Below are 72,089 nucleotides of genomic sequence, written 5' to 3' on the forward strand. Positions count from 1 at the left end.
TTCTAGGTCTGGAAATCTGGCGTCAGCGCCCAAATCCAATCCTGCCCCGCCTTCCCGAACTGAACACTAGAGCAACTCTTCCAACGTCATCCAATGAAGTCCCCCACTGGCATCGGCTGACTCATTGCCCATCCATAGAAATTGTTAGCATCGAGATATTTTATTTCAGAGAGCGGCTGCTCCGGATCATAATTCCCACTTATCTCATCTGTTGCATAAGATGGATGATTTGTCTGTAATTAATGAATATTACACTGACTGATACCATCCCGAATCCCCCTGTGAATAAATTCATCTGCTCAGTATCCTGAATGAGCTTAAGTAACATAGCATCCCATGTCAAGCCGGGCGCTGACATATAGTGGGCTGGGTCTAACTTATATGCTTCTAAACATGTGTCACAGAAATTTTTGAATATATTCGCAAGAAGGAGAACGTCGGTCTCACAATAGAATTCCATATAATCTTTTATCGTCCGGCATCCAACTTCGTCCCATACTCGCAATGCATGTTCGTGATCGGACTCCGAAATCCCCTCTTCCGTCAGTTCACTATGAAATTTGTGTCTCGGTGGGAGCTCCTCCTCTTCCAATCGCTCGGGAGAATCTAAATATTCGTACGGGAAGAAACCTGAATGTGCGGATACGAAAGTGGTACTGCCGTCCATCCATCCTCTGGCACAGTCTTTGCCAACTTCGCGAGCGATCCAGACATCAACTGAGCACTGTCCATAAACTTTATCAAAAAGAAATGTTTCACTGTCTCCCTCTTCTTATTCGGCCACTCTCCACCGACAACAATTGAGGCGTGAAAAATAAATGTTTTCATTAGACACATAATTCCTCCATTGCCCGTCTTGGCTATGATTTTGGGCTCTGGGCCGGTACCACATTCAGGAGGATCTATTTCATGTAACTTATTCAAAATAAAAGAGTCATCGTACCCCTTGAGGTTGTGAAAGTATATAGGAATGGTTCTCATGGGCGGAACTTTTTACAATAAAAAGTAGTGCAAAGCTTATCCTTTGCAATTCGATGTGTGGCATGTTCCACACCACATGCAATACAGTCTGGACTCCCGTATACGGTAGGATCTTTAATCGGCACGACTTTCCTATGGTATGATTTAGAATAATTCTCAGCCCTTTTCTTCATATCCTTTAGAAATTCTGTAACACATGAGAGGCCTGTGAATGTTCTTTTATGGTAAATTTTTGGCTTTGTGGCAGGGGTGGCCATCGTTCAATCATAACATACGAAAGACAAATTGGAATGTGCAGGCCGGTGTCCTTCTCAATAATTGCCTCAGTATCTGCATACACAACGTAGGGGCAAACCACCTTCTTCCGGTGGCCTTCGAATTGACACACTTCCTTAGGAAAAACTGGCTGAGCGGTGTCTGTACCACAGTACACCTGATGTATTTCCAATTCTTCTGTTGACGCATAACCTCGCTTACAAACCATACAAATACACTTCCGTCTGCGCTCATTCTTTCGATTATTTTGAGAATTACGAAGACGATTTAATGCAGTGATTGGTACGAAGTGACCCGAAGGGTCGTCTCCAGCACCAGCTATCAGTAAGATATTCGCTATCTGTGCCCCTTCCCCTAGCGGAACCGAGGCCCACAACTATACAATACAGTTATGCTGGACGGGTCGGGATCATTTTCATAAATCTGAAATACTCTTAACTTTGTGCCCGGATTTTGCTGCTCGAAGCGCTTAAACACAGTCCGGTTGGCAGGTGTAGGAAATGGTATTCAATCCCAGCAGTAATCGGCAGTAATCAGCAGTTCCTCCTTACCTGACCACATTTCTTTTTGCGAAACTCTTCCTCACCTAACTTTATACTTGCCACGACTGCATACTGGAAGCAGTTCTCACTACCGCGAGGTAGAATCAGATCGCTCACACAATGCTTATTTTTTAACCATTGAGGCAGTTGGGCCGCGCCGGCCCCCAGTAGAACTTCTACTAGAATTACTTCAAAATTAAGTATCTCCTCGAGAACGAGACCAGAACCCTCAACATTTTCAATTGTATCAAGCATATGGTCGTAGCGATCTATTAATTGTTGTTTCACATCCGATTCCGATCCTCCTACCTCTTTTGTGTATGTATCTTTTAATTTAACAGGCAATGTACGAATTTGTGAACTGTCGTTTTTTGGATCCACTAATTTGACTTCCATATCTGCATAAACAGAGTACATCTTTCTTTGTTTGACCATGCCTTCGATGTCGATCCCTGCTAAGTCCTCGACTCGCATGACTTCAGGAAATTCTTTTCATAAAACTGCCCGTCAAATACTTTTCGTAAGTGACGCCTAACGACAATATTCTCATCCATCATAATCTTTATTATATACATTCCTAAATTGTTTTTAAAAGAAAATATTCAATGATAGGTTATCAAAATTCACTATAATATTTTTGTCGGCATTTATTTGTTTATATATCTCGCCTAATCTTTCTAAGTCGACTAGTTCTTCCACGTCCTCTTCTTGAATTTCTGGTTTATAAGGTTTGACACAAAATAACCTCTCTATAGTGAAAGAAATACTACGCTTAAATAAGCGCGGTTTAAATGCCAACAATTCTATCTTACTACCTTTTCTAATATTACGAGGTACAATAGCAGGATTTTCTCTGGCTGGTAATCGGCTCACTGTTTTAAAGCCACAGTCGATTTCTTGAACTATATCAATGCATGTAGCGAAATAAGCCCCTCTTTTAAGCGAAATTTAAACTATTTAACTGGCTGTTTATCACTACCTCGCTTCTGTACACTTTAGAAGGATTGTACCGAGGCATTCTTGGAGTCTTGGACTTTTAGCTGTGCTTGCATCGAAACTTTCACCTAAGGTACGGGATACTATCAGATCGGTAAACTTTTGAAGACTCGATCGCCAACAAACATTTCATCACATGTGGCGGGATCATTGGAACCGTATTTAAGGCCGATCGGAAAAATCACTTCTACATTGTCTATTACAATAGGATCTACATATTTACCAAACCAGAATTTACCTGCATCACTGATTTGAACTTTTTCTCCACTTTCCAGTATTTTTATTGCATCTGAAATAGAAAGGATTGCCATTGTCTTATCGTAATATATCTTTACAAAAATTATTTAAAATTTTTTTTCTATGATATAGATATCACAAAAATGTCATTCATATTCATAAATGGTCCAACTGGAAGTGGTAAGAGTTATGATGCAGTAAATTTGGCGGCCTTCTGCAACGACCCGGAGGCGACTCACGTACCAGAATTTGACGCCACTTTTTCTAACACCAGTGCCAACTTTTATAATGGAAAAGTGGAGAGCGCCGATTTTCAGAATAAGTTTATAGAACATACTCTTAGTTTACAGTGTGCGGCGTGGAAGGCTGGCGCAACTGTTCCGGCAGGGGACTACATCATTTGTGACTCAAGTATAATTCAACATCTGACTTTTTCTCGAATCCGGGGTGTTTCCATGCAGTCGCAAGAAAAAAAGATCGTTTCAAGGGCATTTGACAATTTACACAGTTTCATTATCATATTCAAAGATACATCTTGGGAATATTGCAAGCAGAATGTGTTGAGTCGGGCCAGACCATATGAAATAGAGGCCCCGTCTGCCTTAAAAGAACTGGAAGAGATACATAAGCAGTTCAAACACACTTTCTTAGAAATTTGTAATGACTACAGACTTCCATGTTTGGTAGTTAGTGATTGTGGCCCACTTACGTCTTCCCTTCTCAAGCATATACTTAACCCAACAATTGATACAGAGACAGTTGGTCCCGTAGATTCTCCACGAGCTTTTGATTTTGGAATTGCATGGAGTGGCGGCTGACGTAGTATCGGCAGCCAGGGATTTTTGATAGATGATGGGTGGAAGGAGGAGGAACTTGAAAAAGCTTATTATCCACCAAATCAAGAACAACTAGAACAACCTCGAGTCTCACTCAAGAACCTACACAAACTTCTTAATGCTTGTGAAACAGTGTGTGCTTATAATGCTCGGTTTGACTTACAGGCACTTGGCATGATGAAGGGACAAAACCGTGGAGTTACTTGTCTGTGGTTCATGTCAGTTGTGTACATTATACTTCAATCAGAACTTATCGATAAAGCTGAACAAGGGGGCTCGAAAGAACGGACCATGGCAACACGAGAAGTCGTTTTGAAGATCTTGCAAACTTAATATGTGAGGGATCCGGAGGGAACATACCACCTCATCCACATACAGTCTGCAAGGATGCAATAAGTGTACATTACTTACGTGAATACATATTATATACTTGTCCAGGGGGTGGGATAAAAATATACATAAACTTTCTACTTTCAAGAAATTAAGACTTGCTCCGTGGTGCTTATTGAATAACTTTCGTAAGTACTAGCGTAAGTACTAACGTTAGTACTAATGTAAGTGCTAACGTAAGTACCAGGAGGTACTTCGTGATTACTGTCCAAGTACCAGGAAAGGGAATGCAAGTACCCCTTTGGAACGCTACGTAGTTCTAATAACATTTTCCTCCGGCTCCCAACTATTGAACTTTCTGGATAACCTTTCCATTTTATAAGGTAGTATTACTTTCCTCTAATTTTTTACGTCTTTATAATTCATTCAACTCTGTACAGCTCGTCAGAGTGGCTAGATGCGCTCTGAAGTTCATCAGAATAGAAAGTGCCGAGTATTTCCTCTCCATTCAGATCCTTTATCTTGTAAACAGGCGGCGTTCCCAGTCCAGCTGCGTACATCACATTTATAACTATAAACACCTCCTCTGTCTAATTTGGTAAATATCCTTTCCTGAAAGTGCTCTTGTATTTTGTAATTCGAACCCTTTCTCCTAGCTTGAACTTAGGGGTAGCACCCCCAGCCACCAACTCAGGACAATAAAGTTATAAAATGCCTGCCAATCGTTGTCCTCTGTTACTTCGACGGGTGTCATTTTGATACTTCCGTGTACAGTGTTGTTGTTGTTGGTAGAATAGAGAGCCATTCACGTGTCTGTTTGTATGTGAAGTATTTCCACGTCATAGTTTTCAGCCTACGATTGAATGATTCCACAACACTAGCTTTTTATCGCTACATGTGTGAAACCAGTGAATAGATGCCGAATCCAATCATTTCTGCATTTTGTGGTAAATTAGTAAATTCCCGCCCTCATCTGTCTGAAGTTTGTCAGGTTGCCTCCCACTTTTCTTAATCACGCCTTCAGAGTATCATCGGCTGTTTTTGACTGTATCGCCTGGCCCATGCATATTTACTGAGCACATTGATTACTGTTAGCATGTATCAAATGTTGTTATTCTCTTTTGTGAACGATACAGACATCTCCACAAGATCTTCCTGCCAAAGTTCGTCTATCGATGATACGAAGACGCGTCAGCCGCCGTACCACCACCTCGAGTACGAGATACCGGTTTATGTAGATTATAAGTTAGCTGAGTTTGCAACCAGTCCTGCACATCTTTCTTGGTCACTTTCAGTCCGTTAGCGCGTGCTGCCTCATATAGTTTTTGTACACCTCCAAAACCAGTTCTCGGGTTGTAATATAGTTCTCTTAGAGAGTCTCTGGGTGAAGCCATGACTTACGTAGTATTAGCTATATTATACAAAAATGTTATGCTGTACGGATGCCGTAAATGAAATACTAGTTTACTGAATGGTGTATTTTTTAATTGCCTGACTAGTTCTGACGCCTCCCGTTCTGACACCTCCATTCCATATTCTTTTATAATAGTCTTGTTGTCTGTCTTGCTCGGTGTGTAAAAAAGTACTAACATTGAAGGGATTACTGATACTAGTATATTGTTGAGTCAGAACCCAGACAGATAATCCATCGTGCCTGGCACTGAAGCCGAGGTTTACTAAAATGTCACTGCGCTTCTTTATATCTTTAGACGAGGCGCAGTCATCGAGGATTATTACCGTGTTTGTGCCGGCTCATTTCTTATGTAAAAAGGCTAGTGTATCATCCACAGCATCGAGTCCGACCGGAAATACAAATACGTTGTCATCCGTGAAAATGAATTTTTTATTATACGTTTTATTATGAATGTTGGACAAATGAATACTACGTAGTAAAATTTCCCTAGGTACGGACCGGTGAGGATATTCATCACATACTCCATTTTGCCAGAATTTGTCGGCCCAGTTATGATCATGTTGAATGGTGGGGTCATCATGTACATTTCCATCAGAACGAATCTATATACTATACATAAATGTAATGAATATGGCTAAGATAACAAACCAATTTTGCCGAATTCATGAATAGGGTCCGCGCCGGCAGTGTTTGTAACAGTAGTGACTGTATCTGCCCTCTTCCGTTCCGATAGGGTCTCTGGGAACCAAACCGTTCCGATAGGGGTCTCCGTTAAGGGAACAGTGTCAGCGTGAGCGTCCTGCCATTGCACAGCATCCTCATCCCCATCCATCTCATGTTTAGAATTTCATCTTCGAGGAGAACACCGAATTCTTTTTGTACTGCCAGTATCGCCCACTATGGTACTACGAATATTCGCTTTCGCACCAAGTATGCAATATACGTAAGCTTCAAGGCTTTCATTGAGGCGGGCGAGACCAGCCTTTGTTAGACCCCTATGGGAACCTGAATCTCCTTCAGAGGGATGAAATTATTATATTGTCCCTCTGATCCATCATTTCGGAATAAATAATAGTGTGGTCTGTCTTTCTTTCCAAAAATTGTATGTATATAGTAAACATTATTCGAGGAGAGGAAAAAGTCATGACCATTTTATACAGTGGTAGGCTGACGGACAGGGCCATGATTAGTGTAATATTCATAACCAAAGCCTAGACCTGAGTTTTGAGACTTCCCTTGACGATATCGAAAGTCAGACTTTGTTGGACTTATATTTCCTAATTCGGTTCATAGAAGTTCAAATTTTAAGATATTATACAGATTGTCGCCGGCTTTGAAGATTCATCCGGTATTGTCTGGGAGTGCAACCTCCATTTCATGAAGGAGCCAGCGTACTGTAAAATATACATGAAAACGACAGAATGAACGTATTTGTGGCAGAAATTTGCTGTCCAAGAGATGGGCGAATGAAATACCGCAGCCAGTGGTGCTGCACTATATACGGCGAAATTTAATTACTGGTCCCAGTATTTTTATGTGCAGGCCGCCCAACCAGACATTACTTTCTTTCGCTGATCGATAAGTGATTACATTATCTTTGAACACATCCCGCGGATGGAAAATAAACTTATCTGTTGGCGTTACATATATTTCTAAGTCCATGAGAAGGGGTTTTATGTTGTTCGGTTTAGAAGGAATATCCGCATGATGTACTGTCGGTATATGTTTTTTATTCAGCTGAAAGGCAATCAGGAATTAGTGTCTGTACTCATTATTATATGTGTTTCTATATACAGATAGATTTTAATGGAGCAGAATTTTCCCTTTGGACTACTTCTCCTCACATTCCAGACTGTGTTAATATTGTATTTCGGATATAAGTTTAAATGCATATTTATTTTTTTAATAAGAATAGATAATATATTACATAGATTTGATCATACTTTCCAAATTTTTTATTTTTTACTTAGAATAAATAACATAATGCAACGATGGAGAATTTAATAAAATCATCGGCAGCGGTGCAATACATCAACAGCCCTTCGGAACAAGCACCGACCGCAGCGCCTCAGGGATGCCCTATCCATAATAGAGACGAGGCGTGAAAAAATACTCTGTGTCATCGCAAGTGGTCAGAGTAAGTTATCTTTTGGCTAGGAGATTCCAGTTAGAGAAGTAGAAAAGTGCAACGATGAATCAATAACACAAACCTTTAAAGTCTATGAAGCGAAATACAGTTCTCTTATAAGTAATACCATCACTTAAAGTTTCATAGATCTAGGAGCCCGCGCAATCAGTCAGGTAGTTCCAATCGATGATCGAGAAAACTATGCCACTGATCTTAAAAAGGATTTTATTCTAAACAGTGAAATAAAATGATTATCAGGACGGATAGCCTACACATGGGGGCCCATACTTGCTCTAGTTTCCACCGGTTTAATTACGGGTAAACATGTAGATTTATAAAAAATCGGGCTTAATATAATACCCAAAATAAATGGATTCAACTTCGCAAGCACCGCAACAGTTCCACCACCGACTCAGCAAACAGAAATATGTTCCGAAGGGTTTCCGCTGGCTCCAATGACTACGCCGCAGCGCAACATAGAGAAAATTACGTTACCGACGAAACATTCAGGGAGAGTTGCTGCAGGGAAGAGATTAGCAGAATGGAACAGACAGAACAATCTAATGAAGAAGCGACAAGCAATAGCGCAGCATCAAGCGGGCTCCGCGATAGCAATGACTGAGGCTGACTGTGTACAGCTTACCCAGCCCGCCAGAACAGTGTGACAGATGGTATAATAAATGTTATCTTGTTTTAGGTGTTATAGGAGTTTCATTGACTGCATCAGGGTTGTATTGGGGGCGCGCTTGGCATATTTGTCCCCTTCGGAACCGTGCCGATAGGGCACCTACGCGTGAGCCCCTTCGGAAAGCAATGCCTACAGAGCCCCTAGTGGAGCCCTTACGGAACGGAGTGCCAAACTGGGCCCCTCTACATTGTATGAGATGGAATGATACATAAAACGTTCCCATAGGGAAACTATTTTTATTTTATTTTCTATTTATACGTGGCAGCAATCATGGATACCAAATTTGTTATAAACACAATGTATGATGGTATTGTAATAGCTGGACTTACGATGGGATTTCTTATGATCTCTAGCAAATTTCTAAAAATGGATATGGGCGATCCAAGCGGGCCAAATCTAACGCGGTGTGCAAAATTAGGGGGAGGGACTGCTGCTGCAGTTGCAACCAAAAATCTCCTTGAACAGAAAAATATTATTCCTGCAGAACCTTATACTTTGTAATGTATATATGTACATTTAGCTATGGCTGCAGCAATAGGAATGACAGTTTTTGGAGCTGTATTAAATGCAACAGCATTCACAGGAGGAAATATTATCGGACAAAAGCTTATCAGGATTGGTTGGGCTCTGATGGAAAAAAAATTAGACATGATAAGGCATTAGAAAAATTTGAACATGATCGCAATGTCTGGTCAGAAAAAAGATTACTCCAAGCTGATTGGGAAAGAGAAAATCAGGCTAAAGATGCGCATGCTGCGGCTGAATTAAGAGATACAGATGCAGAAATAGTTGAAGAAGTGGCAGCGCAATCAGCCCCTTCCGAAGACGAAGCAGTTCAATTCTCAGATTATATTCAGCCAAGTCCTGAGCAAAAAAATATGAAATGATCTATATTGTTGGGGGATTGGTCATAGGATGGTTAGTGCTGAGATGCTAGCTACAGCAATTGTATACAAAAGCTAATTGGCCAGTTATTGAAATCAATTTCCTTTTCCGTCCTGATAATCTGAGCCCTTCCTCAATGGCATGGAAATTGAGCTGTTTTGAAAGTCATAGGTGACTTTTCACTTATTTGTTTTGTACCCCGGATGGGAAGTATTTGTAAACAGTCTGAGGTTTTCCCCTGTATGTGTTCACCCAAGCCACTTGTAACATAATTTCCAGTAACATCAATGACATCTGGAATGAACTATATATTTAGTGACTGTTATGAAATCCGCTCTCCTCTGACTCATGGTACTCTTTATCACAGGGTTGTCCTCTTGCCTATCTGAAAAACCAAGGAGGTCGGCAAAGCTACCTGTGGCATTAAAATGTACTTTAACATCTTTAGCCTGTGTTAGGTAAACACGGCTTCTCGGCAGACTTTTTTCGAAACTGATTTTCTGCTGCATCCCCATTGCTTTGTTGAGGGTATCAGTATTGTAGTTACCTGGACGTATTGATTTAGTCTTCTTCGGTTGGCTACCTTCTTGATATTTTACTACATTATTTGCCGATATTATGTTATGCCATGAGTTAAAGAGTGCGCACTCTAGCAGTCTTATTTTAGTAAACTGTGTTATGTCAATGCGAGGGTTAAAATTAACAGTAACGGGTTCACCCGTTTTGCTTTCAATCCAAATGATCCTTGAGTATTGTATAATATTACAAGGTATTTATTAAAAATTTTCACTGTATATACTACAATAATGTCAGAGCCAAGTAACTTTGGTATAGGTGTAATTTACGGACAAAATCTCGAGCTCGAAGATCTGAGTGATGTTAAAGTTAACAATAATACTAAGATAGCAGGTAACCATAATAAGGATTACGTCCTTCGATACAAAGATCACGGAAAACAGTTCGTTTTAGCCTCTGCCGCTGTACAAAAACATGAACACGCTGTAGAGTTTTCCGAACTGAAAGATGTAGATGAAAGCACGATAACTGCCACAAAGGCTACAAATGACCCTACCCCCTTTGCTCTATCATGGGACGAAACGAGTCAGAAATTCACACCCTATAATGTACCGCGTAACATCTTGGATATATTGGATAGTGAAATTGCAGGTGGGGTTGATGAACTGCCGGGGACTCCAAATGTGATTTATTTTGACAGTAATGTTAACAAATATAAGTTGCTAGATTTTCGTCATTGGCTTAAACCTAATAATCCATACATCATACTACTCGGTATACCGATTCACCTCAAGTTCAAACCTCTTACAACAATCATGAAATCAGATAATACACTGCAAAGGTTGGTAAACGAGGGGGGATATTATTGTTCATATACATCGGATCTGGATGAAGTCAAACATGCTGATATTAAATGACGACAAGACAGAGGTTATCCATTTGTCATCAAGGCTCAAGTCGGACGTGTCGGTGATGGCCAATCTCAGGATTGGCGACTTTGACATCACACCCTCCACCTCTGTGTGGAATCTTGGTGTTAGGCTGAACAGTGACGGCTTTATGTCTGACCAAATCAACCAAATATGCAGGAACGGATATTATTCTCTATACTGTATCAGCAAGATCCGCAAATTACTTGACAGAAGTACCACCGAGACATTGATCCATGCCTTCGTCACATCCCAATTGGACTACTGCAATAGTCTCTTGTAAGGAGTATCAAAAGAACAGCTTTCACGATTGCAGTCAGTTAAAATGCTGCTGCACGTCTCGTCACTCAATCAAGCAAATTTGACCATATTACACCCGTGTTGATCGACCTGCATTGGCTTCCAATCGAAACTCGAATAAGATTCGAGGTTCTGTTAATTACTTATAAAATTATTAATGGTATTGCACCCATGTACTTGAGCGACTTAATTGAGTTGTATGTTCTGGCAAGAAATCTCCGGTCCATGGAAAAGCTATGTTTAGTCCCACCAAAACAGAAGTATAATAAGTCTAACGGCCATAGGGCCTTTTCTGTTCATGCTCCTTTCCTTTGGAATTCATTGCCATCAGAGATTCGCTCTGCAAAAAATGTTGAATGTTTTAAACGTGCTTTGAAGACTTACCTTTTTACTGAGTTTTATCATCTGTGATTTTAGCCATTTTGCTCATTTTACGCTGTTTTTACTTCCTTTCTAAATTTCTTTGCGATATTTGTGACTTTTTATTTTAAAAACTACCTTTGCTCTCATTTTAGTCATGTATTTTTTTTTCTTCAGTCATGTACAGCGCGCTGAGACGTATGTGTAGTGCGCTTTAAAGAAGTTTTTATAATAATAATAGTAATATACAGCTAGCGGAGTCCCAGTAAGATTATTTTGGGATACAACTTTGCAGAAACTAGGTCTTAAGAGTGTGGGAGAGGAGAGAGCTGAATAAAATTTACAGACGGCCAGTCAACAGATGACAGATAATATGAAAATACTTGAGCATGGTACAGTTTTTATCAAATGCATAAAATGAGGTACAGCAGAGGAGTTTGATGATTTAGTTGGAAGTATTGCTATAAAAACAGTTTCACGAACACCTTGCAATATTATCATAAGTATCGATAAAGACAAAAAGGTTTTAGATATTAATGCATATCAGTACCATTTACCTGAAGCGACTCATTTTGTTTGAACTAATGGTCTTTCCGACACATTTTAAGTTCAGAGGAAATTTCTAAAATTTTATCTATCTCATGATTTGACATCAGTAAAGAGTTCCGATGACGCTCGTGATGATAATATATATGCTTGGATTTATGTCATCAGTGATGCAATGGTCTCTGTTGAAAATAGTAGATTAAAGTCTATTCTATTCTAGAGGAAATGAAAGTTAACTTCGTAGGGATCTCCCGAGTTCAGAAAAAACTCCATACGAATTTTTATGAAAGCTGTAGAATGTCAGACCTCTGTTATGACATCACAGGCTGCTAAGCAACACTCGTTCCAAAGGTATTGCAAAAGCAGCATTGCGCAAGACAGACTACAGTAGAGTCTACATGAAGACTGAAAAAATTATCACAAATAACAACAATTTCTTACTACTAAGCATAAATATCAATGCCCTAATCCGAATCGCTAAAGTAAACTTCTACAAAAATCCCATCGAAAAAAATACACATGATCAGAAGTCTCTGTTAAGTCAAATTGTATCATCAATTTCATCGTCACCAGATAACAATTTGTTTCTGTCCCACAAATCTGCATTGAAATTAAGTAACCGTAGCAGTGACTTTTCCACTAAAATATGGCTAGTTTTCAATCGGGTTTGAACTCACAACATACGGCATCAGTCGCCTAGCGGAGAGGTGAAAGACAGAAGAGCTCGGCTAAATCCCCACTCTAAAATAAGAGTGGTTCAATAACCAGCTAAGTTGTTACATTTTTCTGACAGCGACCGCTCAACACGTTGTAGTGTTCGTGAAGCACTCACGCACGTGCGCTCACTATCACACATCGCACACACAAACTTTGTCGAAGTGAAGCAATAAATACATCACTTAAACTGGGCGAATGACAGTCTCGGGGACAATTCTGTCCACCAGCAGAGCTATCAACCCAGGGTAGAAAATATTGCTTGTTTAATTTGGGTTCAAACTCACAACATACGATATCAGTCGCCTAGCGGAGAGGCAACAGACAGAACCGCTGGGTAAATCCTCACTCTCAAAAAGAGTGGTTCAATAACTGACTACCCGTACGAAAGATCAAACTTGCTACATATTAGTACATATATGTTACAAATTTGATACACACTTTAATTGAACATGTGAAATATGCACCAAGTTTGTACTAGTTTGGTACACACTATGGGATTTTCACCATGGTAGTTGTGACATTTGTACCAAGCTTGTAGATATATGTGAAATACAAATCAAGTTTGGTACGAACTTCAGATTTTTTTAGCTGTCCCACGTGGCACTGTTTTGTCACAGAATTGAAACAATGATCGAACTACGTACCCTGTGTTCATTGTACAAAATGACAAATTAATTCTTTTTTATTCAAAAAATTTTTAAATACTCTCGGTTGTTAAACACATATGAATTAGGTTACGCGTGGAATGCACAAATTTATAAAAACCATTGAGGAAGCTACCTCCATATCAAACCATTGCAACATCATGAATGAAAAACATCAAAGTCAACTAAGCTGCCATTTTTCAAACAATTTCCTTGGACATATTTTAAATGATAAGGATCCAAAAATGGTACTCGAATTCCATTTAAAGACTTTTTTTGTTCCGTTCACTAGTCGTAACCACTGAAAGTACCTGTCATGTGTCCGCCAAAACACATTCACACTGTCATACCAGTACGCTCAGAGCAGGGGAAAGTCATTGCCACGGCTATCAATGATTACTTGCATTATTACACATGTCCAAAGACCATGGATCCCAGCTGACACCAAATGTCTTCAAATGATTGATTTCAAGTGCATAAAAGTTGGTAAAAAAGTAATATACTCTCCCATTTCTCGAGAAACTGACGTTTCACATGTTTCAGATAAATGAGAGCATCGAGGTCACAGGTCACACAGCCTATTATGTATTTGAACTTCGACCTTACAAGATCACATGTCGTGAAGAGAGACACTTGATTGGCTAATTTGGTCCAACACCAGCATTTGAATTCCACTGCACCATAGCAAGTCATGGATCATGCACTGCTTCAGCAGTCAAATTTACAACGTTTTTACCTGCCGTTTTGGGGAGAAATTGTAGACTATTTCTGTCATCGGACGATTAAGGGTACAAAGAAGAGATTTGGGAGTACAATTGTTGTTTGATGAAGGACACATTGCCTCCGTTCGACACCGAGAGTTTATTTAAGTTAAACACATTCAGTGGATCATGGATGTCCGTTATACACTCAAAAGACCTTGGACAATTCCGCGGGATTTCAGTTAAGTTTCAAGCTAGAGTTTGCTGCTTTGACACTTTCCATGCCACAGAGGACCATTTCAAACCAATCACTGTTCATTGAGAACATCATGATGACAAGAAGTGAGACTGTCCCTATCGATCATTGCATTTGTTCTTATGATAGAAACTCCACTGCATGCTGTACATTGGACAAATCGGACATGGCAGAGTTATTTTCGTCACAGTTGTCAGTATCTTACGGTGGAAGCAATATTTTGGACTCGGCGGAACTAATCTATCATCCAAGTGACGTGGAATGTGGTTGTGTTTAGTTGTTTGCTTTTTTAAGTTGGACTGAACACTAAGTCTAAGTGTCTGTTCAAATATCGCTGTTAAGTCAAGGTCATCCCATGAAGTTTTTATTTTTTTGTAGCTCTGGCCAATGTTTTTCGATGATTTTGCGGTTTGATTTGAACATGTAATAATACAACATTAAGTTAAAACTCTTATGTTTTCCATGTACATTCAATCGGAAAGGTATTTTGAAATGTTTTAAGTGAATTTTAATCGTCAACAAAAGTATATATGTCACAAAAATTACAAAATTTTTTGAATAAGTTTTTCATAGTTAACTATCTATGAGACTTTAATATTTTTTCACCACTCAGTTTCTATTTGGTACACATTTAAAAAATTGTGATCTGTATGATCTTGTTTAAAGAGACAGAATTTACCATTTTTCAATCTAAATTCCATTGTCAGGGAATGTTTTGAATTAGAGTGTACTGTACATATATGCCAAAAGAATATATTTTACAGCTCATTTTATTGTAGTGTGAACGGCGCCCCCAACTGCCCCTGTCAGTTGCTAGGGGATACTGCCGACCCCCCGCGGAGTCAGCGTCCTGGGACCATGTGATAACTGCATAGGAACACGCCAGATCTACGACTACCGCCATACTAACCACATCGTACAGCTATAAGCTCCGATATATATATATACTCGCTCACTGAGAAGCCAGATACCTTGACTGTCTGAACAGACGTACTATTCCTGTTCCGGAGAGCACATCTTGCTTCACCACGGTGAGTACATATATTCACCCGGCTATCACTTCACTGGCGCTGCGAGCAAAAGCTCCGAACCAGACGTGGGGTGCTAGTCACTTTTTCTAATTTTGCACGAGGCGATTCAGAGTTAGACTCGTCCGTCGTGCCGCGGTCCACTGCCTTTGGGTTAAGGGAGTGATCGCTGCGAAATTTTTTAGTTTTTGACTTCCCCAGCTAGCCTTTTCTCTCCAAGAAGGAGGAGGGACGGAGGTTTGGGGCAAGTCATATTTTTTGTACGGTGTGGTGCGATCGTACGGCTTTGATTTTTTCACGCAACCACGGGAAAGCCAGTCCGTAGTGACGCGGCTGCCACACATGCGTGATATCAAAGAACAGTTTTCAATCAGAGCAAGTGAGCTCTCACTGTTCCAAAATTAGAAGGGAGACGTAAGTCAGACCCTCTCACACTAGTTTTTGTCCATTTTGTGCGAGGATTTTTGTAGCAAATTGCCGTAGGGTGCGTTTTGGAAACGTTCGGCCCTTGCTCAAATTCTCTCACTGAATTTACCGCGCGCTGGGAAAATTCCGTCACGTGACTCAGGATTCGCGCCACAGGTTGGTTCGGCTGTCGCCTGACGGTGCCCCGTACAGCGTGATTGAATTTGATTCTTTTGTTGACGTTTACCGTTTTATTTTTGTGTGAAAACAAGGACCATTATTTATTTTCGAGTTTTACTTTCAATAAAGATTTTGTTGTTGAAAATTTAAGCTGGTGTTGCTAACGTCAGCCAGCGGTGTGATAGGGAAGTGTCTGTGTGTGTGCTTGCAAGTATACCGGGCCCTCCCCATCAGTCACATTGCACAACTTTAGCGCAGGGTGGCGCCCTTCCTAGACCCTTTATAAGCAACTATTGTTTGGTAAGGGAGGAATAGGGTAGTATACCCAGTGCAGTATTTTGACAAATTTTGACAATTGTTGAGCTCAATAAATTCTTGGAAAACATCGTTGTCCATTGGGTTTTAAAGTGCAACCCCACTTTGTGACACTTTGAGCTCCAATACCAGACAAAGACAATTCTACCCAGAAGTCCTCAACTCCAAAAAATTATTACCACCACAATGGAGTCTACAGAGGACAAGATAGACTTAAATCATTGCGACCCAGAGACACTGCTCGTTCTACCTGGGGTCGGAAAGAAAACAGCGAAAGAAATTATGAAACTTAGGGACCAGCCTGGAGGGGTCACCCCGAGGGGGCTAGAGAACATCAGGAATTTTAGACCCCAAGCTGTCTTTTTCGACATGATAACCTATGGGCCAAGGACAGCAGGTGCCCATCGTAGGGAAGGTCACACCATGGGTTATGACACCAGGGGAGGGGATGATTGGGCGACAAAAGCAGCCCAGGACTGGGATGACGAAGACTCCCTAGCGTCAGTCCCCGTCCCTGAACTAGCCCAGAGAGTCAATAGGTTGAGCCAAAACTACGACAACAGCATTAGTAAACGAGCTCACCCAAGGCTTGAATATAAAGACACATCGGGGACGAACGACCCCACAGGGAGGTAAGGATGGGACGAAGGGCGAGCCCCTCCCACTATCCATCCGACGATGATTTCCTTTCTGACGGCGATGACTGGCGCCCTCATCGCTCAAAGAGGGGAGAGGAAGAACACCGTTGCCACAGCGCGCAGGCCCGCAGACCAGCGAACGCGGACTTTTCGTCAGGAAGAAAACCGGATGGTTCTATAAGGAACGTGACGACAACGACGGTGAAGAAATAATTTACCGCTCGGAGAGGCGAAGCCGTCGCACGGACCAACCTTACTCCCGTGACTCTAACGCGTACCGCACTCCGCCGCCACCCTATCCCCTGAGTCAAAGGAGGGACTCCCCAGATAGGGAGACCCGCCAAAGACGTAGCAGGGCCAGGGAAAGCGTGAGGAGAGACCAGCCCCATCGGGCGATAGCATGGGGCCCTCCCACAGCTAGAGGGAGCCCGCGCTATAGCACAAAGGGGAAATGGTCCGGACTCGATTCCAATTCAGAGGACACTGACGAAGATGTCCCCCCACCTACCCGCCGAGATAGAGAAGCTCCGCTTAAGCGGGTTACGCTACCAAAGACGCTGACTTTCTCGGGAGAAAAGGGGAGGAAGTGGGGCGTCTTCTATACCAAATTCGACTCCTTCGCGAAAGCGCATGACTGGACTGAGGAAGAGAGAAAAAACTATTTGTGCTGGTGTTTCGAAGGTCTTGCGAGCGAGTACTATACCCTCCTTATCGAGCGAGAGGGGAAAAACATCAGCTACAAAGAGCTCATTAAGAAACTAGAGAAACGCTTCGGGTATCAAGAACTCCCCGAAGCAGCGCAACTTAACTTCCAGCAGTCCCAACAGGTGCCTGACGAAACCTTAGAAGAGTGGGCGGACCGTGTGCTTTCACTGGCAACTCGGGCTTTCCCAGACTTCTCCGACCGTAATGACAGACAGGCAATCATGAAATTTTGCACTGGCTGTATTGATAGGGAGGCCGGAAGGGAGGCTGCTGCTCAGCGACCAGCTACGATGGATAAAGCCATTGACGAGGTTCGTGTACGTCAGTACATAAACCGGGAAGTTTATGGCAAACAGGCAGTGAAACGCGAAGTTCGCCGTTTCTCGTCGGACCCCGACAGCGACAATGAAAAATTCAACGTGCGTTATACCTCCAAAGACAAACCGAGGAGGTTGAGCTCGCCCGATTACCGTCGTGATAGCTCAGACAGGCAAAAACCCGATGCCAGCCCGAACTCCGACCGACGTTTGGCTCGCCTTGAGGAACGTATGGCTAGGGTAGACGCTGAGGTCACTCAGATCGGCGCCCTCAGTACGACACTAGAGGCACTCACCAAACAGATGACCGAACTGGCGCGCGCGATGACGCACTCGTCCAGGCCGCGGAGTAGATCACCTTCGCCTGGGCGCGCCCATTGTTTCGGCTGTGGCGAAGTGGGGCATTTCCGTAAAGACTGCCCTCAACGTAAAACGCCAACAACACCAGAAAAGAAAGTCACTTTCAGTGAGGGGTTAAACGAGGCTGGGTCAACCGAGAGGGCCTAGGCTTGACCCGTAACGACGCAGCAGGCCTACCTGACAATACCCCACCTGTACCTCTGCCAATCTCACACGAAGATAGGGGGTCCGATCTCTCCGAACAACTTTGTGAGGAGGGCTGGGAAGATATAACCCTAACCCGCACGAGTCAGGAGGAGGTTCAGGTGCAAACTGAAGGTGGGACTGAATCTCGGACCCACACCGGCCAACTTGACACAGGGGATGTATCCGACACCTCGACGTACGAGGAAACGGACGTCCCAGAGACGCCTGTGGAAGAAACTCCAATGGAAGAGCCTGTTCAGTATTTCTGGACAACCGCCCCAGAGGAGCCACCATGGGACTTGGATTGCGACAATCTAGAACATGATACGCCACTGGTTACAGCAACCGAAGTACCGACTTACGAACCGAGAGCCGAAAAAGAGGACCCCACACCGATCACGATTTATCAACTTGTGTCTGGCTCCATGTATAGTGTACCTATCTCAGTGGACGACCAAGAAATACAAGCGGTCGTGGATACAGCTGCCGAAGTAACAATCATTTCGGACCGCCTTTACCACCGACTGGCGGACCGCCCTCCAGTTATAAAGGTTACGACTATGCAGACAGCAGGCAGAGAAATGGGCATGAAGCCTACCAGGTGGGGCCAGTCTCGATCCAACTAGGTACCACCCAATTTACCGAAAATGTGTATGTCGCACCGATAGGGGACGACATGCTTTTAGGCGCGGACTTCATGCGATCGAGACGGGTTGTATTAGATATGCTCAACAACCGCCTAATGTTCGGTGACGAGACTGTACCCATGGCTTTTGGCCGTAAGAGAAATTTCGGTAAAGTTGCAAAGGTCACACTGCAGGGTAGAACAACTATACCCCCTAACTCAGTGGTTAGGGCCCCATGCCACCTAAGTCATACCCTTGGGGAGTATATGATCGAACCCATTTCGGAGTTACAGGTCGTTATGCCCCGTACGGTTCACGAAGGTGGCCAGCAACCCAAAGTGTGTTTTGTCAACCCAACCGACGTGCCGATAACTATAAAAGGGGGCAGATCTGTTGCCACGGCAACTGAAATTGAGGCAATCGGTACCCCCGAACTAGCTGAAAGTGTAACAGTACAGGAGGTCAAAGAAACAACTGACAACTCTACACCAACAACTAACAGTGACGCAAGCTTGCCCGAACACTTGAAGGACTTGTTCGAGAGGTCATGCACAAACTTAAGTCCAGGCGAAGCAAGCCAGCTGCGAGACCTCCTGATAGAGTACCAGGACGTGTTTGCAGCCAATGAATTCGACTTGGGCAATTTCACTGCTCTGAATCACAGTATCAACACCGGGGACGCGAACCCAATCAAACACAAGATGAGGCGAACCCCACGATGCTTTGCGGCCGAGGAGCAGGCACATCTCAAGAAGATGTACGACGCCAAAGTCATTCAGCCATCAGTGTCCGAGTGGGCCTCCGCACCTGTACTTGTCCGGAAACGGGATGGGTCCGTTCGTTGGTGCGGGGATTATCGCGCCCTCAACAATCTGACCACCAAGGACGTATTCCCACTCCCCCTGATTGAAGACTGCATGGACACCTTGGCCGGGAACAGATGGTTCTCGAAGTTGGACGCCAACTCAGCGTACTGGCAAGTTAGAGTCAACCCTGAAGACAGGAAGAAGACTGCATTTGTTACCAAGTACGGGCTCTTCGAATTCACGAGGATGCCCTTTGGACTTTGCAACGCTCCCGCCACGTACTCACGTGTGATGAATCTGGTATTGAGGGGTTTGACTTGGGAGGTAGTGCTTGCCTTTCTCGACGACATCATGGTACGTGGGACGTCTTTCGAGCACCACCTACAGAACTTGCGGGATGTATTCCAGCGTATGAGGCAATACCAGCTGAAGCTGAAGCCCCGCAAGTGCGAACTCTTCCGACAAGCGTCTCGTTCCTCGGTAGGAAGGTCACATACAACTGTGTCGCCCTCGAAGAGGAATCGATTCAAGCGATCCAGGACTGGCCCTTACCCACTAAGACAAGGGACGTGGAGAGCTTTCTCGGGTTGGCAAACTACCACCGTAGTTTTATTAAGAACTTTGCTGACCTAGCAGCTCCCCTTTATGCAATTACCGGAAAACGGGCATTCTGCTGGACAGAAGAGCAACAGGCCGCATTTGAATCTATCAAGGCCACACTGCTGTCGCCACCAGTACTCGCCATGCCGAATCAGACGGGCAGGTTTGTCCTGGACACTGATGCATCTGATTCCGCCCTCGGCGCAGAGTTGTCGCAGGTCCAGGACGGGGAGGAAAGAGTCATAGCATATGCCAGTGTCAGCTTAACACCGGAGCAACGCAAGTACTGCACCACGAGGAAAGAACTACTAGCCGTGGTGCGGTTTACACGGCAGTTCCGGCACTACCTGCTGGGAAAGCCTTTTCTCCTCCGAACGGACCACAACAGCTTGACGTGGTTGCTGAGTTTCAAGGCGCCGCAGGGACAACTTGCCCGGTGGCTGGAGGAATTAAGTCAGTACGACATGGAAGTGAGACATCGACCCGGCCGGAGACACCTCAACGCAGACGCTCTGTCCAGAGTAGGCGAAGGGGCCGTTTGCCCAAACTACCGACACGATGTCGCCCTGGAACATCTGCCCTGTGGAGGGTGCGCCTACTGTGAGAGGGCCCACACCAAGTGGGGACCCTTCATGGAGGACATAGACTACGTCGTGCCGCTGTCAAATGCAGCCCGGGAGGTGACACTCTCGGACCCGGACACCACAGCACTCTCAGGCCCCGACACAATGCCAACCAACGGTCCGGATATGACGCTATTAGCTGACCCGGATACAGGGACTGGTGCCGATGGGAGGAATAAGGACAGCGAGAGTCTAGAGGGTACTGAAGTTCTGACAAGCGCCGAAGAGACGCTGTCACCACGCCAAAGGGAGCAGTTCGATGAGTGCCCCACTTGGCCATGGGACCCTGGCGGAACATCATGGGAAAACGAATACAATCACACGGAGGACCCCATGACGACAACAGCGTTCCATACTCATGCTGATATAGAGCATGTATGGGACAGCGAACGTGCGACCTCGAAAGTCTACGTAGTGACCCGCAGCAGTGACCAAAACGAAGGCACGGCAATTCCTAGGGGCATTGCGGATGACATCAAGGAAGCACAGCGAAATGACCCTGAGTTACAGTATGTGTACGAGTGGGCTTACGGTGGGACTGAACCCAGCGAGGGCGAATTGAAGCTGTCGAGCCCAGCAACTAAGCACTACTGGATCAATAGGGAGATGTTCTTCATCACAGAAGGTGTACTGTGGAGGGAAGGGAATGAGGAAGGGGAAAAACAACTGGTCATCCTGGCCTCACTGAAATCAGAGGTCATAGACCTGAACCATTCTATCCCCTCAGCAGGACACCAGGGTGTGCAAAGAACACTCTCCAGAATCAAACTGGGGTATTACTGGCACAGAATGTAGGATGATGTAAGAAATTTCATAGCCGGCTGCCCGAAGTGCAACAAGAACAAGAAGCCTCGACAGTACTCCAAGTTCGAAATGGTCAAATTCCATGCCGGATCTCCAATGGAACGGGTGCACCTCGACTTTTTGGGCCACTGCCAAAGACTAAAAATGGAAATGAACACATCCTTATGATGGTGGACCAGTTCACCAAGTGGGTGGAATGTATACCACTTCCATCTCAAGAGGCAGAGGTCACAGCCCAGGCGGCAGTTAACTGAGTTCTTCGCCCGTTTCGGATGTCCGTTTGAAGTGTTCACTGACCAAAGGAGGAACTTCGAGAGCCAGCTTTTCACGGCGGTCTGTGATTTATTACACATTCACAAGCGTAGGACCACGCCATATCGGCCGTCAGCGAACGGACAAGTTGAACGTTATAACCGTACGCTGATGAACGCGGTTGGGTGCTACGTTGGAAATTCGCAGAATGACTGGGATATCAACCTACCCCAAATTGCAGCAGCCATGCGAGCATCCGTGAATCGCAGCACCGGTATACAGCCAACCGACTGATGCTCGGGAGGGAAGTAAACCTGCCCTCAGAGCTGATGTACAGCCAACCATCTGCCAGTTCAGCCGAAGACCTAGGGCAATATGTACAGAACTTGGAACAGACCTTGAAGACCGCGCACAACATTGCACGCAAGACTCTTAAGACCAACCAAGAGAGGATGAAGCGCGATTACGACCTTAGGGTCAACACTAAAGCATATGACCTTGGAGACCGCGTATACATCTTGGACACAGCCACAATCAAGGGAAAGTGCAGGAAGCTTAGTCCTCCTTGGAAGGGCCCCGGAATCGTGGTGGAGAAACTGACACCATACCTGTACCGAGTTAAAATCAAACGGCAGGAGACAGTGGTTCACCATGATAGGATGAAGCTGTGCAGGGACAGCGTTCTACCAGATTGGATCCAGAAATATCAGGAGACTGGTAGGAAGGGCCACAGTAATCAGGTCGGTTCGGGAGGGAGAGTGTATTGCGTGTGCGGGAAGCCAGATGATGGAAAATTGATGCTACAGTGCGATGCGTGCTTCGATTGGTTCCACGCAATGTGTGTAGGAATTGATACCTCTAGAAAAACGTATCGTGGTAAGTTCATCTGCCCACAGTGCACCAATTTCAAAGATCACTAACCTGTTCTCTTTCTGGTTCTTTTCAGCGTGTCAATCAATACACATAGCTACACCAAGGAATTGACTGACCTTGCCCGGTGTACTGGAGAGGGACTCGTGCCCCAGAGGGTACGTGTTCTGAAGATCAACCAGTACACAACCACCCATCTAACGGGGAGCTACCTCGGTAACGCCCCTAGTGACGGGAGCAACACCAGTGGGAAATATTCCAGCTGGAACGATGTAGAAGAAAAACAACCCATCCAAGAAGGGGAGCTACCTTACCTTTGTAGCGCCCTCAGTGACGGGAGCAACACCGGTGGGAAATATTCTCGCCCGTAAGATAGAAGAAATAAATGCTATCCCTTTCTCTTTTGTCTTTTTGTTTGTTTGTTTTGTTTCCTTCCAGGTTGTAGATGCGGTTCCCACCTGTTTGATAAAACGGGGGGGAGTGTAGTGTGAACGGCGCCCCCAACTGCCCCTGTCAGTTGCTAGGGGATACTGCCGACCCCCCGCGGAGTCAGCGTCCTGGGACCATGTGATAACTGCATAGGAACACGCCAGATCTACGACTACCGCCATACTAACCACATCGTACAGCTATAAGCTCCGATATATATATATACTCGCTCACTGAGAAGCCAGATACCTTGACTGTCTGAACAGACGTACTATTCCTGTTCCGGAGAGCACATCTTGCTTCACCACGGTGAGTACATATATTCACCCGGCTATCACTTCATTATGTATAAAGTACAAAGATTGTATGTTTATTATAGTAGAGATACTGTTTTATTCTGCAGTAATATATTGTGTTTTTTAGTTAACAAAATTTATTGTGCGAGAAGTTTTTTCTTTTTACAGTGTAGTATAGTTGAATGTGTCGTAGGGTGAGTGCGTGTTGGATGTAGTAATATCCTCTCAACTTTTTCATAGATGTTCAACCTAACATCTGGATACATGACTCTAAGGTGAATTTTAGAATCTGCTGCTCACAAGGTAAACATATCTAAAGAGTGTACATTTATAAGCCAGTTTAGAAATTATCATTTGTATACAATACAATGGGGAGTAGCAGCACGATGATGTCATGTACCACATGTTGTGTGAGCATTACTTTGAAAAAGACGCTGTCAGGAATTACAATCATCTAAATCCCCTGAAATGTAGCCAGGGCAACAGTATATGTCTGCTGTTGCTAAGGCAACAGATTATACCATGCCCACGATATTGAATCCCCCCACATCTCCAAGCTTGGTGCACACTCAATACAAACAAAAACAAAATGACCTCTATATTCTCTGTACAAACTTGGTGCAATGTTCATCACACTCTCCACACATACTTGCTGCAAACTTAGCCTATGTTTGAATCAAAGTGTATATAACTGACTAGCAAGATTGGTGCTTTGTTTGGATGTCAGAATTTGTATCAAGTTTGTAACAAATAAGGAATGCAAACTTGCGGCAAATTTTGATCTTTCGTAAGGGTAACTTGTTACATCTTTTCTGAGTGCGACAGCATCACACATTGTAGAGTTCGTGAAGTACTCACGCACGTACGCTCACTATCACATATCGCACACACAAACTTTATCGAAGCAAAGCAATGAAAAAAGATCACAGACATCCGCTAAAGCCTAGATGTTTGATGTTTAAGCTCATCTGATGACTTTGGTGATATGGAAGTCATTTCTCCAGTATACTTTGATCAGTTTCAACCAGTATAAGCGAAAACATATGTGCGTTCACCAAGGATTCACCATGTAAAACATGCAGTTTGGATTCATTTTCAACATCATTTGTCCAGCTGTGTCTTTATAAGCTACTCCTTATTATCACATAGATAGTTAATATGTCACTGGCAGTCTGCAGTCATCAAATCGCTCACAAAGAAACCACGCTTGGATCCAGAAATTCTAAAAAATGTCCGTCCGCTCTCCAATTTACCTTTTCTGTCAAAAGTAGTTGAAAAAGCCGTTACTGCTCAGCTGACAGACTTCTTAAACTAAAATAATCTACTTGATCCGCTTCAATTGCTTACAGACAAAATCATAGTACAAAACAGCACTCCTCGTTCTTAACGACATTCTCACAGCTCTCTACTCTTGACAAATTGTTTTGCTGGTTCAATTGTATCTATTTGCAGCTTTTGATACAATTGATCGGGACATACTTTTACAGCGTTTATCAAATCTTGCAATCAAATCTACTCCTCTTTGATGGCTTCGTTCATATCTCACAGACAGATCGCAGTGAGTTACATGAAATGGTCAAAGGTCACTGTCTCAAATGCTGCGATATAGAGTACCTGAGAGCTCTGTTTTTGTACCTCTCTTGTTTATAATATATTCTACATATCACCACTCGGACAGCTCATCCACCGCCATAAACTCAAGTTCCATCAACTCGCTGATGACAATCAGCTGTACCTGACTGTCTTCAAGAAATCCAATACCATGCCTGCCGTATCTTCCGTTTAAGAAACTGTTAATGACATTATCAGCAAGCTGAAGTTAAACGAATCTAAAAAGGAGATAATTTAAATTCGCTCTAAATTTGACCATTCACCAGTGCCTTTCACTGACATCAACATCTGTGCTAGTGTAATTGAAACCACTTCATTTGCGAGGAACATAGGTGTGATATTTGCAGAAAACCATACATTTCACAATATATTGGTGCCACCTTCAGTGCTATTCACTTCCTCCTCCGGAAAATCGGTCGTATCAGAAAGTACTTGTCCAGAGATTCCTATCCCACGCAGTTATATCTTCAAAGCTTGACTATTGCAATGCCCTACTATATGGCCTGCCTGATATAAAGTTACGGCGGTTAGAACGTGCCCAAAACACAGCAACTAGTTACAAAGACCAGGAAATCGGACCACATCACCTCTATACTTATGCAACTTCACTGTACATCATCGCATCGTACACAAAATTTTGCTGATTACCTACAAAGCACTGAATGGACAATCTTCACAATATCTCAGGAATTTTATAACACCTCGTACCTCATCATGTGTTCTTCGCTCATCTGATAAATGTCTTCTGCACACACCTAGATGGAATCTGACTACCTATGGTCTCCACTCCTTCTCTGCAGCAGCTCCTGTCCTTTCGAACTTTTAACTCTGGACATAAAAACCTCTCCTTATGTCAACATTTTCAAAAGACGCTTAAAACTTACATCTTCCAGGGAGCATTTTCATTGTAACTCTAAACGCCTTTGAGTATTGCTTAACTTTAGATATTTGGCGCTATGTAAAATCGTAAATAGATTGATAATCATTTGGCGACCAATACCATCAGCATTCAGCAGATTATGTTTTACATGTTTAGGTACACCCATGTCCGTAGCAATATCGACGAAGTTGTGTTAGGACCCTCTGCCATTTATATCGCGAGAATTATTCATATTATGTTTATATGTTAACATGTTCTTTATCTTATTACATCGTGGCATATGTTTTGGCCCCCCTTCATCTTTTTCTCTTCATTTGCCATCACACTCTTCCAGTTCATCTTCATCACAGAAATTGCTAGAATACTATGGATTTAAGTGCCGTCTGTAGAACTGAGGTTTTGTGTATCAAGCCCACAATCAACCCTTTACTTTTCACAAACTCTGACAACTGTAAGATTCCCATATCGTTCAAAATATCATCGAGCTAACAGAAAGTATCGGATAGTAAGTACACTTTCCCGCTTTAAGACTAGTCGTACGTCGTTTGTTATTTAAAACATTTTTAAAACCATATTTGCTACCATCAAATGGAAGTGTTTTTTGTCACGTTTGCACACAAAGAACGAAACATAATTGATGTCACTGTATGCAAGTATAAAGCCCAAATGCGCTATCGTTCGGTCCTGATATTTTAATGATCTAAATAGAAATCCAAGCATTCGAGAGTTAACTTTCTCCATAATATATCAAGAATAAAAACATTCCCGTACCTTGACAATGCGAATGTAGCCCTTCTTAGCTGCGACGTGAAGAGGCGTATCGTCATACTTGTCTGACTCTTCAACCAAGTCCTTCTTGTTTTTTATTGATATGTTGTAGCAACTCCTATTGGTGATAAATTGCAAAATTTTAAAACGGCCTTGCTTACTTTGTTTTCTCTGAGACTGTTTAACTACCTTGTTGAAAAGATGTGTGACATGAATTGGGACTTCTATATAGTCATGCACAATATGGAGTTTTACTCTAAAGAGATGTCAATTTTTGATCGTCATAGCGTAATTAGAAGTATTTCATATGAAAAATTGACAGAAGAATCTGAAAAACCTTGAGACAACTAACACAATACCTTGAGTGAATGAAGATTGTTTTTCTCCACTGCCCAGTAGATCGCAGTCCTGTCATCCTTATCAGCCTTACGTATATCTGCTCCATGATCTAGTAGACATTTGATTGTCTCACTGTGTCCGTAACATGCTGCGATCAAGAGTGGGGTGAAGTCGTCTCGGTCACGCTGTTCCTTGTTTGCGTTTCTAGTTTCAAAAAAGGTAGATTATTGTTTTGTTGCTAATATATCCACCAAATTTAAGTTCAAGACCCCTTTTTGTACAATTTCAGGCAGATATCGATTTCTATAAGTAAACAACGGAGGGACATCATGAAAGTACTCGGTGGGTAAAGCAAATACCAAACAGGTAATTCTCTGATATTCGGTCAGCGTTTCTTTGGTTGTGGGTGCTAGGCTGATAAAGTTAAATGGCAATAGATTTACATATTTAAAATGTTACAAACATGTACATTTTTTCAAACAAAAGCAGGGTAAGTGACACTCGGATCCTGTGTGACTTAGATTAAAACACAAAGCGTGAATAGTATATGCACAATGAATTTACTTAGTCCACAAAAGGTCAGTATTCAACGGAACTCCAACAGGCAGCGAAACTCTGATGTTTTTTTTTTTTTTCATTTTTACACATTACCGGGAATCTCTACACCAAAGTTTCAACGAGCAAAAATAAATTGTTCGTTAGAAGTTATAAACCAAATCTCAAGATCTCAAGAGTGAACACCTTTGCAAACAATTTGTTCCCTGTTGTCTGACGCAAGTTGAAGATGTTCAAATGAACTTCGGTGACTATATTTTTGTAAAACCAATCGATCAATTAAAAAAATATGGGAGAGTCTTTGACCGCAAGCTGCTTTAATTTGAAACTGGAAGGAAATTAATTTTAAACAATGCCGCATCAGAAAACAACGCTGTCTAATTAAACGGATATGCGCGATTTAGTTTGCTGCACTGTAAAAGAAAATCCCACATCAAATTTTTGCATTACTTGTCATCACATAAATATTCAAATTTTTACTAACCCGTTTTAACCATTAGACTTTTCCTCCTTTGATTGGCACTAAGTGTGCTACCTTGCTTGCAGACTTATTTTTGTACTCTTACCAGGCAAAATTATCCAGAACTTAATCAAACAGAAAAGGTCTCTGTAGCTAGAATGTTTCACCTTACATTCAGATACGTAGAAAATGTCATTTCAATGAATAACTACGGATTCAGTGACCATCTCGCTATGATTTATTTACATAAACGGCCTCTTCTGCTTCATTTGAGGATATTTTCCTCAGATTTAACTCAAATGGCGACCTTTCTACTAGGTTATGATAAGAGAGATGATTTCAACTATACTGTCATAAATTTTCTACACCTAATAAGTAATGTTCCACTCTCACCAGCTTATGGGGTATACATTTCCCAACCTAATCGATATGCAAGAATGCAGTTCATAGGTTGATTTTATAGAGAATCATAAACATCTCTCTGGCAAACCTTAAATCAAGGTTACATCAAAGAAAGACTTGTCTCTACATTCAAACGCATTTTGGAAGGTATCACAAGCTGGTAGTTAAGTATGATGTCTCTCTTCGACCAACGATCACTGATGGCATCGGTTACATTGGTCTTAAGTTAGTAATCACTACCATTTTGACTTATGGATTGATATACCCACTATGTTCGAAAAATCTGACATCACTTCTTGAATTTTGCCAAAGGTCCAAATATCTCTCTTTTACAGATGTGACTTCATTGTGTGTACCAGGACTTGCTGTCTGTTCTGTGCTGTTTTGTGTTTGTCTTTGTAACAATTGACCAATGCATGTAAAAACGAACTTTGACATATTGTTGTTGGGTTTATAGATGGGTATGATTTAAAACATTTTATAACCAATGTAAACATATGGTAACAGTTTGGATTGTTAGATGTTTTTGTGTCCTTTTCACTATATCGAAAAAAAATGTGAACTGAAAGTACGATCATGTGATTTTTAGTTCATGGAGGACATACCAACAAATTCACAAGTCCAAATTTTGCAGAGGAATTGGAGTGTTCTTCACACAAGAAAAGTAGTCCAGAACATTTAAATATACAAACTTGACAAACATTGGCCTCATCTAAATGAGATTACTCGAAGTCATCAATGTGAAAACTATTAAAACAATAGTTGTGGGATTGTTTTGATCAAAATGAGAAGCTTTACTTTCACAATAGAAATATGCAAAATTCACTATCATTTTGAGAAATATGAACATAACATGAAACATAACTGTATTAAAATAGTTTGTAAGACAAGGAATAGTGAACAAAATACACGTTAGCAAATGTCAACATAATTAAAGGAAATAAGACGGACCTATGAAACAAATCCAGTCTTGTGGAAGAAATTGGTGAAACATCTAAATGACTAAATTTTTAGAATATTTGATGTATCGAAGTTTATACCAAAAACCCAAAACGAACAGAAAATTCATCCATGATATGTAACTGTCCATCAAAATTTTAAAAATTGAGCAAAAAACAACAACCAACCAACAAACGCAAGAAAACATGCATACGAAAAGACACACAATCAAATCTTGGAAATCAAAATATAGGAACTCCTTAGACAGATAGGAGGTAGCAGTTTATTCGAAATGGGCGATCACATCCTTCCCTAAATTTTGCACCGGCAACATATCAATCGATAGGAAAAGCCACATGTTAATGTATTTTGTGTACTTTTATCATTTATGACATCAGATATCATTGTGCAATATTTATTCAAAAGCCAAAGCAGAAACCAACGCGAAATGTCATTCAAAAGTCGGGTGAGATAAAACTGTTGATTGTAAATAACTTACATTTCTAAATTTTATCATTTCATGAAATAGAGCATTTTGGCACAGCAGCAGGACTGTAAACCTTTAGAGTGATTGTTGATAATGTTATCGTTCTCTAATTAATGTGGCGTATTTTGGACTTAAGTTCATTTTTATAATATAAATTCTTCTACTAATATCTGATAATCACACACATAGTGAGGTAATTCAATTCTGGAGAGGTTCCCAGGTTTTACCCTACATGTCTACACACACACACACACACACACACACACACACACACACACACAGATGGATATCCTCGTGGTAAACTACAGTGCTCGATGCGAAAAGCTCAGCTTTATAAATAATAACACAAATTACTTCAAGTACAAAGTAATATTATCTGTTACTTACGTTTCATGCATCCTGTATCTTCATACAAAAGTGAAAGGATTCTTAGCTCCACGCTCTCTTATTATTGTTTGGACAAATAATATTTGTTCCGGTGGCGGCATTTTGAAACCAACTCAGAGCGTTTGTTTAACACCACCGTCAAAGAATAAGGATTAATGTGATGTCGAAATTGGAGCTTTTACGGTGCTGAGATATGCGAATTGGTGCGTCTGCATCTCTTTAACACATTCACCAAGAGGTATGAAAAAATCAAGTCGACTTAGGAACCGTCTCAGATTGTCGCAGAAGTTCAATAAACGAAATTCCTTCGTTTATATCAAACCCCCCCTCCCCTAAACGAAACTTCAAAAAATGCGAAATGTTCATGTCTGCTTGAGAGTACAATGTTGCATTTTGCTATAGCTACTAAGACGTATTCCCCTTGCCACATTATACTTAAAGCAATCGATCAGATTTGGGCATATTACGCATAAAAGTTTCATTTTATTTCACTTTCCCTTTTTTATCTCTTGTGCTGTTCTTTGTCTTTGTGAACACGCAATTTGTACTTGGTAGGAGCGGTAAATAAGCGAGAAACTTTGACAAGGGGGCCCAGGCATGTTCAGTCATATTAAAACGACTATGGCCAGGTGCATAACAATTAAGACAATGCGGTTAGAGCAGAAGCTTATAAATAGCACATTTTAAAAATTGAAACTTTTTGTCTTTGTATAATTTGATAAATGAAATGCTTAGGATACAATGATACTATCCGTGAATTGTATTTGGGGCACAAACGAGATGGAAACAGTTACAATTTTTTTGGCATGAGTGTGCAGTTTTTCTATAATTTAAAATAAACACACGAAAACTTGTGATCACAAAATAAAAGTGCGAAAGTGGGGTTCACTAATTGAATGGAGGTCACACCCCCTCCCCCCTAAACGAATGAATTTCGCTTTTTGAGCTTCTGCGACAATCGGAGACGGTCCCTTATACTTGGATGACCGGCTTGGTGTACTCAAGAGTACCACGGCCAGCAAGGCAGAAAAGATGAAAAAGGAAATCACAAAGTTATTTCGTGACATTGGTCTGAAGATCGCCATTGAGACAAAATAGAAAATTACAAACTTCTTGGATGTGATATTTAATCTCAATGACTTCAAGTTCTATCAGTGTCATAAACCAAACAAACAAACAAAAGAATGTATGTCTACAAGCAGTCTAATCACCCTCCAACTATAATTTAGGTACCTGACGCAATAAGCAAACGCATCTCGACGATATCCAGCGATAAGGGCGCCTTTGATAAATATAAAAGCCACTAGACCGATCATATTAAATATGACAATACCAACCAATTAGCTATGAGAAACAATAACAGGAAACGTAACATCAAGTGGTTCAAACCCCCTTTCTGCAAGAACGTGGAAACTGTTATTGGCAAGAAACGTAAACTTGTTGACAAACACTTTCCAAAGGGGTCTGAACTTAAGGATGATAAATACCTTTAGACACTTTCAGATTTTTATTTTTTCTCAATTGAAGAAGTCCCAAACCCAATAAAGTATATATTCTCCGAGAGCCCTGATATAGAGAAATCCGACCAAGCACAGTACACGCTAATTATTTGCATAAGAGTCACGTGACAAGCGTTTTGCTGAACCTTCGAAAAAACGGTTTTTCCCCTCCTTAAGCGAACACGCTGCAAGCTTTCCGGTTGAAATTTGTTCATGGACAAGCCTTGACAATATCCTTAAAATCTGTGTCTACGATGTTTTCTCTTCGTCTCCATTCAAATTATATGACGTAACAATTACAATTCCTTGAAAAGAACCCTGTGAACGCGCATTGACGAGGTGCCAATTGAATTCGAGAAAAAAACGCAAAAAAACTGTTTTCTTACTTCGATGCCACGGCATTTGATAATTTAACGTGCATTAACCTAAAGGCGGGCACATTTTGTTACCTAGTGATAATGTCGACCGGGAATGACAGTTATTCAAAGAAAACGTCCGAGTAAAAAATAAGATAATCCCGGAAAACTACCGATGTTTGGAGCCTTCGTCTTTGCACGTCGCTATAGCAAATGGCGAAGACAATGACGTCAGCAGTCATTACTGATATCGATCGTGTCCCAAATTCATATGTAAATAAGCTTGCCTGCGTTCCCTGGACACTGCTATCATCGTGACGTATACTTGATACTATCTTACTTATTGTTCATTGTTCATAAGTTGTGAGAAGTAATCTAATAAATGACGAAAAAAACGTCAAGCACTGCAAAGCGGCGAGTTCAACCTCCTACACAACCATAACTATGGGTATTTTCGAGATATAAGCTTACATGTATAATTAGGGTTTTCATACGAAGTTTGGTGGGTACCGGCTGATTTTTCCGTATTTTGACGAGTACCCTTCAACAAACAGCTCATCATAAATCTATTAACATGTATATAACATGCATATTATGTAGCGATAACTGTCCCAGCCACACGACCTAACTTTTTAGCCATGTAATTTCTAGGCTGTAGACTGGCCAAAAATTTGTCTCACTAGAGGTGTCATTTATTCATGCATGTAAATCTCTACGCACCTTCGCATCAAAGGAAAGCTTGTGACCCACTTTTTTGAAGGGTCACATCTCCGAACAACTTTGTAGCAAACAGCCTGAACTTATCGGTGCCGTTAAAAAACGAGTTAGTAATTACTCTCCGATTTTTCTGGCTTTGTAAGTGTGTTCTGAGCCAGACAACGATCACTGACCATGGCCTTGTCTGGAGCGGCATGATGAAAACCATTTTGTTGTGTGGCTCGCGTAAATGTATTTATCTGTCTGGTTTTTTTTGGCTCGTAAAATGTATTCACCGACATTTCACATTTGGTCAAACAACAATTTGATCGCGGGTCTCGGAGAGTTACGAAGGCAACTTGTTCTGAAAGTTTATTGCGAGTCCGTGACCACGGGGATATTAACAGAATGCGTTATTCTTAAAAACCCACAACGTTAATTTTTGTACAAATAATGAAACTTCGGTTCAACACTAAAATATCGCCTTCTTTGACATGCTGAAACCAGAAATGATTGACCTTTTGATGACCCACAGAGCGAAGCACGCTACCCCGCCCACAGATAGCTGCGTTGCCACAGCTACGTTCGTTCGTGACTGCTCCCCTTGCATTGAGGTACGGAGATCAGTGGATTGGCCAGCAGCACTTCTCAGCGTGGTTGAGTTCATCTACGCGATAAAAACCAGTTGTCGATTCGAAATGGCAAGTTCGGCAATGATGTAATCTTTCGAGTTAACGTAATTATTTTTGTATTTTTGTTTTGGTTTATGTTCCTATAAAAGTTTTGCCAAAGTTTAATATTGTGTCAAACAAAAATTGGAAATATTTAAAGAAGATCATATGAACACGAATTTAGACTAAATTATTGAATACCTTACAGTCGAGATGGCCTTTGACCCATCATCGAATCATTGGTACATGCATATGCTGCGAATGTCTGCTCAAACTTTGAAAAGGGTTCGTGGTCTGGTTTTTGAATTGCTCCTAGCTCCGGATCAGTCGGTGGAGATTACAAAACAAAGCAAGGTAATTCGAACGTAATGCAGAAAAGTCGACATGTGTTACCCGGCAACGTTTCCCGATTGGTCCGAGGAGAGGTCGGCGCATTTTTTTCGCGCCACAACAATTTCGGGGGCGGAATGCCCGATCGACTGACAAATTGTATGGCATCGCAACCATTTCCAAAATCAAACGATACTGAAACCCTTGGTGAGGTACTTGGACGTGATCTTTATTCACTGTGATTAAGTTCAGATGAACTGACGACGGTGCATAATAAGCATACAACGCGAACTTTGCAGAGTTTGACCGATGTGTAGAACAATCACTGCATCAGAAAAGAGATGTTTCGTTTTTTTTCGGTTACAATTAGTTCGGAGCAGGAACAATTTTGGATGTCGGACTTTATCAGGTATACAAAATATAATCAGAAACGGACATAATAATTTGATGTTCGGCATCATAGGTTGGGATTCTGGGAACAGTTTTTTAATGTCAGACATTGTATTGACCGACATTATATACCAGAAAAAGTCGTGGTTTTTGGTTGTTTTTTTTCGGCCCTAATTTCATTCGGAGCAGGATCGAAGAATTTTGAGTGTGGAACTTTGTTGTGTGTCGGCACACATGTGAAATGGTAACAGAAGTGGACGTATTTTTTTTTAGTTTTCAGTCGTAATAGTAAATTGGATGGAGAACAGTTTTGGTTGTCATGTCTTACAGTCTATCAGGTATGGACAGACGTGAAACATTCTGGTAAAACACATAGTTTTAGGCCGCAATGCGTTTTGTGCGGAAATAGTTCTGTATGTCGAAAACTGACTTATTGGACTAGACTTCGGAGGGGCTGTGCTTCAACAAACATTATACGATTTATTGTTGATAGGCGGAGTAATCCTTGGTTTTGGAGAAGCCCAACAACGTCTCTATGTAAATTACGCAACGTTGTGTCACTCAAGATGGATAATGCAAATAGCGATGCAAATATGTCCACGATGTTTACAAAACCTTCCCGATTTGACATGGGATAGCCACGTGCATTGTTTTGATTTTTAAAAATCGTGAATTACACGGAGACCATCTTGAACTTATCTACTTATCTTGAACTAGCGACACATCTCAATGATAGGCCTTAGTTTAAGGTCTATTCTCATAGAATTTTGAAAATTCGACAGAAAAATGATCGATTTGGTATTTATCATCCTCAACACGATTTTCAATAGGAACACAATTAAAGTGAGTTACAGCTTTATGAAAAATATGGCTTAACCTAGTATAATCAAATCTCATAATAAGAGGCTGATCACAGGAGATCAGCGTAAAGAACCACCGAAGGGTGACAGTCAAGTCAAAGGTGTCAATTACAAGGCCAAGGTATCACGGGGTCAGCACGGAGAAGGTTTACATCGCTTTCACTGATAGCATCTTCAAGACGCGCTTCGCTGATCACAATATCGTAACTTTACAGAGCTGTCAAAGTTTTGTGGTCTTTATAAGATAAGAACCAGGTCTTTGACGTCTTGCAGTCAATTATTGGCAAGGCATCGAGTTACTCTAACATAAGCAAGTAATGTTATCTTTTTATATCGGAAAAGCTACACATTATATATGCTGACAAATCTGTACTGTTAAACAAACGCTCTGAGTTGGTTTGAAAATGCTGCCAGCAAAACATATGTATTGATCAAGTTTTAACATCAGCTGGACAGAATGGTGCGTCCCAACCATATTCCTTAAAATTGGGTACGGAACAAATAATCCTTTCACTTTTGTCTGATGATTGCAGAATGCAGGAAACTTAACTTTCAGATAGTATTACTTTGTACTTGAAGTAATTCGTGTTATATATATATATATATATATTATATATATATATATATATATATATATATATTATATATATCTGACGAAATATAATTAGCGAATTACGCATCAAATGTTTACTCTAACCTTGTATGAAATCTAATAATTCCTTCTTTATAAGAAACGAAACTAAGAAACATATCAACAAGCCATCAAAACATTTCTGAAGTTTGGAACAGTATAGAGCCGTTCTGCACTTACTTGCCGATCAGGCAATCTGCAACATCCTTTCTATTGTACATACATGCTATGTGCAATGGACTTGATCGACTTTTATCCAGGACATTGACGCGAGCTCCGTTATCAAGTAAAATGTTGACTATATTTGTGTTGGGAAGAGCCGCAGCTAAGTGCAATGGTGTCCTGGAGTTCTGATCACGAGCATTAACGTCAGAACCTAAGATACATAAGAACGTAGGATGCATCAATGACAATATTTTGATATGTGCATGGATGTTTGCAGGAAAGACACTTTCAAGTTTCTTCAAGGTTTCTAAGTGCCCTTGAAATTTGGCTGGAGGAAATATAAAAATATACTATGCAAACAAACTTCCATCGCTGAAACACGTGACTCTCTGTGTAGACCTTTGAAAATGTTAAAAAGTCTTTACTCATAGACCAAAAGTTGGTCTTCAATATTAATGGTCATTCTCCTATAACAATTTGAATATGAGTCTTTTGGCTGCCATTGTTTATCGAGAGAATAACATTTCAAATTTACACGGGTGCGGTTACAGGGAACACCCATCGGAACTAATTTGGGATAATTGGATGGTGAGGTAATGTCTTTAAAATCTGCAAATGTTAGCTCATCTGCTTTTCTTTTAACGTTACACACTTGCTTTATGAGTAATTTGTAATATTGAGACATTCAGCTATAGGACACCTAACATCTTTGAGAAATTTGAAAAATATGAAGATCCAATTATCCCAAATTAGTTCCAATCGTGTTAGGGAATGAACTAAATTCACATCAACTTTTGATGATATTAGTGATACTTCTTAAGTTGCAACCTTTGATTATTTGAACAACCCCTGTATTAGTCGATAAACACTGCCCACTGAGATATCGTATAGATCGTACCATTCGACTTACAATGATGACGGGCCATTCATGTCGTAACTTACTTACATTGAATCCCCTTATAAGGTCAACGGGCTCACGAATTAGTATTTGTCAACAAAGAGCAGTTTGTGGTCAAGTGATCAAAGTTTGCGATTCAAGTATTAATTACTGGGAGAGGAGACCGTTTACGCAATAGAATATACAGTTTGTATGTAAAACCATAGATATCATCAAAAGGATTATGTAAATTTCGTACTTTTCTCCGCGGTCTTGTGTGGCCAACTTACCATTGTCCATCGTACCATTCGACTTACAATGATGACGGGCCATTCATGTCGTAACTACTTACTTGAATCCCCTTATAAGGTCAACGGGCTCACGAATTAGTATTTGTCAACAAAGTAGCAGTTTGTGGTCAAGTGATCAAAGTTTGCGATTCAAGTATTAATTACTGGGAGAGGAGACCGTTTACGCAATAGAATATACTGTTTGTATTTCAAAATCACAAACATCACAAAAAGATATGCGAATTTCGTACTTTTCTCTGTGTTGTGGTGTGGCAAACTTACCATTCTTCAAGCAAAACTTTACAATCCCATGATGTCCATTCTTAACAGCAAGATGGAGCGCTGTGTTGCCCTCAAAATCTTTGTCAGTCAGCATTTCCTTTTATGGGTTGAGAAAAACGTACTTAATTGATTCAGCACTTCGATGACACTTCCAATTTTGATTGGACAAAAATGCCTGTGACGACACATTATGTGAGTGTGTGTGAGTGTGTGGTGTGTGTGTGTGTGTGTGTGTGTGTGTGTGTGTGTGTGTGTGTGCGAGCGATACCGTACCGTGTACAGGAACATCCAATTCAAGTGCTTATATGCACTTCTAGATGTTATTGATATATAGATGCATTAATGGACGCATTTGTTTCACTGTATTGTATTTCACCAAACTACTCTTAAATGAATCATTAACATCTGCGATGTAATTTGTGACTGGGAAAGATAAATTATGAGTTCAAACTTTTTTATCATTTCAACAAATGTATTATTGTAAGCTGCACAGATATATCTTTATCATAAAAGTTAAGAAGTGGTAGGCTGAAATTTCAGTTTTTCGATTGTCTTTTTAGTTGCTCATTTTCGTTCAAAATTTCATGGTATATTCACTCATTGATTCTTAACACGCACAGGAAGGCAACGTTATATGGTATATAGCGGTAAATATATTTCAAATGAAAATTACCTTTTCTGTTCCATTGGCTTTCGAAAACAATAGCTCACATATGTTAAGATGACCTTCCCTACTGGCAAAGTGAAAAGGAGTTCTGTTTTCGTCAGTGAGGCAGCGTAAGTTAATATTCCCCACCACTATCAGTAAGCGGCAACACTCGACGTTGCCGTAGCTACAGGCAAGGTGGAGGGGTGTGATTTTTTCTTTGTCTTCAGCCTATGGGAGTGAAAGAGAAATGAAATAAAGAAATGTTCACTAAAACTGTGTTGTTTTGTGACTTTTTGGGGGTCAGTCCTTAAACCTGTAAGGTTTGAAAAAAACCATTTGATAGAAATTCAATATCCTAATGGCCATACAGTATTTATAACCAAAATACGAAATCAATATAATGTATTTATGTATAATACAGGGATACCTCGCGCTGTAAATGTCGCATACCGTGATGACATTTTTGAGATTTCTAATGGTAGGAAATAAACAATATGGAAAACTAAAATGTTGATGACTGTAATGAATGGTGAAGAAAATTTGATGAAATTGCAGAAAATAGTTACTTGATACGCAAAGCATAGGTACATTTTATGATATCGACAATTGAAAGAATGGTCTATGAATGTTCAGTGCATTGATCATTTCTTTGTAAAATATTTTTCTTCCGGAATTCACTGGTATAAAAAATGTTCCTAAACATGGGTGCATTTAATGGTTTACTGGCATCTTGGGTAACATGTAGCTTGCAAATGTTCATGAGCACGACGATAGGGTTGAGAGGTGGGATATTAATTTGCCCGTATAGAGTTATTCCTTTTATTGGTGCAGTGAAATGCCATATATGCTCTCTGTATTCAACTGCTTATTGTTGTACCAAGGGAGAGCTATCCTGATTACGCAAAGTCCCACTGCACCAGCTCCATACCTCCCTAATAACAGTATCAAATTTCACAAATCTATTCTAGTATCTCCTGTTCCTTGGGACATATCAGCAATGGTTTCATTTATGCTGCATGTGAAACTCGATTTTGCCTCGAATCTGACACTACTGCAAAATTAAATGACACTCTTGCATGAGTGACACAGGAATATATGATGTGCATTGTTATGCGAACAACAAGAAAACGTCCACTTTGAAGGATCTTCATCAATTTCGCCTCAACGCATAAAGATGTAAATTATTGTGTAAGCATGCGTCATATGTTGAAGGACTTTCATACAGTAGGAAGTCTAAGCAACCGTAGCAACTTATTAGTGATTTTACCTCGAGCCTGAAATATCATATGTAAATCTTCGTACCTCAAGTTTGATGTTTTTATTTCTGAGCAATTCTTTCATTCTTACAACATTTCCCTTAATGGCGGCATAATGCAGTGGTGTCGATCCATACTCGTCTTCGGCATTCACATCGGCTTTTTTTTGCACCAAGTACTGTATAACACTGTCATGTGTACTCTAAACGAAGATTAATTGTAAAAACGATTTCATTATACGATCTTAATGCTTTTCCCCTGAAACAAAATATTTCCCTCGACTGACAGTTTGGTATAGGACAAGCGAATGGAGGACAGGTCAGTGAACTTATAAAGCAAAGTGGATTTCGCTTAAACTATGAACGACTGACCTTGTGAGACAAACACACAGTTAAATAATATATATGATAACGTTTAGTAATACATTAGTCCGGAACCCATAAAGTGATCGCATTAAACCAGCATTGGGCGGGTCCGTCCCGCCAGAAAGTTGCTTTAGTTGATTGTGCAGCTGTTCTAATGACATCAGCTCATTGTTGAAAGTTGTTAAAATGCATGCAACATAAAACATTTTGTTGCACTGAACATCTCAGAATAAATGAAGGGATTTATTGAACTTACATAACAAAAATGATACAGTTGTTGTCGTAAGTTGCTGAGATTATCCCATTTAAACATGTGCATATGGCTAATAAAACGTATTGCATTTGACCTCAACCTATTCCCCCTAAAAGGAACACTGACAATGTGAAATCGAACGAAATATATCGCAAAGCACGATACACTGCTGAAATAGACAACCCGCCGGTAGGTTTTTGAGCGATACACAAACAAAAATGTGAACGGGTGTTTTAGATCTAGGTTGTACGTTTACAAGGTGTAAAAAGTCTTCTGGTGAATATCGTTTTCTTCGATGTGAATAAACACTTGAACAGAAAGTGGTAGGCATCTTTTGTACTTAAATAACCTCAACGCCTTGCTTTGTTGTAACGTACCTCAGGTTTCTTATAACGAGCTGATAAATGCAATGCTGTGACTTTATCTTCACCCGTTGCTGTGACATCTGTAAGAAGACATGGAACACAATACCAAACTAATTAATACATTTCAAGTCTATGATGTACATGTGGTAATGCTGCAAAGAACTCATATCATCTATCATTGATCACACTTGATGACAGAACATGAAGTAAAGTTACAGGAAGCTGTACATAAAACATACTCAACAACATTACTTCGGCTGAAGTAGCTTCGTGCATTAATGGCAAATACACAGATGAAGAAATTATTAACATGCTTAATTTCTTAATCGACAACATATTTGTTAAGTTTGGTGGTATGACCTTTCAACAATCTATCGGCATACCAATGGGTATAAATTGTGCACTACTTCTTGCTGACTTATTTCTCTATTCATATGAAGCAGAGTTCCTACAATCTCTCTACAAAGCAGGGTCTAAAAAACTTGCAAGGCGTTTTAACAACACGCACAGATATATTTTGATGATCTGATTAGTCTAAACAATCCAGACATATCAAATTACTTACATCATATATACCCTGATGAATTGGAAATCAAAGAAATAACTGAGAGTAGGAACTCAGCTTCATATCTTGATCTGTTCCTGCAAGTGGGTACTAATGGGCTACACACCAAGCTGTATGACAAAAGGGATGATTTTGATTTTGAAATCATAAATTATCCCCACTTATCAAGTAATATTCCATCTGCACCTGCTTATGGTGTGTATGTGTCTCAACTTCTCAGATATTGTAGGGCTTGTGATTCCTACGCGGATTTTCAAATGAGACACAGCTTATTAGTATCAAACTAGTGAGACAGGGATATACATCCAAAAGACTCGTGAGGACTTTCAAAAAGTTCTACGGTCAATATAATGACATTGTGGCCAAATATGACACGTCGGTCACTCAAATGATTAGCGACAGCATTCCCGGCTTTGACTTATAACAGCGATTCATATACTGTATCACTTCATACAATATTAGACAATTTTGGGACCAATCCTGACAGGTGTAGCATGCTAGCAGGGTACGCTTACCCATTCCGGACACCTGGTACCACCACTAACTATCAGTGGTTCAGGATGGTCCTACTTAAATTTGTAAATCTCAAATGTCCCATGGACTTGGTAATGTATTACCTTGAATAAAAATGATTATTGGACCAGTTTAATGTCATATTGCAGACAACTTTTTCGCGAAACCCCTGGCAAGCAAGTGCTTTCGGAGTAGAAATGCCTGGATAATTTACATAACTTTAATTGTAAATCTCTCAGAATTGTCCTCTTGACCGGAAGACAATCTTTAAAAAGTGTCGTCCAGAATCGAATCAGCCATTTCCTTTCAAAAGTCTTGTTAAGGGGTAGACCAACCTTCCTTGGGTGATTTTAGTCACTGTTGATTTTATGGTAAATGTTGAATCCATGTAATTTGGTTTTTGAGGGGACGAAAAGTTTGAAATATAACATACTCGAAAATATGTTAGATTTTAACAAAAATGAACACTGTAGGCCAATTAGCATGCCGTCGTTTTTCTTATGTCTTAACAGTTTCCAGATTTGTCAAAACACAGTCCCTCTATAAAAGCGTTAGTGGATTACGTTAATTTCATCCGGAAGAGTGCGCATGCGTCAGTTTTCCTCCGAGTTGCCAGTAGGAAGTATGTTGTGGCTACCGTTGGTAGCCGTGGATAGGGAAAGTATGGTCCACAAAAGCGAAATATCAAGCATATGAAAGGGAATGAGAGAAGAGTTGAAATTGTCAAAGTTATAGTCCAGCTTAAAACTCCAGTTTTCGATGCCCTTACAAAAGGTGCAAACTGGAGCTTGTCACAAACGCGAACTGTAACGTTGCAGGCTACTCATTAACACTAGACTGAGTTTCGGAAACAATAGCTGATGATACACCTTGCGCACAACTGAGAGGCTGCTCAGTGTAGTTGACGTTATTTTTACCTCATTTTCCTATAACACGTATTTAATAAAACTTTTATCGTACAAAACAAAAAACGATCGAAAATCCGAATAGTACATATTTGTCATATGTTTTACACGTTTGCCAAACACAGTCCAGCATTCATATTTAATCGCCGCTGAAATCCAAAACGTACAGTCCTTTCCGATAACAGTGCAGTGACGTGACTCAATTCAAGTAAAGTCTGACATTCAAAATTGACCTCGCCCCAAATCAAATTAGGCCTACTGCGGAAAATCGAAAAATACTTCTTTTTCTTATAATAGTTTACATGTTTGTTGGCACCCGATGAAGTCCAATATGCAATATTGATCCCATTCCGAACGAATTGCGACTAAAGATAAAAATGTCTGATAATGTTTTATATGTCTGCAAATGCCCAGTGAAGTCCGGCATCCAAACTGTTCCTGCTTATAGGATTTAAAGTACGCAATGGAGATTACTTTCCTTCCTACGTTTTCTATCTTTTTAGTTAAATGTTTGGGACATCTCTTTGTTTCGACAGTTTGTCGAGGAGCATTCCCAAAACACGATTGGAACCCAATTTTGGATAATCGGATAGTGAAGTAAGGTCGTTTTCACCTGCAAATGTAAGCTAATCTGCTTTTCTTTTTAAGTTACACACTTTTGCTACATTAAATTAGAATAATGCCGTGAGTTACAATGTAATCAGAATTGTAATCTAGCATTTGGTTTTTTTTTCAATCTGCACCAGAGCTAATCATAGAGCGGAAATACTTGTCTCGACTTACTTTATTGGCGGACTGCTCAAGAAATGAGTTGAAAGCAATCTCGATTGAAAGTAAGCAATAATTCACAGCACAAATTCATGCCAGTATAGTTTTTAAATGATTGCGATTCAATTGTCATTAGGTAGTTATACACTTATGCAATAAATTTAAAGAAAGCAAAATAGAAAAATAATAGAATGATTTCCATGGACTTGAAAAAGTTTTATTAATTACATAACAACGAACGTATTTTTTTCGAATCTGCATCTGCTTTTTCCTGTGGATGAACTTAAGGGGTAGACCTACTTTCCTTGCGTGATTTTGGTCATATTTTGTTTTATGGTAAATTTTTAATCTGTGTAATATCGCCTTTCTCCTCCATTTGCTGTTAACTTGAAGTGGTGGAGGAGCTTGCGTGTCTCAAGTACCCTGTGGGCTATATCGACGGTGACGAAGTCATTAGCAGGTCCAACCATGTCGAGCAGGTCATGTGAAAGAGACCAGACAAAACTCAGCACCTGGTCCTCCAGGTTGGGGTTAGGCATGGGGCTAACAACCCCATCCTATAAAATCTTACTTGTTACGGTAACGACAAACGAATTCTGAAACATCGCTAAGGACCCTAGAGTAGACTCGAGCCAATAGTTGGCAGTATGACTGTCCATGATGAACGCCTACATCAGGAAGTCATGGGCATGACAGACTGTCTTCTTGGGCCCAAATCTTACATCCACCTTTGAGCATGGAATGTCCACACCATGTTTGAGCCATCAAGAATAGCTAAGGGCACCAGGGAGATGGAACGGTACAGGCTGGATATTTTGGGGATCAGCGAGACTCGATGGACAGGCTCCGGATGGCAGATGACAAGCGACGGTTCACTGATCTTGCACTCTGGACACGATAGTCAGCACATCCATGGAGTAGCCCTCATAGTCGCTAGGGAGAGGGTTAACACCTTGTTGGAGTGGGAACCACTGGGTGAAAGGCTGATCAGAGCATGCTTCAATTCAAAGTACTGCAAACTCTCCATCTTGCAGTGTTATGCTCCAACAAATGAAGCTGACGAGGAAGATAAAGACAAAGGTATGAAGAGCTACAACCAGCAGTCTGTAGGATTCCTCGTCATGACCTGCTGCTGATCATGGGGGATCTGAATGCCAAAGTTTGGAATGAAAACACTGACTGTGAGAGGGCTATGGGGAGATACGGCTGCGGTGTGATGAATGACAATGGTGAACGTATGGTTGACTTCTGTCTGGAGAACAACTGTGTCATTGGCGGTATCATCTTCCCACATCATAACATCCACAAGCTCACCTGGACATCTCCTGACGGCATCACTATAAACCAGATCGACCACATCTTGATCAATGGGAAGTGGCGCAGGTCCCTAAAAGATGTCCGAGTTTATCGAGGGGCTGATGCCAACAGGACCACTACCTGGTTAAAGCCACCATTAGGCTGAAACTAAGGAGAGCACCCAAGCAGAAACAATCACGAAAACATCTTGATGTTGCCAATTTGAAGTGTCCCAATACGACTAAACAGTTCGCATTGGAACTGAGGAACCGTTTTGCTGTACTGGCAGGGGATGATGGGGACCCTATGGGAAGCCATCAAGACCACTTATGTAGAGGCAGCCAGCACCATCCTAGGCTACAGAGAGAGAAAGAAAAAGGAATGGATAACAACTAGGACGTGGAAGAAGATTGATGAACGTAGACAACTGCAAGCCAGGAAGTTGAGCACGAAGTTACCTAGACTCCAGGAGCAGGCCCAGAGAGCCTATAAGGCAAAGGACAAGGAGGTGAAAAAGAGCGCCAGGGAAGACAAGCGAGCCGTTGTTGAGAGGTTAGCAGGTGCAGCTGAGCATGCTGCTGCTGTAGGACAGATAAGTGCTGTTTATAAGATCACAAAGCAACTATGTGGCAAGAAGACCAGCCATCTGCCCCTGTCAGAAGTAAAGATGGTAACATCCTTACGACTGAGTGTGAGCAGGCAGCAAGATGGGTACAACACTTTCGTGAAGTGCTCAACCAGCCTAAACCAGACGATCTGAGCATATCCTCGACATCGACGTCAGCCCTTCAACTGAAGGTGAAGTCTGGCATGCCATCAAAGCCATGAAAAGTAGGAAAGCTGCAGGCATCAATCTCATCCATGCCGAGATGCTGAAAGCCGACCTTGGCACCTCAACCAAGGTGCTCACCAACCTCTTCAGAAACATCTGGGATAAAGACGAAATACCAACTGGCTGGAGCAAAGGCCTCATTGTCAAGGTCCCAAAGAAAGGCAACCTCCAAGCCTGTGACAACTGGCGAGGCATCACCTTACTCTAAGTCCCTTTAAAGGTCTTTTGTAGGATTCTTCTTGGAAGGATAGATGCAGCCGTTGACTCCAAGCTGAGACAGGAGCAGGCAGGATTCAGGAGGGGACAAGGATGCATAGATCAGATATTTGCACTTCAAAACATCATAGAGCAGTGCATTGAGTGGAACGAACACCCCGCTGTGTATCAACTTCATTGACCTTTGGAAGGCCTTTGACAGTGTGCACCTAGACACCCTATGGACAATTGTTTGATCATATGGTGTACCGCCAAAGATGGTTACACTCATGGCTTTTCTACCGCCAGTTTGAGTGCAGTGTCATCGTTGATGGCAAGCTGTCGGAATGGTTTGCTGTGGAGTCAGGTGTACAGCATGGATGTATCATTTCACCCATCCTCTTCTTTCTTGTCATCGACTGGATCATGTGTAGGACAACAGCAGTAGACCCCGAGGCATCCAGTGGACACTTTTTCCCAACTGGAAGATCTTGACTTTGCCGATGATGTTGCTGCCCTCTCCACTAAGACATCAAGGCAAGACTTGGGAAGGCCCATGGCACTTTTGCAGCACTCGTACCAGTTTTAAGATCCAACCATTACAGCATCAGACTAAAGGTTAAACTTTACAACACCATGGTCAAGCCAGTCCTACTGTACGGGGCGGAGTGCTGTCTCAAAAAGCAATATGAACAAGATCAATGCCTTCCACAATGGGTGCCTGCGATGGATCTGCTGCATCTTCTGGCTAAACAAGATATCGAACGAAGAACTCTACAAGAGGACAAAGACTGAGAGCCTGGTGATCGAGATCCAGTGCCGCCGGCTCAGATGGTTTGGTCACGTCCTCAGAATGAGCCAAGATAACGTGCAAAAGAATGTCTTACGATGGACTCCACCTAAGAAGAGGAGGCAGGGTCGGCCTAAAACCACCTGGTGCCGCACGGTGATGGCTGAGCTTAAGGAGATGGGTCTGACCTGGGACGAGGCACAACATGCAGCCAAGGATAGAGAAAGGTGGAGGCAACTCGTCATCGCCTTATGTCACACCCGGGACGAAGAGGACTGAATGAATGAATATCGCCTTTGAGTGGGCGATACGTTTGAAACCATAACATACTCAGAGATGTGAGATTTTAACAAAAATGAACATTACAGGCCAGTTTGCATGCCATCGTTTTTCTTATGTTTTAACAGTTTCCAGATTAGTCTCAAGAGTAGATTACGTTAATTCCGTCTGGAGGAGTGTGAATATTGGAGGAAAATACTGCCAAAATTATCTTTAAATCTGTTTTTAAACTGATTTCATCATTATAATTCCATTCCTTGGAGATTTGGTCATTATTATTTCAGCATTTGGCAATTATTATGCCATAATTTGATCATTATTTGGACATTATTGTGACATGATTATGACATAATTATGAACTTATTTCGTAATTCGTTTGTTCTGCCATTATTCAGCATTGATGTCTTGATTTGGAACTTATCTCATTATCATTATGCCATTATTTGGTGATTGGGTCATTTTTGCGTCATTATTTGGCCATTATTATGTGATTATCTTGACATTATTATGCACTTATTTACTAATACGATTTTTTGCCATTATTCTGCGTTAATGCCTTGATTTGCAACTTATCTCGCCATGATTATACCATTATTTGGTGATTTGGTCAATATTATGTCATTATTTGGTCATTATTATGCAATTATTTAGTCATGATTACAGCATTGTCTTGACATTATTGTTAAATTATTTGATTAATTTGGTTGTTTTGCCATTATTCCGTATTTATGTTTTGATTTTTAACTTATCTTATCATTATTATCCGTTATTTGGTGATTTGGTCATTTTTGTGTCATTATTAGCCATTATTATGCGATTATTTGGTCATGATTACGACATTATCTTGACATTACCTTCGCTTGCCGTTATTTGACCTCCTTTATTATCTAAACTCATTATTTGATCTGCATTTGAACCCTACCCAGAAATCATTGCACGTTGAGATCAACAATGGTGGCTGATAGTGATACGGTCGGTCCCCTCGCACAGGGAGAGGAAAGCGGGCTTTGCATAAGTTTAAAAGAGCAGCTTCGCACATAACGTATGTAGACAAGTTGGGCGTGCTCGAAAGCTGAAATCGATCATGTTTTTGGTTTAAAAATCGATGGTTTTCAGTGGAGAAACAGAGCGCTCCAAATCAGAAGCCAACAGGCTGTCGACAGCCTTGACATGTAGAGCTGAAGGTGTTATTAATACCTGAAATCTATCATTATAAATCGGCCCGACACGGTTTAAATACTCATGAACTGGGGTATTACGACGTATTAAAGGGCACAGCAAAACATGGTGGGCGCCTCGACCTCCACGCCTATCTACCTTAGCCTATGAAACCCATGGCTATACGCAGCAAGGCAGCAGTAAGCTTACTCAATTTTCATAGAGCCGTCTTTGTGAAATTGTGCCCTAAACATTGTGTTTAGAAAACTTCAATGTGATTTCGAACGATTCCTTTTTGAAGAAAACGTCGAACCTTAGTAATTGAAATATAAACCATGATTTATCAATGTGAAATATATTATGCTAAATGACATTAAATCCGAAATTATTTATAGGTGATTACACTTAATCACAGAAATCAATGGCAGGATGTAAACAGGGCGGAACTTTCCGATTTCCACTGTACCCGATTATCAGAACTTACTTTTAATTTTCTTGGTATAGTTCTGAACGTTTTGAAAGAAATCCGTTTCTCATGACTGGCTTCACCAAATGTAGAAATTATTGCGGTTTTTCGATATGATTTGAGTTGGGCCGGTGATCTTTCATTTTTACTTGAGTACAACGCGTCTCTATAGCCGAGATGTTAAGATAAGCCTAGGCTAATATGAAGTTCAAAATCTGTACGATATTATATGTAAAATTCAATAAATTTAACGAACAGGAATCGTACAATATTTGACAAAAATTTATATGGACAGAGTCGGTTGCAAAAATGTCAACAATAAGCAGGGAGGAAATTTTAATTCCCGTGAATATTTCAATATAAAACTTCCAAAATGCAAGTAAAATATATTCGTATATTTCCAAGAATTTTCCATAAATGACGCATCTTTGAAGTTACGGTTAATATTGAATTTCTTCCTATATGCCAACGGTGAAAAAATTGAGTGTGTTTCAAGTCCTCGCATACTCCCCTACATTTAATTTCCAAAATACTCCTCGCAGTAAATGTTTATTTGTTTTAATAATTGCCAATGTAATACTGTACAAGACATGGCACAACAGCTGTGTGTATGGCGATGGGGAGACAATACAGTGTTGCCGTGAGTGTGTTGGAGTTTGAATCCCGTTTGGGTTATAGTAAAAAATATATTTTAAAGGTTGGAGTCCTCACATACTTCTACACGGCGGAAAAGTCATAACGTTTCATAACAAACAAAGCATAAAAAGTCGTTAGGTTAGCGACCGTGCCCCTATGAGTTTACAATAAAAATAACCATGTCCGAGAATAGTTCCCGACAAACCAAAAATATAGTGTGGCATACATATGATAGACATCTTCATTAAACGAATATTTCCTTGGTACTTATCAGTACCGGCTTTCAGTCTGTAGCTTACAGACGGAACTCTAACTTGCCATGGAATAAGATAAAAATAAGAGTAGGCCCTATTGCTGTCTCATTTTTTCATAATTCTCATCTGGACTCATCTGGATGAAAAGGCTTCAATAATGACACGAATATGTGGAGATGATTTGGATTCTAACATGCAATACAACCAAATGCAGTGAAATCTATATTTGGCGAATAAATACGACAATATAATCGCTTTTTCAAGGTCAAACATATTCAAACATATTTATGAAAGAGTATATAATAAACTATAGATCATTAGGAATCATAAACTTCTATTGACGTCTTCCGTCTACAGTGACATGTAAAAATGTTTTATATTTATTACATCGTAAATAAGACTTGACAACCGGAAAACTAGTTCCTGCAGAAGCCTTTAAGCTTAAGAATATATAGGGGTTTCGGAACACATGGATGTCGCAACATGGGTGTTGGAGCTTTAGGGCGGTCACCATCCACTGCGACCACATCTGCAAAACGCGAGAGACTTCAGAGACGTTTGCGTGTAATTTTGGTCGCGCTTTGCTCCATGGAACTTGGGTATAATAACATATCTCTATACCTTTACTGAGCTCTGTGTGACAGGCAGGGTTTAACCAAATATAAAAAAAGAAGATTAGCTTACATTTAGAAATTAAACCAACATTACATCACCATCTAATATACCGAATTAGTTCTGATCATGTTTGTATAAACCTCTATTTAGAATGACGCATTCAGTTTTCAGCGTGGTCACAGATTCACATGTTTACGTACTCACGAAGCCAAAACAAGTAGCTTTTAGAATTGTTAGAGTTACGTATCATAATCGATTTATTTCAGTTTTTCGCCAACTGCTACTTTTTATCTTATATAAGGGAATCGTTTTAGATGCCAGATATTGTCTGATGTTATATTAAGTTTGGCCTAACGATGGGTTCTAATCTGGCACAACACAAATTTAGCCCTGCACTATAAACTGCTGCTCTGAGGTCGGACGTTTTAGATGCCAGATATTGTCTGATGTTATTAAGTTTGGCCTAACGATGGGTTCTAACCTGGCACAACACAAATTTAGCCCTGCACTATAAACTGCTGCTCTGAGGTCAGAAACCGTGTTCATGGAGCTGCCCGTTTTTAGCTCCAAGCAGTGTTCAAGGTGGACTGTCGTCGTACTTCAACATGCAGTAAGGAAAGTAAAGCTTGCGTACGCAACACGGCGTCTGAATAGCGATCTTTCACTAAACGAACGTGGAAACAGACGAGAACGTCGTCTTTCCAAGCATGCCATTGATCCGCTTTCATCACATTTGCATGTCTCGTCGCAAATTCTGCAACCCGGTTGGACAGTAGCCTAATTAATTAGTAGCTGACGAGAACTTGTCATTTCCTTTCATCGTCACTCGTCTCATTATAATATTCATACGCTGTTCTGTGTTGCTGCCACGGTAGCGCTTGATCCATGCATTCAAATCAGAGAGTAGCTTCGCATTTGACAGATGGATGGCAGGACTGTAAGTGAGTGTCGATATAAATGCACATCTAGCTGTCCATCGTGTTCCTGTAATTCTAGGGATTTGTCATTATGAAAGAATGTGGGTATTGCAAGTATTGTAGGCTGCGCCACCTGCTACTCGAGTCGTCCCTTGATATTGTTAGGGATGGACCATAAATTTTGGGAGGGGGGTGGTCAAAAACAGAAAAAAAAAATTCAGAGCAGAAAGTTAGGAAAAAATCTTCAAACTAGTTTGCAAAATAAAAACAAATAAATAAGAAGACAAATGCGTAAAAAAAATCTGCAAAAGTCTTAAAAATCTTGAATTATTCTCCTCATCCTTCAGTCACTCCTATCATTTCCGTAGCTGTCTCCCCTGGACCTCAGACTAGACGCAGCCATTCAAATCATAACCTATGACCTGTAATCTAAATATTAATGAGTACTCCCTACATATACCATGTACAAAGCCAGTTCACCATCTTCCTGTTTGGTTTCAACCAGAGTAGACGTGGTGTTTTGGCTCCATTTATCTAGTGGAGTGTTGGTAAGTTTGTTGGCAAGGTGAGTGCCAAATGAACAAATTTTCTGTACTTCCCTTTTGCTTGTTCACCTTTTTTGTTGTTTTCTGCTTTTGTGAGTTCTGATTTTTTTTCATGGAGCTCTTGTGCTTTGGATGGTATGTATTTTCTGTGGAATCCATGTGTTTGAATTCTTTCAACCACCTGTTACTCTTGTTAGCTAGCATGACTGTGCATATTTTTTGAGGTCTGCATAGGTTCCCTGGAGTATGCTGTGTTTCTGTTTCCTTATTTTTCACAGGAATATGGCAGATAAAGGTAGTACCATTGAAGGAAGTGGCAATACTCATGGAAATGGGTAAAGGAGTTGCACTGTCGGTTCAACGTTTAACTGAGAACCAGGCAAGGTGGTTAACTGCTACTGGCAGTGATAATCGGTCTGGTGAAGCTAATGAAGTCAAGCATGATAATGGCATCCACATTGACAATGTGGAAGCAGGTCCCTTGAATGCACACGAGGTGTGTCCTCTTTTGAGTGACCGTACCTGTAGCCATGGCCCTTATGTGGCGTCTCAGTCTCTTGAAGACTCATGTGCACTGGACAATACCAGCATTATGCATGGTATTGTTCTAGATGTCAAGGATTCCTCTGATGGCATGTCCCAGTCTGGTCGTCGTTCAACCAAACTCAAGTGTAAGAAGTCGAGTGACCAGAAAGGTAAGAAGAAAAGCCGAAAGCCAAATCTTCTTCAGTTTCTTCTGAAGAGTTTTCTTCTTCTGATGAGTCAGATTGTGGGTTTGATAACCCACATGACAGAAGACAGGAATACAGTTCTCCAAGTCTGTTCGTGCATGGTTTAAGCAACAGCGTACTAACATCTTGTTGGCAGAGGATAAAAAGGAATTGAAGGAGCCTTATGAAGTATGTAAAAGCATGATAACTTTTTTGAAGCTCCTGTACTTCCTGAACATTTAGCCATTCATTGGGAAAAGCAAGCCTTTACCAAGCCCTTGGTGTTGCAGGATCAGAGAATTCGTAAAGCCTCTGAGCAATTGTTATTTTCTCAGCTGCCTTTGTTGCAAATATTACAAGAGGCTCATAATGGTGCTCCTATTGATCCGAAACTTCTGCCTATCATTCACCATAGTATTACATTGTTTGGTAGTGCCTTTCATGGATTGCAAGTTGCAAGACAGAAGGCATTTGATTCTGTCCTGCCTAATACATATGCTTCTTTGAGGAAGATTGAACCATTCATGGCTACACTCTTTGGTGAAGAACCACTGAAAGAAGCGAAGAAAGCCAAGCAGGCACTTAATGTGTTGGTTGATATGACTAGAGGACAAGGGTCAACCAGAACTACAGGAAAGCAATCTCACAGACGTTTCTCTTCATAGGCAAGTCCAGGTATAGTAAGAGTGGATACAAGCGTTACCAATATGATAAGTTTCACTGCATGAAACCCAATAATTCAGATAAATTCACATTAATAAGTTGCCTGTATTATAGTATAATAACACGTGAATTCACATGAAATCACATGAATACAGGCTTGCTGAATACAAAAAATGAATTCTTGACTGTATTCTTCTGTATATGCACTCTTCAGCTAAAATACAGGCAATAATCCATGTTAATACAGTAAGTATTATAGGGTTTTTATGCAGTGTTTGATAGGTACAAACAAGCTGGCTCCTCTGGGAAATTTGGTAGTAAAGATGGCAGTGGGGTTCAGTCCTTTCGGGCCAAGAAAGAATGATAAAATGTGTCTTCCGCAATCTCGACAGCCATATCCCAAGGTAGGGGGACGTCTGATTTTATTTCCTCATCAGTGGCAGCAGCTGACATCAGACCTTTGGATACTGGAAACTGTGCAGGGTTACAGACTGGAATTGACATCAATACCAGAGCAGGTTCATCATCCTGTAACATGTGTTCCAAAAGCCCATGTGTGTCATGTGGATGCAGAGGTGAATTCTCTACTGCAAAAAGGAGCAATAACAGAAGTTTTGCCAATATCAGGTCAGTTTGTATCAACAATGTTTCTAGTGCCCAAGGGAACAGAGGGTTGGAGGCCAGTATTCAACCTCAAACCTTTAAATCGTCACATTCTATACAAGCATTTCAAGATGGAAGGCCTTCATCATGTAAAGTCCCTGCTACAACAAGGCGATTTCATGGCCACAGTCGACCTAAAGGATGCCTATTTCACAGTTCCCATTTTCATTCACCACAGAAAATTTCTCCGTTTCATTTGAAAAGAGATGTTGAACGAGTTCGCAGTGCTTCCATTTGGAATTGCCAGTGCACCTCGGGTGTTCACAAAGCTACTAAAACCAGTGGTTTCCCGGATCCGACGTCAAGGCAATCGATGATTTTGGGCAGATCTTTCCAGACTTATCAGGCCAATGTCAATGTGGCAGTCACACTATTGCTCAGTTTGGGTTTCATTGTGAATTGGGAAAAATCAAAGTTGGTACGCAGACAAGAAATTCAGTTTCTAGGGATGGTCATCAACTCTCAGGAAATGACTATCAGTTTACCTCAAGACAAGGTCAACAGGCTGCAAATGGAATGTCAAAGTCTTCTCCACCGAGACTTAGTCACTGTGAGGTTCTGTCCACACTTTTAGGGAAAATGACTGCAACATTGGAAGCAGTAACAGTTGCCCCTCTTCATTACCGTTCTCTTCAGAAGGACCAGCTGGCAGTTTTGTCTCAGACAGGGTCGTACGACGCTCCACTGAGTCTCTCATTGGAAGCAAAGGAGGAGTTGAAATGGTGGATGGATTGTCTTGCAAGATGGAATGGCAGATCTCTTCTCCCACAGAAACCAGAGGTAATTTTACAGACAGATGCATCCAAGTTAGGTTGGGGAGCCCTGTGCGTTCACAATACAGCCCAAGGCCAGTGGTCAGTGATGGAACAGAAGTTGCACATCAACCAGTTGGAGATGCTAGCGGTCTTCAAGGGACTAGATTCTCTGGTAAGTCATCTGAGGGATGTATGTGTAGAAGTCAAATGCGACAATGCAACTGTGGTGACATACATCAATCATCGAGGGGGAACACACTCCTGGGCCTTGTGCAAATGGCAGCCAACATGTGGCTTGGTGTCTGGAACGCAACATTCTTCAGGTAGCAAGCTATCTTCCAGGAAGCATAAATCAGGAGGCAGATTACCTGTCAAGGAAGTTCAAAGACAATCTGGAGTGGTATCTCAAGCCAGAAGTCCTTCATGCAGTTCTCAATCAGCTAGAGTGGTTTCCGGAAGTAGATCTCTTTGCATCACATCAGAATGCACAATTCCATCTCTTCATCTCATGGAAACCAAATCCTCAGGCATGGCACATAGATGCTTTTTCCATTCCATGGAGCAACCTGGTGAGTTATGCGTTTCCTCCGTTCTGCCTTCTTTCCAGAGTGCTACACAAGGTTTGGCAGGAGGGCGCTCGAGTGGTGTTGGTGGCCCCAGTGTGGAAAACTCAGCCTTGGTATGCAGATTTGCTGGCTCTCTTAGTACAGGATCCATTTCTCCTTCCTCAGATACGGGACCTAGTGACAGATCCAGCGACAGGAGATTGCCATCCTCTAGCAGACTGGATGTTGCTAGCCGTGTGGCCGCTATCAGGTGTACTCTCAGAGCAAGAGGCATATCAGAAAGGGTGTCCAAAGTTATCCTCGCTTGTGTCAGAAAGGGAACTACTAAACAGTATGAATCAGCCTGGCGTCGCTGGAATCGTTGGTGCAAAAGACAGGAAGAAGATCCAGTTTCAGCACCTATCCCAGTGGTATTAGAGTTTCTGGTGGATCAGTTTGATCGTGGGCTCCAATATCGAACCATCAATGTTTACAGGTCAGCTATTTCGTCGGTTGATCTACAAGTTGAGGGTTATCAAGTCGGTAGTATCCTCTTGTCATCCAATTTATGAAAGGTGTGTTTATTTCAAGGCCTCCGCAACCCAAGAATACTCTAGCTTGCGACGTGAAGCAAGTTCTTGATTTTTTGGAAGCTTGTGCACCAGCTAAAGAGTTGTCTTTAAAGCGTTTGACGTTTAAAACTGCTATGTTAGTGCTCTTTGTACAGCCGGACGTTGTTCTGATTTAGCAAATCTTCAGTTTGAATCTGTGTCAGTATCTAAATGGTTAGCAGTTTTACTTCCGGCAGTTGTGGCGAAGACTGACAGACCAGCAAAGCAACGGAAGATGTTTACTTTGCCTGCATTTAAGAAAAATAGGAGAATTTGTGTTGTTTACTATTTAGCTGCTTATTTACGCCGAGTGAAGTCTATTCGTAAAGATGGCAACTTTTTGTTTGTGAGTTATGTATCTGAAACCAGTTTCTCCTGCCACCATTGCAAGATGGTTGAAGATGGTTTTACTTGGGGCAGGTATAGATGACAGCTATTCTGCACATTCTACAAGGTCAGCAGTTACTTCAGCTTTACACTTTAAAGTGGAGCCTCCCTTTAAAGGGCGCCAACCTATGGCGGCGTTCATTGTGTAAGTGGACACCAAACAGGCAACATGAGGGCACACGTTCCAGAAAATGCCAATTTTTAGTTTTTTTTCGGACCGCAAAAACGCTGACAGACTGCCAAGCGGTCAGCACGAAACTGCTGCCGATCGAACCCTGTGGTTATATTCAAATTCTAACGCGACTGGAAGACGTTTTTTAAGGAAATTCGAGTGCGGTGCTGGGGAATAAATGACCGTTGGCAATTTGAACCGACCGTCAATCAAAAGGTTTATAAGCTCTATTTGCAGGATTAGCAAAAGGTGACAAAAGATTGAAATCAGTTTGTGTAAATAATGTAATAGAAATCAAACATCGTACTGGCCATGTGTTTGACTGGGAGGAGAACTCCACTAATGCGAGAACCTGGGATTGAAAAGTGCAGCTTTAAGTGTGCTTCATAGCAACAGATTATGAACTTGGCAAACTGGTCATCTGCTAGAACCTTTGCTAAACATTATCAATGTGAAGTGACATCATCTATCTCTGTGATGGATACCATAGCAAACTTATAGGTTAGTTTGGTTTTGGTCAATATGATGCTTTAAAATCAGCTACGGAAATGATGGGAGTGACTGAAGGATGAGGAGAATAATTCGAAATTATACCACACCTACTGTTGCAGGATAATTGAAATTATTCTTCTCATCCGGAAGGAGCGAATAGAATTGAAGTAGCTCCCACCTCACCCACCCAGTTGTTCTTTTCATAGGTTTACATTGTTTTGGCTTTGAAACATGGTGAACTGGCTTTGTACATGGTATGTATAGGGAGTACTCATTAATATTTAGATTACAGGTCATAGGTTATGATTTGAATGGGCTACGTCTACTCTGAGGTCAAGCGGAGACAGCTACTTCAATTCTGTTCGTTCCTTTCGGATGAGAAGAATATTTTAATTATCCTGCAATGGTAGGTGTGGTATAATTTCCAATTTTTTTAGATTTTACCGACAGGAAGCTACTTTCTGTATTTTTAGTACATCCTCCAGGCACATTTTAAATTTTAATTTATACATTTAGAGTGACTGTATCCCTTATACTAGAAGTTGTGATTATCTTATCATTTCAGGACTTTTGCATTCTGATCACTTGAAAATTATAAAATTATAGAGCCTGTTTTCTACTTGTTTCCTGCGTACAAACCAAGCAGGTACACTAGGTAAAACATTGGAACTATGGTATGGTTGTCAAGACAGAAAGTTATATCTGCCTTTTAAGATCAAGGTAAACAGGTGCAGGCCATATCAGGTTCATTTTTTTCACAGCATTTTATTGCAATGATGAATGCAAGAATGGGTGAACAAGTAGAAACACGTCAATAATGATAAAACAACATATCAAGTCATTATGTATTATTTTGCTTTTAAAAAGGCATTTTCAATTCTTTTTTTTCTCAAAAAACAGCCTCAAAAAACAACAGCAAAACATTTTTTAACATTCAACAATACACTACGTAAAATGCCATCTATCCAACAATTCCCAACACAAAACACACAAAAGGGTTGAACTTTGAAAGTTTCTCGATAACAAATACTGAATAAATCTGCATGAATAACCGTTAGTGTGTAGCAAATGCTGAATGACAATTATCTGAAGAATTTTTCCACCACAAAAAGAGCATGATTTAAACAGATCTTAAGGGACTTATGTAGCAAATTTCAAAGAAATTGGACAAGCCCTTTCAGAGAATACAGATTTTTTACCATGAATGGCATGAATTGCCCTAAAAAGACAAATATTGAAATTTCACCATATCTATACACATCCAATCAATTTGAACATGCTGCTACAGAGAAATAGATGTTTTGATCAAAAAGGCAACAATTGCTCTGAAAACACAAATATGCAAATTTCACTATATTTTGCAAAAAGCTTCTCAGCTAGTCAAAGTCAATTGTAAATCATGAGATATGCATGATGTTGGTAGGGTGAATGTAGGCATTTCACCACGCAGTAGAAGGGAAGCCAGGAAACCAAAATGGTCAATTTTCAAAACTATAGGAAGCTACTGAGGAGCAAGAAGACCAATTTTCAGAGGAAGATGTGTAATCTGAAAAAAATGCTCCCCAAGTGCCACCAAATAACACCATTTTAATCTCTATTTTTCGAAAGCTCCGATGGCAGGAGGGGGGTGTCCCATCTCCTGACCTCCCCCACAAAAATACTCCCCAAGTGCCACCAAATAACACCATTTAATCTCTGTTTTTCAAAAGCTCCAACAGCAGGAGGGAGCACCCCCCTCCTGACCTCCCCCCATAAAAATAATCCCCAAGTGCCACCAAATAACACCATTTTAATCTCTATTTTTCAAAAGCTCCAATGACAGGAGGGGACCAACCCCCTCCTGCCGTCCCCCCTTGACCACTTGCGCAGTTGCTTGTGGTGCTTTGCACCACATCTTTGCCCTCTTTATCCTCAGGCAGCGACGGACTAAAAAAAAAAATTATAAATCTGAAAATTTACTCTGAAAAAAAAAATTTGCACAGCTAATCTCATTGCAAGATCCTCCCAAGATCTAATGGTCCATCCCTTATGAAAATGCTAATGTGATACGTAATCGGTATATTGCTTCATTTCGGCTTCACTTCGTCTCTTGTTGGCCTAGGTGACGGGTTTCCTTACCTGCTGGACAGGGGGATTGTAGCCAATCAGAAGTGCGTTAGGAGTCACATGATTCATGCAATGTTAGCATGCTTTTGGGGAGAAGAGACTTTCATGGTGTCATGTTGGACATCATCATTGCTCAGCTCTGTCGAGTTTAAGTTAATTTCAACCTTTCCTTGCTGTGGTAGCCAGTCCCGAGTTCAGAGATCATAAGATCCATATGTCATTTAGCCTAGGACGTTGGTTGTAGTCACTATTTCTACCCGGGACGTTTTTCCGGGTCTTTACCAAGTGGCGTAGCAGGACAGGACATTGAAAACAACATGTGTGTGGAACAGTTGGGGAAGCAGGATTCCCTTGGTTGGATCGAAGCCACGTTACCAGATATTTATCTGATCCTGAGCGGAGTCTCGTCCACCACATTGTTAGCAGCGCTGGGATTGTCGTCGTTTATATTAGCTACTAAGAGACGACATCTCGAGACTTTCAACTTGCCGTCGAACATTCGAGAACGGGCGCATTTACAGGTTGGTCGGATGATCATACACTCTGGGCACGGTACTCCTCACCAGATCTGAATTTATTCGGACCAGTGTCGATCATCTGACGTTTGTTGTCTTATTTATTTTATTTTCTGTGTGTTTGAACGCTATATAGTTTGAAGGTGCAGTCGTCAGGCTGGACATTTTTCCGCCAAAAGATAGAGTGAATTACACATAAGTTTACGTTGTTTGTGTTTTAATTAAAACATTAGTCTTGTACACAATGGCTACACCTATTAGGGATACGATGCTATCGCAGTCTGGAGACAAGGAGGTTGTTTTTAACACTAAATTCGACAGTGGGATCGACAACATGTCTAAGCAAACAGCTATAAATTCTACTGTTAGTTCTGATCAGGGTTTGAGTACTCCGCCAGTGTATGTGAGTAGAAAAAGTGTCTTCCGAGGCATGGGACGGGGTCAGAATGTGTCGCCAAGAGTGGTACGGGAAAGTAAGAATGATTTAGAGATGAGTAGATGGTTAGATGCCATGGAAAGATTGGTTTGTGATATTGCAAATGAAGTGCAGAAATTCAAAGGGGTAGCCGATCAGCTTCAGCAAATGATGCAGACATTTGTTGTGTTGGGTTCAATGTCACAGCATAGTACACCTATTAGGCCGTCTGGGGAGGACAGTGCCCTCACACGCCAATCAGTGGCAACGCCTATAGTTATGACAGGAAGTGCTTTGGGTGGACTTCTCATGCTGGGCCTGGTGAAATGAATCACTACGCCCAAAGGCGCCCCATTTTGTACGGTATTAGCGTCCCGAATTTTCGCCACACATACGTGGAGTGCGCGTTCACAGAGTAAATTTCACCTCCCACGTCATGTTGAAAATTTCGCCGTATTTCCTTGCTGCACAGCTAAATATTAATGAAAGAGTAACAGGTCCTATTTCCCGTATATGCTGCCCTTACAATTATAATATTTTGGGAAGAATTTCACATGGGAATTCCAAAAATACGTAAGCGATAACAGCCATATGCAAAATTACATAAAAACAGAGTCAACAGCAAAACGATCTTCAACTCATCATTTCATAAAAATAAGAGGGAAACTCAAAAAAATAAAACCATAGAGTTTTAGTTACCCTTCATGATATCTGTCATACCAAATATTATAAAAAATAACAGCGAAATGAAAAAGTTAAACCAACGGTTTTTTTCAGATGAATTTTTCATTTTACGATGTGTCTAATCAGCTCGATTTCCCATAGAAAACAATGGCGTTTAATGTACTGAACAGACCGTACAACTCTCGCTCGTTCAAATTTCTCAATTCTGAACCAATGATAGTGAAAAATGGCACAGTGTTTCTTTGATTTATATACAAAATTCCTGTCGTTTTAGTTTTTTGAATTTCTCGACGAAACATGTTTTAGTTGCATTTATTTTTTATTTTTTCGATCGCTGAATTTTTGCTCTTGCCCTCAATAAAATGGCGATCTTACGGCGTTTGCATATGCAGAATCAGGGTCTTATATTGACGCATTTTAATCGGTTAGCGTCTCTTAAATTGTACAGACCAAATACCTGTCAGGTTGTTGTAATTTACACCAAATTTTGGCGAATATCAACTATGAAAATTCCAGTAAACTGCAAAAATAACACAGAACAGAGGCGAACCGGCACAGAGTCTCCACTGTAATCGTGCAGTGAACGTTATCGATCGATATTCTTTTGTCCGAAATTGTTACATTGTTGTCTCACTCACTCGCGTGTAGTTCCCGTTCACAATGGCGCCAAAACTACGCTGAAGTGCGCCAAAATGTGCTGAAACGTACGTAAAACTATCACCAAAACTGAAAAAGTGTTGTCGATATACTTTCAGTAGAGGAAACCAACGGATACCTTGATGTTAAAGTGTATAAGTCAACAATATACAGGTAATTGTGGAAATGTTTATGACGTGACCTCAACACACGAGCGCCTGGCACGAGCAGCACCCAAACAGATTTTCGATCGATAATCTATTGAAAATAAATTGATACAATGTTCGCCGTTGTCAATAGCGACCGGCTGAAAGCGCTGTTCCATAGAAATAATGCTTCGCGGAATACCGTACACTGAGGCATACTTTTGGGCCGTAGTGAACAGTAGTGGGTTGGCTTTCAATAAACAACCAGAGGTTGGTTCGGTTACAGCTACAACAGAACAGTTACGGGTAGCGAGGTTGGTTAGTTCTCAGGGAACGAATCAGTTGCCACCAGAGCCAATATTTTCATCAGTATCTGTGAGTACTATGGTAACAACGGTCTCTTGACCTACCCCTATTGTTACAACTGATGAGGGTTCGGTTGCCCTTAACATGTCATAGTCAAGACCAATTACACAGCTTTGAACGTATCAAATACCGGTACAGGGAAATTTAATTTTGTGAAGCCAGAAACCTATGATGGTAGTGTTGATTTCTGTGAGTTCCAAACTCACTTTGACATTTGTGCAGAGCTCAGTGCCTGGTTGCCAGAACAGAAATATAATGTTCTTATGTCTCGTCTTCGAGACAGGGCTTTATGTTTTGTTACTCACGATTGTGGCAGTGTGAAAACTTACAAAGAGCTCTGTTCAATTCTCAGTCAGCGGTTTGGCAGCACACACATGCAAGATGTATATAGGCATTCAGCAAAAACAATTGTACGTGGTAAGAACCAACCTTTGCGTGAGTTGGCAAAACAGGTCCGTGAAATCATAATAAAAGCTTACCCTGGTATGACAGGCTCAATTTTTGAAAGATTATGTATTGAGGCATTTTTCGAAGCAATTCCCGATGTCTTTTCAGAGAAAGATTCATGAAGCTGGTGGGTTGCCCAATGCTACATTAGGAAGTGTCCTCATGGCTGCCTTGTTAGAGGAAAATTTTCAGGCTTTGCAGAGGCATAGTAGGTCAAAGGGTAAGTGTCACAGGCAACTGATGATGACAAAGGTCCGTCTACTGAAAAACAAAATGATGTACACGATAGTTCTTTGTAGGAATGGGGACAGCGTCTGCTCGGGTGATGCTAGGTCAAGGTTTTTACCTATTAGAGTCATTAAGCATTCAAAGTGCTGATGCCTGAGCAGAGTACCGTTCCGTCCATGTAAGCAGTGTGGTAGACAGCACAGTGGAAATTGGTCTATGCAAGTCATAGGTCAGGTTACTGAGAATAAGCAGCTTGACTTACTGCTGGACTAGGAAATTGGTCAGTCACGGTAATTGAAGGTGATGTTTCTGGTGATTATAGGTATTTGTTAGAGCAAAAGAACCGATCCCTAAGGGAGTGGGAACTCGGAAAAGTCAGGTTAATCACCAGTTTGAGGTCGGGGACGCCTCGTCCAAAAAGGTTTTGTGCACAAGTCATCCACTCAGGAAAATCATCTCGACGATGAGGAAATGTGCAGTGACGCCATGTTCAAGCACAACCTGTTGTGGTCATGGGAACAGGATGTCATCCTATACAGGTTATGGGAATCACCAGATGGTAAAATAGTCAAGTAGTGTTACCATGGGTTTATATAGGATTAGTCCTATGGACTCTCCATGATTCGTTGTTTTGGAGACACAGCGATACAAGTCATACTCTGAGTAAAATAAGATTGAAGTATCACTTGTTTGGCATGTCCGTAGATGTGCGTGCTCATGTGAGGGCATGTGATTTGTGTGCACGTAACAAAACACATAGGGTTACGAAGTATGCACCCTTGCAAACTTATATTGTTGGTGCTCCAATGGAAAGGATGGCGATTGATGAGTTGGGACCTTTCCCAGAATCAAGTTCAGGAAATAGGAAAATTCTTGAAGTTGGGGATTATTTCTCTAAATGGATGCAGGCATATGCTGTGCTGAATGAGGAAGCTTCTACTGTTGCAAAGATACTGTTGGACACCTTTTTGGGTCGGTTTGGTATGCCACTAGAGTGGTATAGCGACTTGGGTAGGAATTTTGTGTCAAATGTACTCCGGGAGGTGTGCCGACTGCTGGGGGTAAATAAAACTTACACAACCCCTAGACACCCATTAGTCTGATGGCTTGGTCGAGCGTGTATTGTCAGTTATATTCGTACATACATGGATCCACCAGAAAATCAATCAGATTGGGATAAGAATTATTTCTTCATTGCTATAGCAAAGAGTTTTTAAAATCTATTTGGTGTTCAATGGTCAATCGGTCGGACGAAAAAGAAAAAACAATCCATTGAATAGCCCAATTTTGTTATCAAATGATTTTACCTTATGGAACGCTGGGAATATTCAGGCTCTGGGACATGTTTCGACGATTGTGTCTCCAACTGCCACAAGCAGTATTTTACCGCTTTCTCTTTTGCGGCCAAATTCCACTTATATTGTTCTTTACTAGTTTTGTCGCCATATAAAGGGAGAAAACTACTATATATTATAGCTCAAACATGGGACTATGTGCTTGAGGGTAGGTGACCATTTGACGTCAGGAGGGCAAATGGTCTCTTGCCCCGAGGGTACATAGTCCCATTTTTGGGCTATAATTTTTTATTACATGCCTCTCTTACTCATTTTGCACCAAAATATTTACGTTTTTTGGCAAAATATAGTCAAATGCTTTATTTCATTTTAGACGAAAAACGGTTAAAAATAGAACGATTTTCATCATCGAATGGTGCATTGATATATTTAAAGTACTGTTATGCGGTTTATCATCATATTTTTATGCAAAATTTTCCGAAAACCGGATTTTCTGTGCAAAACATGAAATTTCAAGACTTTTGCATCCAAAAGTTTTCAAGTTGAAAATAGTTCCGGTTCACTTTCAGTCCAGTGGTGACTGTGCTGCCCGCGACATCATCGGCGAGTTACCATTGAATCCTATGGAGCACGCGACGTTCGATATACGAGGCATGTAATAAATACCATTGTTGAATTGTTCGACTAATTGAATATTATTAAACAAAGTTAGTATGTATTATCCTTATTACAATAACTGTTGGTTTGAAATCTCTTCTTGTGATTTCTTTACAACTTACAAAAAAACCCAAAAACCAACTTAGAACCAATAATTAGTCCGAATAGCCATTGTTTCCATTACTTCCATAAAAAATTTGCAAACATAATTATAATATAAATATATTGAGTTGATAAAACATTGACTTTCCTAAATTATTCAAACACTAAAATCAAATGTGATTTAAACGTTCGTCTTAGTGTAGCAGCATCTGGTCAACCAAATCCAGGGTATGTGGCAATCTGTCCATGATATTCAAATATCGTTCGTAACACTCCCTGATAAGAGTATGGAGAGGACAACGATTCCCCTCGTAACCCAGATTGTTGGGAATAGGAATGTATCCACCAATCATGCCATTTCCGTCGCCATGGTTCAACTATTGACCAGCAATATGTTGCTGTTGTTGTTGGTGCTGCTGCTGCTGTTGCTGTTCTTGTTGTTGGTGCTGCTGCTGCTGTTGCTGCAGTTTCTGTTCAGGGGAGGAGGAGGTCGCGGAGTTGGAAGAAGTGACCGTGGTGTCATTCGCTGTCTTCTAGTCCTTCTTTCTTCCGGTGAACCCCTTTCAGTGTACCGCATTTCCCGCTCTCTCACAGTCCGCTCACTTTGGAAACAAAATGAAAGAAATAAATTAGAAATGAAAACATGGTTATTCAGTGATGATAAAAATATATAATGAAAATCTACAGATAAGTGAACTTACTTTTCCACTCGAGTGCGTATAATAGATCCCACTCTCCTCCGTAGACGGGCCTCAGTGCTTCCCCTGTTCAGCTCCGCAGCGCTATTGTTGAGCCTCCTCGTGTTTCTTCTGAGAAATGTTACAATTCTGTTGTAGTTGTTGTCATACATTCTATAAACCTCGAAAATCAAATTTCGTTCATCTTCGAGACCTCGGACACCAGCTCGCGTGCGTTGTATTTGTCCAGCCATCATGATAAATGAAAATGTATGGGATTGTTTATGAAGCAGGATCTTTTGAGTTCAAGTGATGGAGACAGATACGGCGGCTCTATTTCTTCAAACTTTATTACTACACTACGATGAACTATGCTATAACATAATGTATCAGTGGGTGGATAAGTGATAACAAGACCGGTGGTGAGCGATGCACTCTGAGTATACGCATACACATACACTATACTGTACATAAACATATACTATAGTAAAGTGGTTAATTCAGGCTGTATTATAGCCGGTTTTGGCGGGAAAGTAAGAAGTGTCTTTGTCTTTGATTGGTTAGAAATGAGTCACACGTCAGAAAGAATTAAAACTATGTGTAAACACCGGATATTGGAAGGAAACTGAAGAGATGACAATCTGTCTTTATTGTCAAGGAATTAAGAAGTAGCTATCTTAGCATAACGTTTCTCAACAGAAGTAATATTTTCATTAATTTTGCGGCGATACGCACTTCATGATAATTATGAGCTGCTAAACATGATGATTGGTTACGATGATTACAGATTAACATACAGGTGCGACTTTAATGAAAATGGAACTCTGAATAACCAAACAACTTGAAAGATGTAAATTGATTAAACAATGTTTGATAAAGCCACAAAATAATAATTGTAAAGCTAAAATGCCTGACGTCCCTGCCTTGCTGCAGCAATTTTTACATTAGTCGTGCATCACCGTGCATTTAATGCACTTTATCACGCTACCAGTACCACCTGGAACACTTACTAGCATTTATGTACGTTCCAATGATACGCGTTATGCTGATGTTATCGAAGACAGCTCTCCCGCTGTTAACTGTAACCACACTGCCGCTGCCTCCACCAAAACTGACATTTAACTTTAATGTTCCCATTAAGTGTAATCGGTGAGCATCGGGAAGCGGCGATGTATGGCGTGACTTACTACGGTACACGACCAAAACTGAGGAGTTGATGGATCAGATGTCATCGATCTTATCCAAGGTTAAACTGTTCTGAGCGTCGAGCGATGACACCAAGAATCGAATCTTGCTGGTACTGATCTAGTTAAGAAAGTACCTAAATGAAGATACACTGGCATCATGGTTTCAAGTTAGCATATCAACCGTTTCCAGAGAAATTACCCATTTGGTACCCTTGTTGTGGCACTATTTCTGAGGAATGGTGAGATGGCCTTTAAGGGAGGATAGTGAAACTCTCCAAGGACACTGGGAGTTTTATCCAAACGCAATAGGCACCAATGACGGTACGTTGCACGAACCACAACAACTTTTACAGCAGACATTCTCGATACCATGTGATGAGCACCCATTATTGTGACAACGGACTATTTCAGTTGCTGCCAGGCATCTGCTCTGGACTGGAATTGGATATTCCGAATGATATATATTAATTAGCTGATCATGGATATGTGAACAAGTATCCGCTTCTGACAAAGTTTCCAGTGAGTCAGCTGATTGGCGAGAATCGAATGGATCGCATAATATTCAATCATGAATTAATTGGTGTCGCATTAACGTGGAGCACGTGATATCATATTTCATGACCTATTAAGCCACAAAGGAACTGTACAGCCAACCTCGTTGGTTCATGCCTGCAATTGCCGATGTGTGTGCCTTTCTCGCCCAGCGCCACATTAGCTTAGTGAGAAGACTTCGCTAGGGAAATATTATCTATTTGGTTCTTTTTTGCCTGGTTACTAATATATAAGTGAATTAAAACCATCGCTACTATCACCGTATATTGTGCGTGTGTTATGTATTTTTATCTTAGCAAACATGAATGGTTTACCTCCTGGCCTGTGGAAGTCGTGCTACTCACAATGTGAATCCTATCATCTAAAAATCTCAGCGCCCATCCAAGGTTCCAAATATATAACCCCAACATCACAATTTATCCCCTCCCATCGACCGCATCAATGAACGGTCCCTTTTTGCATCTATTTTTATAACACACCTCATCCGCAGTCTGTGTTCTAATTCGCCTATTGATAGTCACGTGGGATGCATTCTTTTTGTGCTGATCCACGTAAACGACGTCATCAGCCATCATTTTTGGAACTGTTGCCTGCCAGGCATCAGTTGCGAAAAATGATGCCCGCTGATGTCTAAATCGACATTGACGCATGCGCAGATCGGAATGTAAACAAATATGTCGTACTTATATATCATACTTTCTGAAAAAAACTGAATGATCTGGGTTTCCATTAAGAACTTGAAACGGACAAAAACTATAATCAAAGGTGCTTTTAACGTTTAGCAGAAGTATTGCAATCCTGTTGGAAAAAACTTTCTTACTGAACCAGTGCAACGTATTACATGCGACAAGTTTTGTGTATTGTACGTTCTTATGCATGACTTCGGATGAGGTGTGTTATAAAACACATATTGACTGGCCATGTGGGCAACAGCATACATCTTTAACCCCTCGGGAGTCACCCACAAAAACGGACTGTTCCCTCGGCCTTCGCGACACAAAGCAATGCCCGATTATTATAATGAGACGAGAGACGACAAAAGGAACTGACTAGTCCTCGTCGGCTACTAATTAATTTAACTAATAAACCGGGTTGCAGATTTGCGATGAGACATGCAAATGTGATGAAAGCGTACCAATGGCATGCTTGTAACACGACGTTCTCGTCCGTTTTTCTCGTTCGTTTAGTGAAAGATCGCTAATGAACTTCAGCTTTGTCGTATGTATGACACTGTAATTTCATTGTCACATGTCTGTCTACAGGCAGGTAGCAGAAAATGCGGTGACGATTGCAGAACCAAAAGACAGGAAAACATAATGTCATCGGACTTGGCATGCAAAATCACATAATTTTTACGAAGTATATAGGCAGCCAGCCATTTCTTCGCTTGATAATCATATTTTAAATGGTACACTGCAGTGTACAGTTAATACGCTAATTTGTATTTAGCAGGAAGATTATCCCCAGATTTAGCTCTGTATGACAGTTGTGTAAACAAAGCCTAACGCTTACGCCCCGAAGTGGCCATCATGTATCATTTCATTCAGAAATTCAGACAATTGTGTAAAAAGTCCGATACTTCATTATGGGCTGAGAATTTACACCGAAAATGTGAGCGAACCGGAATTTTAGCAGACTTTGGCGACTCCAAGGGTCGCATACATATTTCTGCGATTTATTCTGTTCTGTTTTTGGCAATGTATCACAACTTCTGGAGAGTGTAACTTTGCGCCACGTTGATGGATTAGCCTTATTTTGCACAGGTTGTAGTAAGTGACTATTTCTACAAAACCGTGTCTCAGATTTCCGATAATTTTCCAAAATTAAAGATATTGTGACAAACGTGAACAAAAGCCATTAATTTATTCAGAATCCACCACTGCTAACTTTCAAGGCTAATTGTGCAAAGATAAACCGAGAGAATCAACAATCCAAGACATGTTTTTTTTACAGACCTTACCCTGCTATCGATTGCAGTAAATGGCTCACAAATGGCCATCATTCTCTCGAAATTACACTTTTTTAAATGAAAACACTCAAAAACACACACATTTTTGAGCTAAACAAACACACGCAAACAGGTTTTGAAATATTTTCACAATTTTTGTAATCTTCAATTGTCGAGCTACCCAAATATATACTATATGTTGGGTTAAGATTCATTTTAATGGTGAAAAATCAGGTTAAAGATAAGTGTCTGTGAAGGTGGGTCTCCCCTTAATCACGCTGAACACAATTGGAACTATTTTGTGATTATAAGATGAACAGTGAAAGTCACAGAATCTGCTCTCTAAGAGAGGGTTTACTCAAAGCATTTAGTAATTATCAATTTTTCTAGTGAAAATATCAAAACTGTAATTATCGAACTAAATGTTAAAGTAGTATAAAGAAAATTGTAGTATTTAAAGCCATCTGCTATCCAAAAATTGTAAATTTATCATTTTTTACAATTTTTTAAGGATATTTCATCTCACTGATACACATTCTTGAAAATGTCAAGATTAAAGGTCAAAACTTGATGATTGCTGTATTGTTTAGAGGACCTGGATGCATTTGAAGGTTTCGGGATCATATCTGATTGGTTCTTTACTATTTCAAACAATGTTTAGGGGTCATATCTAAGTGGTCCCTCAAAAAGATTGAGGGACACATCAGGGAGGTCCCCGAAAGTTTCAAGGACTCATGTGGGTGGTCCCTCAAAGTTTCAAGGTCACATTAGGATAGTCCTTGAAAGATTCAGGGACACCTCGGGTTGGTCCCTGAAAGTTTCAAGGACTCATCCGGGTGGTCCCTGAATGTTTCAAGGACTCATCCGGGTGGTCCTTGAAAGTTTCAAGGTCACATCAGAGTGGTCTCTAAAAGATCCAGGGACATATCAGGGTGGTCCCTGAATGCTTCAAGGACTCGTCTTGGCGGTCTTTGAAAGTTTCACGGTCACATTAGGATAGCCCTCGAAAGATTCAGGGACACCTCAATTGGTCCCTGAAAGATTCAAGGACTCATAGACTTAGTCATGTTCACGCTACGATCACAGTTGCTGACATCATTGTCGAGATCGGGAACAGCACTGTCACTCTACAAGGACCTTGGTAACATACATCAATTCATCGGCGATATCCAGTATTCCGTTGCTTTCCATGTAGTCCTGTCATTAAATACTGGGGTAATGGACGTCCTACATTCAGAATCGGTAAAATTTCCCGACAAAGGAATTAGCGCAGTGGACAAAATTCATTTGTCGCGTCGTTTACACAATCGACTTGAAAGAATGCAAAGTCTCACAACAATGTGACCCGTGACCTTTATTATGTTAATTAGCAAGGACCATATTATTTGGTGTACGATTCGGTGTCTCGCTTAACGAGAAAAGCATCATTGACTACATCTCCAAATTAATCATGAAGACTGTAACATACAACCACAGTATTTTAAACGGTGGGAAAACTTTACAGCATAAAAGAGCAACATGTACCTTACCCGGGACCTTACACAATCGCGCGATGCGCCCTAGGTGTCCCTGTAGATTAAAATGGAATATGCCATCATGCAAATTGTTTACTGTTAAGACCAGCGTCGCGTCGGCTCGCGACAGCATACTTCAACAAGCGAGTACATTGCCATTAATCGTCAAGACGCTCGTTTAAATCGACTGAATGTTCAGCCACTGCCAAGTTCATCACATTTATGCCAGGGAGAACATGCCTTGTAGATCTGTCGCGTGATTAATTCGCAAAGACATGTTTCGGCGGCGGCCGACCAGTCGCACATTGGAGCCATCAGGACACCGGGTTAAGCCATTACATAATCTTAACTTCGAAGTGCTGAATATTGACGCTTATGTGCAGGAAGTTGGATCAAATCTTTTCAGTCATTCCTCTGCCTGTCAGCTTTACCAAGTAATGCTTGTGAATGCACAAGCTGATGAGCGAAGGTCACATCAGGATCAGTGTGTGAAATTAACTTGAAATTCAAGCTGGTCTGAAGGACCAATAGCAAAGAGAATCTGCTGGTCCTTCTTGATGTATGTTGGTCCAACAGAAAACTAACAAAAAGCCCTTCAAAAATGTACTTTCAATTGAAAATAGCTGATAATATAGTACATTATCAGTCTCTCCTACTCTGGTGTTGTTATATAATATTGATACAAATAAATGAACAAAAATATATTTCAATTTTTTTTTTGCTCAATTATATATGCCATGACTAGAGGTAGGTATCACCCAGAACCAGATCTCTATGGGAAAAGTTTTTATAGTTCATTCCAAAATTAACACGGGAAAAGTCTTTCAGTTGTCATTCCAAATTAATATGAGAAAAATTCTTTCAGTCCTCATTTCCAATTCACATTGCAAAAAGTCTCAGTTTTCATTTCATTTCATTTGGGGAAGTCTTCCAGTTTTCATCTCATATCTCTACTACATGGGAACAAGTCTCCAGTTTTCATATACACCATCAGCTATTTCAAACAGATCATGGGCATCATCATCCTCAGAGCAGCTAGAGTCTCCAAACTCAAAGTCAGATTTATAGTATGATTCTACATCAGTGTCCCTATCAGCACACTCAGTAGCAACCGCATTTGCAGCATTGCCTCCTTTTGCACAGTTTCCTGTTCCTGAATAGATGTAGATGCAGTGACTGTCACGTAGCATCTGTCAGCAACTCCTTTTTACGTCCAGTGCAAGCTATCTAGACAAAGTCTTTTAATGGACGGTTATTTATACGTATAGCATAGGCATTACCGGACAAATACTGAGATAGCAGAGTTTTGTGAAGATCGCACTGTTCATTTTGTGCAGTGTTACCTATAGCTTTGGCGCATTGCGGTACCGGTTCTTTGCATGTTCCACAGCGATTTTATGAACCTCTGACTGACAGTGTGAGGCTAAACTAGAGTGTCTAAAGTTGTTAGTGCCAACCACAAACGGACCCTTACAATAAGTTGAGAAAGCAGATTTACAAGATATGCGGCTACCTTACGGGCAGAGAGATCGCCGTATGCTCGTCGGCATGGCATGCAGTACATCTTCGACTTATCAAATAACAACCAGTCGCAGAACTCATTCTGCCATGCATGCTGAAAAGATCGCGGTTTTTGTCTTTCTCGATCAGGCAAACAATAATTAAATAAATAAATAAATAAATAAATAAATAAATAAATAAATTGTGCTGTTCAGATAACACGGTTTTCAAAAATAGGGTAGGTAGGTCGGCAGGGATTTTTTCCAAAATATTTTTATTTTCAAATATGCACTTTTCAGGGGTTCAGGGCAGTCAAACACTGGCCACAACATTTCCATAGAAATGTATCATACATATAAAAAGAAAAAAACATAAAATACATCCTCGTTCAAGCAAAAATCAAATGCTAGGTGACGAACACGTGATTTTACGGGTTTTTTCTTTCTTTTTTTTACTTACGTGTTTACGTTGTTCTAAAAAGTTTAGGGTCGGCAGGCAAAAAATAGGGTAGGTCGGGTTATCGGAACAGCACAAGTTTTTTTTTCTTTGGCGTCATATTTCCTCGTGCCTGTTGCTTCTCCTTGTCGTTTGTTTCTGTATTCTTCTTTGGGGGCTCACACCCTTCAAAAATACGCCACATATTGGTAGGGTGATCCGAAACAGCGTAGTCAGGTCGCGTGAGTGTGACAGCAGACTTGCAAGACCTATTACCTTTCTAACAAACTTTGCTAGTATCAAGAATTGTGATTGGTCAAAATAATAGCCTGCCCGTCAAATCGGCCAATTGCGTGCGTTATTTTAAAAAGTTTTAGCTGTCGCGGCTGTCGTTCTCTGTCCGAAGAGTTGGTAATTCGTTACGTACTGCAGTAGCAAAACTAGGAAAAACACTCATGCAAG

General features: G+C 40.9%; 3 protein-coding genes across 3 annotated transcripts; 2 read left to right on the forward strand and 1 right to left on the reverse strand.

Annotated features, from left to right (window-relative positions):
• Window positions 1-25,385: 25,385 nt before the first annotated feature.
• On the reverse strand, window positions 25,386-43,775 carry LOC139141582 (serine/threonine-protein phosphatase 6 regulatory ankyrin repeat subunit C-like). Its single transcript, XM_070711175.1, has 8 exons — window positions 43,646-43,775; window positions 40,498-40,565; window positions 39,549-39,704; window positions 38,271-38,474; window positions 37,598-37,694; window positions 36,164-36,359; window positions 26,985-27,099; window positions 25,386-25,535 (listed from the first exon to the last, which is right to left on the reverse strand). Exons 1-8 carry the CDS (start codon window positions 43,773-43,775, stop codon window positions 25,386-25,388), a joined length of 1,116 nt encoding a protein of 371 aa, XP_070567276.1.
• Window positions 43,776-43,988: 213 nt separating this feature from the next.
• On the forward strand, window positions 43,989-44,372 carry LOC139141583 (craniofacial development protein 2-like). The gene has a single exon (XM_070711176.1). It carries the CDS (start codon window positions 43,989-43,991, stop codon window positions 44,370-44,372), a length of 384 nt encoding a protein of 127 aa, XP_070567277.1.
• Window positions 44,373-46,247: 1,875 nt separating this feature from the next.
• Window positions 46,248-46,628, forward strand: LOC139141584 (uncharacterized). Its single transcript, XM_070711177.1, has one exon. The coding sequence runs from the start codon at window positions 46,248-46,250 to the stop codon at window positions 46,626-46,628; it is 381 nt and encodes a 126-aa protein (XP_070567278.1).
• The last annotated feature ends 25,461 nt before the right edge of the window (window positions 46,629-72,089 follow it).

Source organism: Ptychodera flava, chromosome 10, assembly GCF_041260155.1.
Source record: "Ptychodera flava strain L36383 chromosome 10, AS_Pfla_20210202, whole genome shotgun sequence".
Taxonomy (NCBI): domain Eukaryota; kingdom Metazoa; phylum Hemichordata; class Enteropneusta; family Ptychoderidae; genus Ptychodera; species Ptychodera flava.

Coding starts and splice junctions, on each gene's coding strand:
- LOC139141582 (XM_070711175.1), bottom strand. CDS start 43,775: ATGCCTAACCCCAACCTGGAGGACCAGGTGCTGAGTTTTGTCTGGTCT. Junction 36,360..37,597: donor AAAGTTTTGCTTGAAGAATG/GTAAGTTTGCCA, acceptor TATGTATCTTAG/GTTCTGACGTTAATGCTCGT. Junction 25,536..26,984: donor GCTACATTCGCATTGTCAAG/GTACGGGAATGT, acceptor GTTTAACTTCAG/CTTGCTGATAATGTCATTAA.
- LOC139141583 (XM_070711176.1), top strand. CDS start 43,989: ATGTTTGAGCCATCAAGAATAGCTAAGGGCACCAGGGAGATGGAACGG.
- LOC139141584 (XM_070711177.1), top strand. CDS start 46,248: ATGAACAAGATCAATGCCTTCCACAATGGGTGCCTGCGATGGATCTGC.